The sequence below is a fragment of the Erinaceus europaeus genome, chromosome 2 (assembly GCF_950295315.1).
Source record: "Erinaceus europaeus chromosome 2, mEriEur2.1, whole genome shotgun sequence".
NCBI classification, from domain to species: domain Eukaryota; kingdom Metazoa; phylum Chordata; class Mammalia; order Eulipotyphla; family Erinaceidae; genus Erinaceus; species Erinaceus europaeus.
Window position 1 is genome coordinate 40,114,657 of NC_080163.1, and position 60,948 is coordinate 40,175,604.

Consider the following 60,948-nt stretch of genomic DNA (forward strand, 5'->3'; position numbering starts at 1 on the left):
CATTTTGGGACTATTACTAATCTTTTGTTGATTGTTAAGTGTTAGTTTAATTCCACTGTGGTCTGAGGAGATGCTTGGGATGATTTCAATGCTCTTAAATTTGCTGATGCTGTCTTTGTGGACTAACATATGGTCTATCCTTGAGAATGATCCATGTGGACTTGAGTAAAATGTGTATTCCAGTTTCTTGGGATGAATGACTCTGAAAATGTCCAATAGTTCTAGTTTATCTACCTCCTCATTTAGCTCCTTTATGTCTTTATTGATTTTCTGCATGGATGATCTGTCAAGTTAGGAGAGTGGGGTGCTGAAATCCCCTACTATGACTGTGTTGCTGTTAATATATTTCTGTAGCTTTTTCAGTAAATGTTTGATGTATTTAGATGCCTTCTCATTGGATATATAGATGTAAATAATTGTTAAGTCCTCTTGATTGACTGATCCTCTGAGCATTAAGTAGTGTCCATCACTATCTTTTTTAATCTTATCTATTTTAAAGTCTATCATGTCAGATATGAGAATAGCTGTTCCTGCCCTTTTCAAGTACTTCTTATTCTTGCCTCTTTACTATAATTTTGTTTTCCAATAAATATGGGATATTTTTATTAAAAAGTGTAAGACTTTTTTTTTAATCCATACTTAGTAATGAAGCATTTCAGGAAATGTACTCTAGAAGGATCTAGTGCTGTCTATACTAAACTTTCAAACTTCACATGGCATGGTCTAACTTTTAGTTCTAAGGGGAAAAAAATGCTCGATGTCAGAAAAGGGTCTTTGTTTTGCCTTTTCTTGGCTGAATGGTTCATTATCTGGGGTAGCGGTTCATAAAGCAAGATGGCTCCTTAAAGGTAAGAAGATCTTTACTGAAAACACTTGGGCATGCCTCTCTAAAAGGGCAGATTTTCATTTTCTAGTTTCTGTCTTTTCCATCAAGAGTTCAAGGATTCTTGAAACAAAAAAGAAGTAAATAGATCCCTTGAGAACTGGAGCTGCATCAGGCAGAGACAGCGACAGCACCACTCACCTTTGTATTCCCCTTGGCATGGTGCCCAGCACATGGGATGTGCTGCCTAAATATGTTCACTGAATAAGTGAGTGTCTGAACAAATGCTGACTCTGAGTGTTGAGCTTTAGCTGAGATGTTGGGGGCAGGCAGGGAATGATACATTATTACTTTTAATATTTGGTCAGGAGAGATTTAAAAAATTAGATGGGAGTGAAGTGACTTTGTTAGGAGTAGGAGAAAACCCAAACAGAAGTAGGAAATTAAGATACTGGTGCTCCAGGTCCTGTGCTAAGTGTTGAGGATTCAGCTATGAAGAGGAGCTTCACTATAGTGAAAGGCAAATAGATGAAGTCATGACATATGAGAAGTGTGTCCCAACTGGCTTTGGAAACGTAAGATCGAACACTCAGTCTCCAAGGGGGAGGGGTAGAAAGGGTGGTAGATTGAGCAGAGGTGGCCAGGGGCAGTTTTGGTAAAAAAACACATCTTTCATGTGATTGGGGAGGTGGCTTAGTGGTAGTCTTCCTAGAGCCATGAAACCCCAGGGATGACAAATTATAACAAAAATAGAGTAAAACAAATCTTTTTTTTTTTTTGCAAGCCAGGGCCTTACACATGCAAAACCACTTTCCACTCAGGTAGAGAGAAAGAGACAGACAGAGGGAGAGACACCATCTCCCACATAGTGCCAGAGTATGGCAAGGTACACACTCCACCGTACCTGGGAATCTATCTCTTTGGCCACAATCTATCTTTTTAAAAAAATTAATTAATTAAATGACATTCAAGTTGACACCCAAGGTTGGTGAGAAGGAATGAGACAAGCAGAAAACAACAGATAAAGAATTTCAAGAGGGGGCCAGGAGGTGGCATATAAGGTTGAGCACACATAGTATGAAGAGCAAGAACCCCCACAAAGATCCTATTTTGAGACCCCAGTCCCTTACCTGGAGGAAGGTCACTTCACAAGTGGTGAAGAAGGTCTCAATTTCTCTCTGTTTTGTCAAAAAAAAAATGTCCACAGGAGCAGTAGATTCATAGTGTAGGCACAGAGTCCCAGTGATAACACTAGAGATAAATAAGAGAAAGAAAGAAAGAAAGAAAGAAAGAAAGAAAGAAAGAAAGAAAGAGAATTTCAAAAGAGAAGTAGAGTGCAAAAGCAAGCAAGCAGTGGAAGCCATGTAGAAAAAGCCCTGCTCAAGGGTCAGAGCAGAATAGAACCCCTCCCCATACTCTCTCTCTCTCTCTCTCTCTCTCTCTCTCTCTCACTCTCTCTCTCTTTCTCTTCTCAACAGCCCCCCCCCCAACACACACACACAAAGCAGGTCAGGACAGCACCATGACCTCAGGATAAGATCATTAAGCTATCCATATTAGAGAACTTGGCTTTTATCCCTTAATGGATAAATGTGGCCAGAACTTTAGTTACATTTTCAGCCTGTGCTAGCTGTCAACTCATTGAGGAATTGAAGTGAGACTGAGTGGGAGCAGAAGGTAGTCTAGTTGAGAAATGACAGTGATTTGGAGATGTGGAGAGACGAGGACAGACTTTAGAGAGGGTTAAGAATAGAACTGACAAGACTTGCTCCTGTATGAGAAGTGGTGGGCAACACTGAGTAGTCCTGATGGCTCCATCAAGATAATAGCCATTTTCTCCCTCATCCCTGCACTCTCTCCCCATCTCCCCATTCATGGCTTGGTTTCTCCACCAGCTACTTAGTATCATATGGTCTACTAAAATGTACTTGCTCTCATAATATAAGAAATTGCCTGTGGGGCTGGGTGATGGTTCACCCAGTTGAGTGCACAAGGACCTGAGTTCAAGCCCCCAGTCCTCACCTAAAGGAGGGAAGCTTCATGAGTGATGAAGCAGTGTTGCAAGTGTCTTTTTTCTCTCCCTTTCTATCTTCCCTTCTCCTTTCAATTTCTCTATGTCCTATCAAATTAAAAAATAATAAATAAACAAACATATGAATATTTACAAAGCGAGAGTAAGATCACTTGTTTGCAGCCCAGGAGGTAACACAGTGAATAAAATATTAAAACCTCAGTCATGAGGTTCTAAGCCTGATGCCTGGTATCACATATATATCCGCATGGTACTCTTGTTCTTTCTCTCATAAATAAATAAGTAACTAGGTGAGGGAGATAGCACAAAGGTTATGCAAACAAACTGTCAAGCCTGAGTCTCCTAGGTCCCAGATTCAATCCCCTGCACCAGTGCTCTGGCAAAAATAAATAAATAAATAAATAAATAAATAAATAAATAAATAAATCTTTTTAAAGATAGCTGTGTATGAGGCAGGGGGACTAGTTCAGCAGGTAGTGCTGGCAGCCCTTGTGTTCTTTCCTCAGGAAAGAATTCCAAGGGGACACACGTGCCTATGGCAAGGACAGGATTTATTGAAAGAGTTAAGTCAAAAACAAAACCAAAACAAAACAAAAACCCAAGTTGAAAAGTAGCTAAAGCTGCTTTTCCAGACCAGCAAAGGTTTTTAAAGAAGCTGTGCACCTTATTAGGCAAGAGCGACTGAAGGAAAGCTAAGAAAATTACATTTCCACAGAGTAACAAATAGACAGTCTCAAGGAAGGGGAGACCCGCCTAGTTCTCCTACAGGTTAGAATCTCTTTGGGGGTTTCTGTTCAATACCCCTCTCTCCTAAAGTCTGACTGGATGGTATTGCTGAGTCCATAGTCAGGTCCTACCCTGGGTGAGTTTGCCATAGTTTCTAGGTCATGTCAACATGTTTCTCAGTCATTTCTCATCCTTTGAGGTTGTCAGGGGTTGGCATGGTTAGCAACAAAGAATTACTCACAGCAATTGCTCACAGCAGCAGAGAATTGCTCAGGTAGTGCTGTCCTTTTAGTTACTGATACTGTGTCATTGTTCTGTTCTTTTAGAGTGAGAGGAGGGAGGCTGCTGTCACAGACCAGGAGAAACTACACAACTTCTGGAACTCTTCCCATGTACCTGGGCCTATAGTTTCTCTCAGTAACTTTCCAATCTACCCTTGCAACTTAGGGCAATGCCCTTGTTTCTGACCTAGACTCTAAAATATAGACCACACAGTAAGGTACCTGCCTTGTGATAAGTATAATCCAGGTCTGAGTTTCTGAACTGCATGGGGGTACCATGGTACTTGGGTAGAGGGGTGAGTCTCTGGTGCTCTGGCCTTCCTCTCTCCCTACCTCTCTACCCCTAAATGAAAAAAATCAGTCTAGGAGCAGTAAAATCATGCATGTGTGAGCCTCCATCTCATCAAAGAGAGAAAAAATACTCTTGAAACCGTGATTTAAAAAAAAAATTATTTGAGAGAGAGAAGCCAAACATCACTCTGGCACATAAGATGCCAGGAATCATCAAGCTTGGCACCCTATATTTATAAGCTCAGTGCTCTAGTCACTGTGCCATCTCCAGGTCACTAGAATCAGAATGTTTATCCATTGTGTTTAGTATATTTTTTCTGGTGCCTCAAATATACTTGAAACATAGGAGATGTTCAATCAACATTTGCTTCATTATTGAATGGATGGATAAGTCATCATAAGTGAAGAACATTTTCATTGGTTGTTGATGCATAACAACTCCAGAATCTCTGTGACACACAACAAACAGTAATTACTCTGGTTTATGAGTTTATGAAACAGCCTGGGCAGCTGTGCTTCAGGCCACAGGCCTGTGGAGTTCCATGGGTTGAGATCAGTTCTCTATGTGTATTTTCATTCTTCATGACCAATGGCCACCTAAGTCTATCCTTCTAAGGATAGATAGTAAAAGCACAAAATGTCAAGTCAAACCATCAAAAGCCTCGAGCATTAAGTTCATGCCATGTATACTGGCCAAAGTCAAGATCAAAGGGGCAAAGAGGTAAGCTTCACCTACAGTTGTGAAAGGTATACTATAGTGTCACTTGGCAGAAGGTGTGGATGTGTAATTTCATAGCAGCTAAGAGTGAATGGAGATTTAGGGGATGGTGGGGTAGATAGCATAATGGTTATGCAAACAGACTCTCATGCCTGAGGCCCCAAAATCCCAAGTTCAATTCCTCATACCACCATAAACTAGGGCTGAGCAGTGCTCTGGTAAAGCAAGAGGGAGAGAGAGAGAGAGAGAGAGAGAGAGAGAGAGAGAGAGAGAGAGAGAAACACAGTCTACCATGGATGACTGTTGTGTATGACTTGAGCAGCAGTACATCAGGAGGTACTATTCATTGACATGGGGAGGTTTGGAGCTGGACCAGGTTGAGGAGATAGAATCACAAATCTCATGAGTTCAAAAAGAGACCTAATTAATAAAGGCAGTGAGATGGCCAAGGCAGATGTTACAAGTTTGGGGAGTGTGACTAGTTTAAGCAAAGACAGAATACATGGGCAATCTAAGGAGCATCTTTAGAACAGCAGATATAGCCAGATCAAGGGGTTTTTGTCTTCTGTTCTGTATCTTAGCTCTGCTTCCCTATTTTGGACTAACTTCAAACAAATTCCCTTCTTATAGAGCTGGAAGCCTCCAAGTTACCCTTAGCTTAGCAATGACCCTCTGAAGGACTGTTTTCTCTTAACATCCATAGATCATTCCTGAGAGATGACATATGGTGACTTACTTGAGTCGTTTCATGCCCATCTATGAGCCAACAAATCACTGAGAACTGACTAAAGACCTATGATAACCCTTCCAGGTCAGATGCCCACCCCTAGATTGGAGTGTCTGGTACTGTTGTTAATATAGGATGGAGTGATGTTATTAAAAAAGGGGAAGGGTAACAAAGTATGGCCGGCAGGCAAAAGCCATGGTTCTACAGTCCAGTAGAGACACATGGGTAAGAGGATAGTTTAAGGACCTAGAGATCATTACTCAAGTCCAAGATGGAAACAGAAGTTTGAGAATTGTCTGCAGCAGATCTGAGAGTGAATGAGATCATCTATTATAGTAAACAAAGAAAGGGGTCTACAGTCTGGTGAAAGGAATGCAAATTTTGTGTAACCAATGAATTTGTTAAGAATATTTTAGAAACTGCTGAACTTTTAAGAGAAAATGCGTGGTTTTAAAACAGATATCCTGGAAGCCAGCAGGTAGCTTACAGATGAAGCACACATTATCAAGTACAAAAAGTAAAAAAAAATCCAGACTAGAGACCAGGGCCACCACATGGGAGTGCTTGCAGGAAGAAAAGCTTCACTAATGGTAGAACAGAAATAGTATTTCAGTGTCTCTCCTCTGTGTGTCTCTTTCCCTTTCTAGCTCTTTGTCTCTCACCCTCTAGTTTTAAAATATTTTATTTATTTTAATGAGCGAGAGATAGGGAGAAAGAGAGAAAAGGAGAGCAAGACATAGCACTGCTCAGCTCTGGCTTATAGTGGTGCTGGGGATTGAGCCTGGGATCCCAGAGCCTCATACATGAAAGTCTCTTTGCATAAGTTATGATATCTCTCTAGACCCTCTTGCCTTCTAAAAGAGAAAAAAAGCCACCAGGAGTGGTGGAGTCATGCAGTCACCAAATGCTGGCAATAAACCTGGTGGTAGTAGTAGTAGTAGTAGTAGTAGTAGTAGTAATAATAATAATAATATTAATAATAATACCACAAGGGGTTTGGGTAGTGGCACACTAAGTTAAGATAGCACAGTACTATGTGGAAGGACCTGCACAAGACCTGGGTTTGAGGTCTTGCTCCCTACCTGCAGCAAGGACAAGCAGTGAAGTAGGTCTTCAGGTGTTTATTTTTCTCTCCCTCTCTATCTACCCCTCTCCTTTCAATTTCTCTTTGTCCTATTGAGTAAAATATAAAGGAAAAAATTAAAAATAAAAAAGCAAAAAAAATAACAACAACAACAAAAAACTAAAGTATAAAGGGTGAAATATTAGCTTGGGAGGCCCTCTAAATGGTGACATGCATGAGGCCCTGCATTCATTCATTCACTCATTCTTTCCTTGGCACAAAAAAAAATTCTACATTGAAACATAATATTAATGATTATGATCATCTAGATTAGAGATAAGAGAAGATTAAGATGACACTAAATTCAGCCCTTAGTGTAACACCACCATAAGTCAGAGCTGAACTGTGTTATGCTCTCTCTCTCTCTCTCTCTCTCTCTCTCATAAGTAAATAAATAGGAAAAAAATGCCACCAGGAGCAGTGGATTCTAGTGCCAGCACCGACCTCCAGCAATAACCCTGGAGGCAAAATAAAATAAAATGAAAATAAAACAAATGCTTATATGGCACTTACTATTCTAAGTGTTTCTGTTCATTTAAATCTCATAATAACTCTATGAAGTGTTTGTAACTTACCCTATCCCCCCCCACACACACACAATTTTACACACATGGAGTCTGAGGGACAGACTAGTTGAGAAACTTGTACAAGATCACCTAGGTAGTGAGGGAGACAGACTATTCTCAAATCAGGGCATCTGGCTTCATAGTTCTCATGACTCCAGTGTTCTGCCATGAGAGTCATTCCAGAGAACATGAGGTTCCCTTCTCCTTTGCCTCTCCCCGATTCCCTAGCACACCCAGACTTTCACCTGCTGCTCTGGATTTGCAGCAGGGCATACATGTGGTTTGGCTCATCTGAGGATGAACTCCACGAATGTAGAACAGTGGAGGTCAATCGAGTTAACTTAGAGGGTGTTTGCTGGCAAGAGGAAAAGATGCAGTCAGGAAGAAATGAGTGCTCACTTCAAGCTTTGCTTTAGAAAGCCTCTTTGTTTTATGACTCTGGGTGCAAGCAACCCTTTTAATTTTGTGTTTTGGATCCCAGCCATAAGAAGCCTTCTTTAATGTAGCAGATGGCTGGAGACAGGCAAGCAGGGTTCCTACACTCTGCATCAAACGGCCTTCCCTAGAGAGGAGTCTCCAATTACGTTGCTCAGAGAAAGAGCAGACAAAAAAAGATAACTTAAAATGGACACATTAAGTCTGAATCTAGCATAAAGAACACTGCTTTAAGCACCTGCAAACATTTTGAAGGCAGGAAATCTTTGGAGACTCTGATAAAAAAAAAAAACTATAGACTTCTGCAGGAGATTTGGATGAAGGTATATACATAAAAACATGGAAGACTCATGGAGTGTCTGTTAACTGTTCTGTACCTGTGAGATTCTGTGCTTCTGGTATAGGCAGTGTCTTTGACTTTTTCTTTCTTTTTCTTTCTTTTTTTTTTATATGCTAAGATTCTCAATACTTTGGTTGTGAAAATAAAGGGTCTGTGGACTAGTAAAGAAACATTTTGCATCAGAACACTCAAATTTTACTGGAAAAAAATAATTCTTTCAAATGTGTAAAATCTCTTTAGTGCAGAGGGCAGGCTGGGAGATAGCTCACACTTTATGAGGTGCAAGGACTTGGTTTTGAGCCTCCAGTCACCACATGGAAAAGCCATGAGAAGAAGAAGCTTGGCTAGCAGTGGAAGAGTGATCTCTCTTCCTCTTTGCCTCTCACCTTCTATGAGAAAGAGAGAGAGAGAGAGAGAGAGAGAGAGAGAGAGAGAGAGAGAGAGAGTCAGCCTGCTGAGAGCAATAGAAACATGTAGGTGACAAAACCCTGGAGAAAAAAAAAAAGAAAAAATCTCTCTTTAGTGTCTTTTCTAGTTGGCACTGAACCTTAGTTCCTTCTGTTAAAGACTAACTTGAAGGTTCTTTTGAAAATTATAACATTATGATTTTTCCCCTGAGATGGTGATAAATACATTTGCACATTATTTATTTCAACTTCACTTGTCAATTTTTTTTCTTATTTTAACTCTTATTTCTATGCTATTTCCAAAATTAAAGAATGGGGGGTAGGGCTAGTGTGTCAATTGAAGAGCATACAGCAGGGCTAGTGAAATAGCTCACTTAAATAGCTCACTGCTTTGCCATGCACACAACCCACATTTGAACCAGACCCCCATCACACTGAAGGATGCTTTGATGCTGTGGTCTTTTTCATTCTCTGTCTCTATCAGAAAGAAGAGGAAGGAGAAGGAGGAAGATGAGCATGAGAAGGAGGAGAGGGGGAAGAGGGAGGAGGACTAGGAAGGGGAGGAGGGGAGGAGGAGTTCTGCAAGATATAAACTAGTCTTTATGGAAGACTCTCCTCAGTTATAGGAAAGAGCAGAAGTGAGATCTTTCTTAAAGACACTGAACTTAAAAAAAATCAACTTAACTCAATGTCTCTGTATTTAAAAATTAAAATTAACTATAGAAAGGCAAATTTAAACATTCTAATTCTTTGTGGTTTAGACATACCTATATGGTCCTATGTTTTGTGAAAAATTACCTCTTTTGGGGTCTGAAAACTCAAGGAAACAGTATGGCATGAACTAAATCAACATTTAGGCTGTTTTTTTGTTTTGTTTTGTTTTGTTTCTCTGTATATTATTTATATATATATATATATATGTATATATATATACACACACACACACACACACACACACACACACACACACACATAGTAGGGCTCCATCCTCTGAGAATATTGTTTTGAAGGGTGAATGGTAGGTAGGATAGCATAATGGTAATGCAAATAATGGGGAGACAGGGAGTTCTAGTTCTGCCATTCTGAAGATTGAAGACAGGGCCTCCCACATTCAACATACATATTCTACTGCTGAGTTACCCTGTCAGTCCTAGTTTTGAAGTTTTATTTTTTTATTCTAAACATTTATTTACTTGTTAGTGAAAGAAAGAGAGAGAACACAAGCATCACGCTAACATATAGTGCAGGGTTATCCTGGTGCTTGGTGCCTGCACTATGAATTCACTGCTCCTGAGTCCATTTATTTTTTATTTTTTGGACAGTACAGAGAGAAATTGAGAAGGGATGGAAGATAGAGAAGGAAAGAAAAAGATAGACACCTGCAGACCTGCTTCACCACTTGTGAAGCAACCGTCCTGCAGGTGGGGAGCTGGGGGCTTGAACCAGGATCCTTGCTCGGGTCCTTGCTCTTTGTCCTATGTGCGCTTAACCTGGTGCACCACCACCAGGGCCCCTAAGCTGGTTCTTTACATCAAATGAATAATTAAGATAATTATTGAAAAAAATTTAAGAAAAACTCCACTTCCCCTCCTGCCCACCCAAATATCAATCAATTTAAAAGCCAGGGTGGCAGCCCAGCAGTTGGGCACATGCTTGTTAGATACATCCTTGATATTACATAAAATAGCAGGTCAGAGCTTCTTCTGGTCTCTATCTCCTTTTCTTTCAATAATAATTGTGTAATTTTTTAAAAGAATTTATTTGTTTATTTGTTCATGAGAAAGATATGAGGAGAGAAAGAACCAGCCATCACTCTGGTACATGCCAGGTATTGAACTTGGGACCTCATGGTTGAGAATCCAATGCTTTATCCACTGAGCCACCTCCTGGACCACAATAACTGGGTAATCTTAAAAAGAAAGAAAAGAAGGAAGGAAAAAAGGGAGGGAGGAAGGGAGGGAGGAAAGAGAAGGGAAGGAAAGAAAAGGAAGGGGAGAGGAGCAGAGGAGGAGAGGGAAGGGGAGGAGGGGAGGGAAGGGGAGGGGAGGAGGGAAGGGGAGGAAAGGGGAGGAAAGGGGAGGGGGGGAGAAAGGAAAGGAAAGGAAAAGAAAGGAAAGGAAAGGAAAGGAAAGGAAAGGAAAGGAAAGGAAAGGAAAGGAAAGGAAAGGAAAGAAAGGAAAAGAAAAAGAAAACTAGCTTGGATTTGTATCGGGAATTCTAAACCTCAGCATTATTGCTATTTTTGGCTAGGTGCTTCTTAGAAGGAGACTGTTCTGTGCATTGTTGAATGTTGACTAGTTTCCCTGGTCACTAACCAGTACATGTAACTAGTCCTGTGTCTTTCAAAGATACAACAACCCAAATGTTTCCTAGGGAGCAACAATAATCCTGGTGGCCAAACAATATTAATATTAATAAAACAAATGTACAATATGTTATAAATGTTTTCCTAGGATTAAGAAGCACTAGTACAAACTTTCTAGAAGTTGTTTTCTCTACAAGAAATTAAAATTGAATATTGGAGTTGCTTTTCTCTGATGTGCATTGGGGCAAACAGTGTTAATGCTCACCTCAATGACTTGATTTGTTCAAGTCACCCTACACTACTTCTATTTCTTTTTTCCTCCCTTCTTCCTTCCTTGTCTTTCTTTCCTTCTTTCTTTCTTTCTTTCTTTCTTTCTTTCTCTCTCTCTTTCTTTCTTTCTTTCTTTCTTCCTTCCCCCCCTTCCATATTTTATCTGATTGTTCCAGACTGGAACTTCTTTGTATTAGTCTTATGATTCTGGCATGTCTGTTCATCTGCTGTTTGATGATCTTTTTGGCAAGAGATACTTAGTGATCTAATTTTCTATAGCCTTTGAGGTCTGGATAATTTCTCATTTCTTTGGTAGGCTAACCTCCCCTCTTCCCTTCCATTTCAAATATCTCTTCCAATTTAAGTCATATGTTGAGCCCCCACAGCATAACTTAGGGCTAATGGAGTCTCTAGTTGACCTGATCAGTATGTGAACACATGGTTCTGGAAGCAAAACTGTTGGCTTTGTGATTGTTAAAATGCATCTCGAAATCACAAAATGTTGCTTGCACATGTGCAGTGACTGCAAGACAACAAACAGTTTGATTTGGAAAGGGTTTTACTAGGTGTTTGAAGGGAGGGATGGCTGTAGTAGACAAAATATTTAAGTTGGTTGTTAGGTCTTATACTATTCAATAATGCACTCTGCAAACATCAGTTCTGGAGGGGGAGAAAAAAAGCATCCTCTAAGGCCAGGTTATAGGCATTTCTGGGAGTTGTAAATCCATGCAGGCTCCAAAAATATGTGTTTTCCAAGGGCTGGAAATTTCTGAATTAACAACAAATAATCAGAGAGTGTGACAAAGAGTTAAAGTACACAGACTTTACTTTCACACAGTTTATGATGTAGTAAAGAGGTTTAAGATGTAGACCTGAGATTGTACACTGATGGTCAACAGACAAGCTAGGAACCCTGGACTTGTTTTGTTTGGCTTGTATAGGTTTGGCCTCCTGAATGCATGTCTGAAAATATGAGAAAGGAAAGAGGGGTGAGGAAAAAAGAAAAAAGAGAAAGAAAAAGACAGGGTGGAAGAAAATGAAACTTATTAAATATAATAACAGATTTTTGCACTGAAACGCATATTTCCAGCTGTTTTTGAAAAATCATATCTGCCATCACTGGGCCCTTATTCCCACATTTCCCCATGGTGACAGTTGGTGGGAGTGGAACAACAGCTGTCTCTTTGATCACTTTCTAATAAGACCTCAGCCTGACCTGTTACAATACCACCACTGTCACCACCCTACCCCTGTGGGTATTTGAGATGACCTCCCCTAGTGTAGAGAACCCCACAATAGTTACCTAATCTTTTCACTGTGGAAACAAAGCACTGACTCCCAGAGAAAAAGAGCAGCTGTCCATTTGTGTACCATGTGAGATGAACCTGGCTCAAGCCACAGAGTTCCTAGGTTCAATCTCCAGCACTGTGTTTTACCAGAGTTGAGCGCTGCTCTGTTCTCTCCGACCCTTCTCATTTCCTAAAAGTAAACAGATCTTTTAAAAATAGAAAATTGCAAGGGAGATGATGAGAAATGATCTGATATTGGGGACTGTTTTGAGGGGACTGTAAAACATCACTCTCATTTTGGTTTATGGTGGATTATTGAAGAAAAAAATTAACATTTATTTATTTTTTTACTTATTTATTTTGGTCACCAGGGTTATTGCTGGATCTTCATGCCTGCACAATTCCATCACTCTTGGTGTACTGCCTTTGTTTGTTTGAGAGAGAGGTGGGGTGGGACAGACACCACAGTACTGCTCTACATCTAGTGAAGTCACCCCTTTGCATATGGTGTCTAAGGGCTCTAACTGGGACCTTGTGCATGGTAGTGTGAGATATCTCTCAGCCCCTAGATTTTATTTTCAACTTCTATTTTTTAAAAATTTTTTATTAAGAAAGGATTAATGAACAAAAACATAAGGTAGGAGGGGTACAACTCCACACAATTCCCACCACCCAATCCCCATAACCCACCCCCTCCCATGATAGCTTTCCCATTCTCTATCCCTCTGGGAGCATGGACCCAGGGTCGTTGAGGGTTGCAGAAGGTAGAAGGTCTGGCTTCTGTAATTGCTTCCCCGCTGAACATGGGCGTTGACTGGTCGGTCCATACTCCCAGTCTGCCTCTCTCTTTCCCTAGTAAGGTGTGCCTCTGGGGAAGCTGAGTCAACTTCTATTTTTTAAAAAAATTTAATTCCTTTTAATGGGAGAGAGAAAAAAGAAGAGATAGGGAGTTCTAGTTCTGCCATTCTGAAGATTGAAGACAGGGCCTCCCACATTCAACACACATGTTCTACTGCAGAGTTACCCTGTTAGTCCCAGTTTTGAACTTTTGTTTATTCTAAACATTTATTTACTTGTTAGTGAAAGAAAGAGAAAGAACATAAGCATCACTCTAGCATATAGGAAGCTGCAGATCAAACTCAGTACACTGTCTCTGAGAGTCCAATGTCTCAACCTCTGTGCCACTTCCCAGGCTGCCCAGGGTTAAACTAATAAAGACACAATTGGTGGGTAACTATTCTTCACTAGTGTTTCCAAGCTGGTTGCCCTCAGTAGTACTAGGATCATATTCTGGGAACTGCTGGCAGTTTGGGGAAAGTGGAGAGAAAAGTACTGAGAAGAGCTCTGGTCTTCTTATCCCAAAAGATGGATTGGAAGAGTCTCAGTCAGATGGGCGGTCACTTTGTTCCTCAGCGGCCACTACCAAGCAAGGGTTGTGTCTCCCACTGGCTCTCCCTGGCCTCCTCCAAAGGAACCCAGGTTGACCTGAGGCTGACATCCTGTGGGATAAATAGGACACAGAGGGGATGAATTTGAGGAGGTCTGGATTCAGCCACAGGGAGAAATAGAAAGCCAGGCCCTCCCTCCTGCTGTGAATCCCCTGGGCTTGGGGGCAGACCCCTTCCAGACCCCCCTCCCCCAAGTTGCCCACTGTAAAGACTAGTTAAGACTAGAATCAAACTGTCCACCACAATGGTAGGCAGTTTTTGTCTCTTCATGTGTATTTCTTCACACCTAGCAAGGTTTGTCTCCCAGATACCCTATCTTGAATCTGAAATAAGCATTTTCTTTGTCAGCCCAGAGGCTAGAAATTACCATAGGCTCTCAGAGACAAAGGGTTCTTCTTTGCAAAGGAGTGTTAATAGGAGGCAAATTATTCTTCTATTGAGAGGTGTCTGCTTATTTCAACTGCAGGGTTGCCCTGCTAATCAGAACTCTCTCTCATCTCTGTTCTCTCTCCTGGCTTGCCTTTTCCTCCTGATAGATCTTCAGTACCAAAACGCTGGTGGGGGGTCGAGGGAGAGATCATTCTTTCTTTACCTCCATGCAGCTGTGATATTTTATCTTCTTTAACACCCCAACACGGGGGCAGTGCCACCCAGAGAAGGCCAAGGTCTGCACCACATATCCACAGGCCTGCAAGAGGGGTGGGGCAAAAAAGAAATTTGTTAAATTGTCCGCAGGGAAGGGGTTTGTAGAGCTCCATCCTCTGAGAATATTGTTTTGGAGGGTGAATGGTAGGTAGGATAGCATAATGGTAATGCAAAAAGACCTTGCTTGAGTTTCCCAATTTCCAGGTCCAACCCCTGGCACAGTCTTCAGTCAGAGGTCACATAAAGCTAACAGGCAACCTATAAATAAATCAAAGCAGCCAATCAAGTTAAGGCTGACAGTGTCTTCATCTATACTCTAGGGATGAGATTTCCAGTTGTACCTTTTAGGGGAAGGACAGTTATGATGTGGGGGTGATTTGTGGTTCTGGGGTCTCAAGTTCTATTGTTTCTGGTATGATATATATATATATATATATATATATATATATATATATATATATATATATATATATATTCAGCTTTATGGGGAGGGGCGTGGAAGGGATGAAGGAAAAAACAGGCGCCAGTCACCCCCCCATCCTAGAGCTTCTCTGGTATAACTGTGGTGCTGGATCTCGAACCCAGGGCTTAAGGCTTTACACAGGGTAAGGTGCGCACCCTACCCGGTGAGATGTTTCCCCAGGGCAATTATTGAATTAGATTTATTTATTTATTTATTTATTAGAGACAGAGAAATTGAGAGGGGAGGGGGATATAAAGTGAAAAAAAAGACGGACACCTGCAGCCCTGCTTCACCACTCCTTAAGCTTCCCCCTCTCGCCCCCGCAGGTAGCGGCCAGGGATTTGAACCCGAGTCCTTGAGCACTGTAATAAGTGCGCTTAACCAGGTGCACCACCATCTGGCCCCAATTCTTAGAATGTATGAAGGCGTGCTGACTTAGTGATTGCAGTGGCAATGGGGGTGGGGATCACTGACTACCCCTCTAGGGTTAGGCGGCCAGTAGGAAGCTCAATACCGGCGGGCGCGAAGCCTGGGGCCAAGAGCTCCCAGCTCCGGCAGGGGCTCCCTTCCTTCTGCCCCGCGTGCTGAACTCCGCTCTGCCCTCCCCTCCCCTCCCCTCCTCTCTCTCCAGTGGTCACTCGGCCGCCTGTGCGCATGCGCCGCCCCCAGCGGGCGTCCTCCTCTGCTCTCATCCGGGTTCTGGCCGCACGGGCGCCGTGCGCGTGTCCCGCGGCCAAGCTGCTAATAAAGTTGCACTGAGGGGGAAGCGCACTACGGCGCCGGGAGCGTGCGCCCAGCGGGCCGTGGCGTGAGTGCGGGCTTCCCGTGAGTGTGTGTGTGTTGGGGGGAGCTGCAGGCTCTGCCGGGAAGCGACTCGCTCTGGAGCGCGCGTGGGGGTGGGAGGCCCGGGCCGACGCGGAGGCGTTGGGCGGCGGGCGGAGCGGAAACAGCCGGGCCTGCGGGGCGGGAGGTAGGCCGGGCGCGGGCCTGCGGGGTCGGGGCTGGCGGGCGGGCGGCGGCGGCGGCGGAGCTGCGCCCGGCAGTGGAGGAGGCCCGAGCTGCGGCCCGAGCTGGCTCTGCCCCAGCACCGCCGCGCCCGGGGGGTGGCGGGGCGGGGGCTGCGCGAGGCCTTCGGGCGGCGCTGCTGTCCGGGACCGGGGAGCCGCGGCGGCTTCTTTCCCTGCAGCCGGGGAGTCGGCGCTCGGCCGGGCCGCCGGGTGGCCGGATGAATCCGTGTCGCCGCCGCCGCCTCCTCAGCCGCCGCCGCCGCCGCCGCCTGTGTTTTTAAAAAGATAAGGATCCTTGCTTATCGGTGGGAATTACACCCCGGGCCGCTGTAACCCGCTGGTCCACTCAGCCGGCCGGCCGTCAGTCCGTCTGCCTGTCTGTCTGTCCCTGCTTCTGCTCCCCCCACCACACATTTATCCCAGGCCTTCGGGGGTGAGCAGCAACCCCGTTTCTGAGATTCAGATTCTGCTCCCCCCCTCCGCCGCCGCCCCTCCTCTTCACCCCCTTTCTTCAGCTGCTGTTATTACGTGGAGTTTGGAGCCTGAAGCTTGAAAACTCCCATGTGGCGCCTGACTTGAGTGCGGAGCATGCTCAGTAGCCAAAAACCAGATGTGACTTTTTTTTTTCCTCCTTTTTCTTTTTAATCGTTGCAAGAAAAGTGGGGGCGAGGGGACAGTTAATCGTTAGGTCTTGGCATGGTTCTGCCCTTTTCCTAAACAAACAAACAAAAATCAACAAACACAAATATTCCCGCCTCCCCACTCGGGTCTGGATATGACACGGAGAAAGAAGCAGGGAGTCCGGAGCAAGAGGAGGCGGAGGCGGAGGCGGCGGCTTCGAGGCTGGAAGTGAGGAATGAAAAGCCCCAACACCCAGGGCCAGATCTCTGTCTTGATTACAGAGACATTATTTCCTGAGCAGCTGGAGGTCCTGGCGAGCAAGTGGTGGGGGGGCTTTCCTGGCTGCTGGTGCTGGTCTCTATGGGTGTGGCGCTGTGTCACTTGTTTACCTTATCTTTTCTGGGGAAAGAGTTTGGAAGTCTGGTTTGAGTTTGTCACCATCAAGCCTGTTGCCTAGCGCGACCCCAAGTTGTCCCTCAGCCTCAACGGGTCACAAAGATGGGGCAGAGGGGGACGAGGTGGCTGTAGGCCTCAGAGAAGTAGAGAGGGAAAGAGGCTTGTTTTGTTTTGTTTAGTTTGTACCCAGAGTGCTTGAATTTCTCCAGGATATCTGGACTACCCTGAGTTATTTTTTTTTCCCTTTATGGGGAGATTAATGGTTTACAGTCAACTGTAAAATACAGTAGTTGGTACATGTGCAACATTTTTCAATTTTCCACACAACAGTCTACCCCCCCACACACACACACAGGTCCCACCTTTGTCATCACGTTCCAGGACCCCCACCCCCCAGTCTTTTACTTTGGTGCAATATACCAACTCCAGTCCAAGTTCTGCTGAGTGTTTTCCCTTCTGTTCTCATTTTTCAGCTTCTTTTGAATGTGATCATTGCACGTTCGTGAATTAGTTTTTTTTTTTTTTATTTAAATGTGATGCTTGAAGTGGAATACCTCAGTCCTAATCGACTTAGTGACTTTACAAGTCGTTACATTTTTTTTTTTGCCAGATTCCTGTCTTTCTCTTTCTTTTTCTTTTTCTTTTTTATTTTTTTTTCCTGTCTTTTGTATGGAGAAAACAATACTTAGAAATGATCTCATGGCTGTCACATTGGTGGATCCAAGTACATGAAGTCAAAGTGTTACAAAACCGGTGAAGACTACAGAACAGAATAAATTATATTTTCTTATTTTGTACTGCTTTTCTCCTAAGAAAACAGTGTCTAGATTGCAAAAGTAGAGAACGACATTTTAATGAAGTTTAACCTGATAATGGTTGTACACACAATGTTTACATTTTATTTACTCTTGATTGCATAATTTCTGGAAAGTATCATCCTTTATGTCCTACTTGTTACTCCCTCAGCCAGTATATCTTGCTTTGTTTTGCATAACTGCTGTTACAGGTACATTTTACCCAGGTATTTTTGCTTAAAATCCATTTGTCACTTGTGATTCCATTCCTTTCAGATCATAGTTGAAGCAGGCAGTAAAAGTTAGCTGACTTTGCTCTTAACTTTTAAGTGCATTCATATGATATGATCTAGATAAAATATGGAAGGGAGCAGTAAACTGGGCAAAAAATAGTGAACTGTTTTTGTAGATTCTGTATAGATTTGGTGGTATTATCTGTGTGTCTGGTTTACTATTACAGGCACCCCAGAAATGGATAGATCTGTGTTACATTTCTTCCTCTTCTGGCAAAGTCAGCTATTAGTTTCAGAGAGAGACTGTGGCAGCATGTTATTACTAATGAGGTTTGAATCAGATTGTTGTTTACTGTTGATGATGTAACATGTTGCTGGTAGTAGTATTAAAAGTTGCCTTCTGAAATAAGGTAGAGGGTAGTATATTCTGCCTACCATTTTCACTGGGTTTTTCGTGCTTGGCTGAACCTGAAGGCACATTAGACTATAACCATAATTACATCTGGGCAGCCTGTTTCCTGTTTTCATCATGAACCCAAACAGCATGATTTGCAGTGAAGATCTTTTTTGTCTTTTGTGTTTTCTCTCTATTGCAAACAAATTTGTAACTTGGTCATATCAAAAATACTGACTTCTTAGTGTTTTGAAGATAGTAGAATATTGAACAGTTTCTCATTTCTTTATAGCTTAAATAAGAATACCGTCTAAAAAAATCACACATACTGTTTGATTTTATATGAATTTTGATATTACCAGTAGTCTGTAGAGCCTTTGAATTAAAGATAATTTCCCTTTGTTTATCACTTATCAGTGTTTACTATTACCAGATGTATTTGTTGCATTAGGCAGCGAGCCACACTTTTTTGCTTGAGTTTCAAGGCTAGCTTCAGTACACTCTAGGGTGCACTGCTTTTAATATCTATCTTTAACCTCCCTGCTTATCAATCTTATTTAGTTCTAGAAAATCTGTATTCATTGTTTCTCTGTGTGCTTAAGGAAAGCTTAAGGAAAGCAAAGTGTGGGGAGCCACATGTGCCCTCAAGGTTGCTATTGGCATGGCCATAGAGTCTTTGTTAAAAGATAAGTTCCTGGGAGTCGGGCTGTAGTGCAGCGGGTTAAGTGCAGGCGGTGCAAAGCACAAGCACCGGTGTAAGGATCCTGGTTCGAGCCCCGGCTCCCCACTTGCAGGGGGGTTTCTTCACAATTGGTGAAGCAGGTCTGCAGGTGTCTCTCTTTCTCTCCTCTCTGTCTCTCCCTCCTCTCTCCATTTCTCTCTGTCCTATCCAACAACCACAACATCAATAACAACAACAATAATAATTTGCAACAATAAAACAAGGGCAGCAAAAGGCAATAAATAAATAAATACCAAAAAAAAAAGTAGTTTCTTCAAATATGACAGGCACCTTATATCCTATGTGTTTACCATCTACTCATAAGGTCTAAGCCATTGAGGATTTCTCTATATAAGGGACGGTAGTAGTCTGAGGGAAGACTTTTGCCTCCACCACTTTATATAATCTGGAAGAAAGTTGGGAGAGTAGAACCCAGGATAGCTGCACAGAAATAAGGTGCTTTCATACCAGAAAGGTGATAGATGAAGGACTCCAAGAAGACTCATCTTTTTTGCACCCTTCTTCCATTTCAGTTAATAGTTTTGTGCTAGATTAGTCAGTATCTGGAACTCTTTTTTTTTTTTTTTTTACTATATTTATTTATTGGATAGAGACAGCTAGAAATTGAGAGGGAAAAGGAGTGATAGACAGACACCTGCAGTATGGCTTCACCACTCACATAGCTTTCCCCCTGCAGATGGGGAATGGGGGCTCAAACCCCGGTCCTTGCACATTGTAACATGTACACTCAATCAAGTGTAGCACCACCCAACACCTAGAACTCTGATTCTGGAAGGTTAAATTATTGTTTGAGAATTCTTCAGAGCTGGGTCATTAGGACCAGCTAATCTCCCAGTCTCATTGATTATATCTACAATCTAACAGTGTTTATTATTTTATAACTTTAAAAAGATGAAGGTACTTACAGAGTTATTAGGTTTTTCATAAACAATCCTGTGTTCTGGGCTCTTTAGTATTTTATTTATTTGCTTCTTATCTAGGTAGAAGTTTTTTGACCTCAGTCTAACAGATATGATTACAACAACTTTTCCTTATACTTTTACAGTATTGTAACTTGGCTGTGATCATATTTTAGAATAAAATTATTGTACAGTTCTGTGTGTTCCTATAATTGTAATTCACTTCTTTTAGAAGGTAGTTTTTGTAAGCACTTTATTCTTGACTTTTTGGAACATAAGTGTATCATAGAGACACACACAATACATAGATTGGTATAATCTGGGAATTTGAAAATAATTTGACCTGCTCTGATATTTAAACTGGATTTTTTTCCTTTTGATTTTATAAGTGGTTTTGTTATTAAAATAATAGTAAGAATAGTGTTCCTTTACTGCCTTTCTCAGAATGTAGCAATGAGTCCTGGAAAGAGTCTTAACTTTTCAGATTTAACTATGATCTCAGAATATGACTGGTGTTTTAAAGACAAGTTTTATTTCGTTCCATTTTGTTTTCATGATGTGTCAGGATCTGCCTACCATCCTATCTGGTAGTCTGTATAACTTGAGATCTAGTTATTCTGGTTTGTGTATTCCCAGGTAAAAAGGGGTATTGAATGAATATTTCAAAATTAATCTTGTTTTCTTCACATCTTTTGTTCTAGTTAAATGAGTGGCTACTTAATTCACTGACCATTTCTGCCCTTTGGAGTTGAATGTGTGAATTAAATGAGTGTTGGCTAGAGCTGGAAAAGTAACTAGAGCCATACCTGCTCATTACTTCTAAATAAGTGAGTTATTTTGGAAACTCATTTTACCCTATGTATTTTATTTACTTTTATTTTAAAGACCAGAGCACTGCTCAGGTCTGGCTTATGATAGTGCTGGAGATGAACCTGGGACCTCAGAGCCTCAGGGATGAAAGTCTTTTGCATAACTACTATGCTGTGACCCCAGCCCAGGGGAATTTCTTAATAAAGCATCATAGTATATGTTGAGGTTGCAAGTTAGCACTGTGCACCACAGACACATGTCATAATACAATGATTTGGTGTCAGGTCTTGATGATTTTTTATAAAGGAAAGACTATAAAGATTGACCAGCTCTGTGTCTATTCCTGTGTCTGCAAGCCTATACAAGTATAGCAGATATATACCTCTGGTAGTAAAGTAGGACGTTTTGCAGGGGGTGTGGGGGTGAGATCAGGCTCAGCTTAATTAGAGGACTTAGAGGAACAGGTGGAGTTTAAAGAGTGATTAAAAACTAGGAAACAAAACCCTAGATGTGGGAGATAAAATAAAGGTAGAGACTTGTGTGGGCACAAAGATAGCTTAGTCAAGATTATGCAGGGAGAAGTGTCAAGGATTTTGAGTTCACCTGAAAGACTTTGAAATCCATTATTAGAATTTTTGTTATCTTTGAAAATTGGGAAACACAGTTGGGGAAAGTGACAATTTGTATCCATATTGCAAGGGTGGGAAACCTATTTTCTGCAAAGAGCCATTAAATATTTATTTATTTATTTATTTATTTATTTATTTATTTTTGCCTCTAGAATTATTGCTGGGGCTTGGTACCTACACTACTAACCCACTGATCCTTTGGCCATTTCTTTCTATTTTTTGGATAGGACAAAGAAATTGAGAGGTGGAAAAGATAGGGAGAGAGAAAGACACCTGCAGACCTGCTCCACTGCTTGTGAAGTGACCCTCCTGCAGGTAGGGAGCCAGGGACTCGAACCGGAATCCTTACAGGGGTCCCTGCTCTTCATACTATGTTTGCTTAACCCAGTGTGCTACCGTCAGGCCCCCACAGTTGGATATTTATAACATCATTTGTGAGCCAAACAAAATGATCAACTTAAAATAAATTGGTAGTTAAAGCTAAGGGTGTGGATTGACCTGCCAGCTCCAATGTCCAGTGGAGAAGCAATTACAGAATCCAGAATTCCCACCCTTCAGCATCCCTAAAAGAATTTTGGTCCATACTCTGAGTGAGGAGAAATGATGGGGGAAGATTGGGCTCTGAACTCCCAACTCCATCAGGACCTGGAGAGAGAAGAGGAAAAAGGAAGGTCGTTCAGAAGTATTAATAGTTATAAGTGTGACTTAGAAAGGAAGATGGGACCATGGAAAAAAATGGCCATATATATATATATTTAGAGAGAGAGAGAGTTGTAGAAACAATAGTCAACTCATATATGTGACCTTAGGAGAACTATTGTAGTTTCCAGTGGAGGGAATGGACATATAGAATTCTTGTGGGGATGGTATAGAATTATACATTTGCTATCTTATAGTTTTGTAAATCAATATTAAGTTACTAATAACATTAAAATAAACGAACACTTAATTGAATTTTAAACCCCCTCTACTCCCACACTGTTTACTTGGCAGGATCAGATCAAATGATTTCAAGGGGTTTTAACCTGTCCCACAGGTCAGACTAGGAGAGGTTATAGGCAAACTAGCTTTTGGTTCCTTTCTCTTTTTGCAGCCATGATTATAATTTGACATGTTCTGTAGTAATGGTATACCTGGATCTAGGATTGGTTTTACAATGGTTGATAGTTGGTTCCTACTGTTGATCTTAGAAACAAAGTTTCATCCCTACCAGCCACAAAAAATAGTTACTCTTGTAACTATTTGTATATAGGCAAACTACTTTTCTTACTTCAGGTGATTGAGTCTAAGGACTTCTGTTTTCAAACAACTACATAACCTTACTGGGACTCTAGTTTAAAATGTGGGAGATAGAGCCTAACTCTGAAGCTTTATGGATCTGAATTTTGTGGGATGGTTGTGAGGAATTTGCTTCTTTAAGATTTGCACCTGTAATTCGTTTCTGTAGTGTTGGCAGAGGTAATGGTGGGTTTTTTCTCATTGGGCATTTGTTTGCATGATTAGCAATCCTCAGGAGATTTTGTTTGGGCTAATATGCTGGGTGAAATTTTGGGAATGGATTGTTTACCATTTACTCTGGGTTGAAGTAATTAAATATTAGAGCAGAAAATGAACTGTTTCTGTGAATGTACTTCTGAAGGCTAGGCATGAGCAGTGTCTTATCTGCTAGAGGTAGTGTAAAAGTAATTTGTGTTGGTTTAGGGAATTGGTCAGGGTGTAACTTGAGGTAAGAACAGGATCTTTGGGTTGTTGATATTAATATGAATTTATCTGAATCATTTTAAAAAAACCTAATGAGGCATAACATTTTATTCATGTATTTGATGATTATAAAATGTGCCTTCGATATTCTTTTCACTTCCATATCATTTTCCCCACCAATCAGTTGATAATAAGTCACCTTCATAGCCCAGACTGATTCCTTGGAACCATTGTTGGATACTTTGTTCTCACACTTTCCAAACCTTTTTCTTAAAAAAAAAAAAATACATGAAATTATCTACTTCTCACCATCCTGTTGCTGTCATCCAGGTCTAAACTAACACCTTTAAAAAAGCCTGCAACTCTGAACTGATCTTCTTACTCCCCATCTTTCCCACCACTTATTCTCATCACTTCATTAAAGAGTAATCAATACATCAGACAATGCCATATCTCATTTCCTATCTAGACAATCTAACCTAGTACTTATTTTCACCTCCTGTTGACTTTATTCCTATGCCACACTGGTCTTACAGTTCCTAGAGTATGCCAAGATGAGCTCTTACCTTGGAATCTTTGCATTACTTACTGCTTTTTTCTTTTAATAGTTTCTGCCCAGATATTTACCTGACTCCTTTTTTTTTCAAGTGTGTGTGTGTGTGTGTGTGTGTGTGTGTGTGTGTGTGTGTGTGTGTGTGTCCCCTTTCAACTAGAGCACTGTTCAGTTTTGGCTTATGGTGCACTGGGGCTTGCTTGGGAGCCTCAGGGAGTAATCTTTTGTATGACCAAGGGCCTTGGCTTACTCTTATTTCCTTAAAGTTTTAACTCATTGGTACCCTTCTCGGTGAGACCCAGGCCAACTACTTTGTTTAAAATTATACCTCTCATGTCACAACCCCCTCCCTCTCCTTCTACTGTCTTTTTTTTAGCGCTTTTCATCTAACAAGATATCATTTGTTATTTTTTGCCTACTCCTTCCTGTGAAATGTGAGCTACACAAGGACAAAGATTTTGTACCCTTTGGTATTTTCTCAGCTCCTAGAATGCTACCCAGTATTAAGCTCACATCTAATGAACACTTTTGAAGAATAAAACTTTTATTTATTGAAAACAAAAAGCATTTGCTCCTAGTTTCTGATATATTTTCTTAAATTCCAGTCTCTAATTTTATATAATAATAAAAATGTATGGGGGGGGTCAGGTGGTGGCACATCTGGTTAAATGTACATATTATAGAGGACAAAAACCCAGGTCCAAGCCCCGGGTCCCCACCTGCAGAGGGTACGCTTCAGGAGTAGTGAAACAGTCTTGTAGGTGTCTCTCATCCTCTCTTATTTCCCCTTTCCCTCTCAATTTCTCTCTGCCTCTATCCAGTATAAATAAGTGAATAAAAAAATTTAAAAACCTGTGTCTAATATATATGTATGAATGAGGGGAGTTATTTTTACACGTGAGTGACTTGAATATAAATCCTCTCCTTAGTAAGGATTTTAAGCAGAATTTTCAAGTCTGGTTATTGTCTGGGTTTTCATTCTAGATTTGAGGCCATTTATCTAAGTCATAAAGTATCAGTGAAGGGTCATCTAGTCAGGTCTTCAGAAGCAAGGTAGTAGCAGATAATAAAAACATAAAAACATGGTTTTGTGTTGCCTCTGACCTTAACATCTGCTTGATTTCACTACCTCACTACATTCTACCACTTCTTGTGTGGTGGGTTGTGGAGGGGTTGAGTATAGGTCCTCACACATGGTAGAGTGTGCACTTTACGGGGCGGGGGGTATCTCCCAGCGTCTCATGGGACACATTCCTGTATACTCAGTTACTGAAATTTGTGCTTGCTGTGCATATTATTTACTCTTTATTTTATAATCTTCTTTGAATATCATATGGAAATAACTATAGATTAAAATTAAGTGATGTGTTAAATAGCACACGGAGTTCTCTATAAAGTTCATTCTCTTTTTTCCCCATTTATTTTCAAGATTTTGAGATTTTAGACATTATCTTTTAAGCCTGACTTCCTAGCAGTGTATGCAAATAAATCTTGATTAAATAAACTTACTTTGCTGTCATAAACTCAGTTCCCAGTCCTAGTCACTAGATTTCTCAAACTTTTCTCTCAGGCTTTAATTTCATATCTGCTTGGACAAGCATCAGTTTTGATTTCCTTATAACTCTGCCATCAACTTCTTGGCTATAATTAATTATTAGTAGAACCCCTTTTATAGTTAAGTGGTGTCTTTATTATTTTTTAATTAATTTATTTATTTGCTAGAGCACTGCTCAACTCTGGTTTATAGTGCTGCTTGGGATTGAACCTTGGATTTATGGTGAAAGTCTGTTGCATAAACAGCTGTGCTATTTCTCCCTACAGGTATATTTATTCTTCTGGCTTTTCAACCTTTAATCATCAGGTAGAGCATATGTTTTTGCATGCATAGGGCTTCAGGTTGAATCCCCAGTATTGCATATATGACTGTGTCCCCCCCTTTCTTGCTAATCAATGAGTAAATAAGACTTTTTTTTTTTTTTTAAGAAAATCCTTCAGACCTACAGTTGTTCATTTATTTACTTTTGGTAACTTTTATAATCAGTGATTTAGCAGTAGTTTACAAAATTTTAAGATTTCTCTCTGTACCTGTAGTTTTGAGACCAGAAGGATATTATGGGGAAAAAAACTGATAAGAAAGCATTGTGGGGGGCTGGGTGGTGGCACTTGGTTATGTGCACACAGTACTCAATATGTGTAAAAACCCACAGTGAGACCTGGATTCAAGCCCTTCTCCTCACCTGCAGCAGGAATGCTTCATGAGCAGTGAAGGAGGTCTGTAGCAGTTGATATCTTTCTTTCTTCCGCCCCTTTCAATTTCTCTCTGTCCTATCAAGTAAAATAGGAAAAGGAAAATATATATATGTGGCCACTGGGAGTGGTGGATTCGTAGTGCCAGCTCCAATCCCCAGTGATAACCCTGCTAGCAAAAGGAAAAGAAAAAAGCCATTGTGTATTAGTATAACATGCAGCTTTTTTCTTTGTTCAGGTTCATACCTCTTACATCACTTAGTATATTTGTTGAAATAAAGTAGCCTCGGTGCATATTTATAACCCTAACCTTGGTATAAATATTTTCATAATTATTATAATAGTGATGACTATTATAATAATATAATAATATAATATGATGACTATTATAATAATAATAGTCATCACTTTTTCCTGAGTATGCACTATGCCTGTTGAGTAAATATTCCATCTCATTTAATTCTCAGTTGATTCTCATTATACGCAGTAGGCAAAATGGAGGTGTGTGCTGAATTCATAATTTTACCCTAAATCTGTTAGACTCAAGATATGGTGCTTTTTATGTTTGACCATACACATATGTCAGTTTCCCTGTATATATTTGCCTTATTGTATATTTTAGACACTTTTCCTTTCCTGCTAATGATGTATAAGAAAAACAAACTGTTCCAGAAAACTTCCCTTTTATCTAGGCAGATTAAAAACTTTAATTGACCACATTCATAGAAAAGTATTGTGAACATTCTTATGAGCTTTCTTCATTCTAGTTGTTTAGCAATAAATAATTTTAGTCATTAAAAAAACTTTAATTTCGTGACTTTACACACAAAAGCATTTATGCTTGCTTACCTGTTTTATGTTTCTTATCTTCCTTTATCCCCTTCTTCAGGGCACCATCCCTGTAGTCTTTTTAGCACCCTCGGACATCTTCCATTCTCTACATGTAATGTAAATATGGATGGATAGGATATACACCTTAGCTGTTCAACTAGTGTGTAGTTCTTTAAAATTAAGATCTGGACCAGATTTTATCTTTTAGCTCTTTAACGTCTGGTTTAGTGACGTACCCTTTTTAGTTACACCCAATAAATGTGGTAGGTGTATACTTTAGCTCAACACTGGCTGTGTGAATTTATGTCTCTGCAGACCCTGAGGAAAACATAGATAAGATAGTATAGAGGACCAGTTTTTAACGGCTTAGCAAGCTGTAGCCTCTAATGACGGAAGCTACTGAGTATATAGTCTTTTGGAATTTTTCTTTTATTACTAGGGTATGTCTAGATATATAGAAACAGTAATGGGAAAAAACAAAAGAAAAAGTGATGGCTATTTGCATGGTCAACTGAATTGAGGGGTGTTCTCACTGTTTCTAAACTTGTTATATTTTAGTGCAGAGCACAAGGGGCATGAAAAATGGAACCAGTTAAAGCTTTTCATTACTAGAAAGTCTGTTCATGCCTTTATTTCAGAGCCCTTACAAGTTCACTTATGACTTACAGATAGTATAATATTCATGTAAAGGCAAGTTAGGAAAAGAGTTTATCATAAGTGTTATTTTGTATACATGACAAAGTCTATTTGAAGAGCTAATTGAGGATAGTAAAATTTTTGGCTGAAAACCAAGTGCTCCAATATTTTTGGCATTGTATATGTATTTTTTTTTTCATTTTTAAGTGTGGTACTTTGTTGAAGTGTTGGTTTACTAGACTATTTGTCACAAGTGTACAGTTTTACGTTTCCCCCCATGATATTGATGAAATTCAACACACCATACCCTCCCAGCTTGTCCTCTTCCTCCATCATAGAACATATCAGCACCATCCAACCTCTCACCTATAGAATCCTGTATGTGATATCTAATTAAATCTTAGCCTGTATTTTCCTTTTGTTGCTTAAGCCCCACCTCCGAGTGATATTATTCATATTTGTTTTTTTCTCCTTCTGACTTACTTTACTTAACATGCTTCCTTCCAACTGCGTTAGTGGAAAATAAAATCTCATCATTTCTTATAGCTAAGTAAATTCTACTGTATGTGCATACCCTACAACTTCCTTAACCGCTCATTTGTCCTTGAACATTCAGGCTGTTTTCAAACTGGGACTATTCCAAATAGTCTTGCAGTGAACACAGACATGTCTAGATCTGTATGGGTACTGTATTTTTGTGTGCTTTTGGGATAGATATGTAACTGAGGAATTGATGGATCTTGTGGTAGGGCAAATTCTTGTTCTTTCTTTTTTTTTTTTAAGAGACAGCAAGGGAGAGAGGGAGAGAGAGACCTCAGAGACCGATCACAGAACAAAGCTTCCTTCAGTGTGGTAGGGGCAGGTTAAAACCTGGGTCTGGAGTGAGCTCAAGGACTAGCGTTAAGGATCCCAGTTCGAGCCCGCAAGCAGTGAAGCAGGTCTGCAGGTGTCTTTCTCTACCCTCTCTGTCTCCCTTCCTCTCTCGATATCTCTCTGTCCTGTCCAACAACAATAACAGCAATGACAACAATAACAATAAATACAACGGGAAATCAGGCAGTAGCACAGCAGGTTAAGCACATGTGGCTCAAAGCACAAGGACTGGCGTAAGGATCCGGGTTCAAGCCCCTGGCTCCCCACCTGCAGGGAGTCGCTTCACAGGTGGTGAAGCAGGTCTGCAGGTGTCTGTCTTTCTCTCCCCCTCTCTGTCTTCCCCTCTCCATTTCTCTCTGTCCTATCCAACAACAACAACATCAGTTGTTGGACATTAAGCCAGCACCCTCTGCTCCACATTGCATTGCTGATACTATGGCCTATTTACATAATCATTGTTTTGCCTGAAAGATCCCCACCCATTCCATTCCTTTGATCTATCTTCAAGACCCACCCTGCCTGCAGAGTAACATTAATCCCACCAGTTAAAACCATCGCAGCAGTTGCTAAGGAAGTTTATACCTTCCCAACCCACTTTTGCCTTTCTCCACCCCCTTTCCTAGCCATTTCCGTTTCCAACTTGCCACTTCTGGTTCTATCCTATAAAAGCATTGTCTCTGATCAATAAAGATTGCATTACCTCTCACCACGCATTTGGTTCCTGAGTCATCTATCTCCTGGTCACTGAGTGAGTAGCAGCCCAGGCTGGCTCGGGTCGAGTTCTCTCCAATCCAGAGAGTATGGGCCGGGAAGAAGCATCCCCACGCTAGCCCAGCAATCAGTAACTATAACAATAAAACAACAAGGGCAACAAAAGGGAGTAAATAAATAAATAAATACAACAAGGATAACAAAAAAATGGAAAAAAAATAAACATCTGGGTCCAGCTGATGGCAAAGAAGTATACTATCTGGTGACAATTTTAATATTTTGAGGAATTTTAGGCTGTTTTTGACAGGGTCTGGACTACCAGCAGTGGAACAGAAAAGTGATTGATTGATTCATCCATCTATACATAGATATATGGTAGTTGGAAAAGCCATGATGCATTTTTGCATAGATAAATACATCATGAGTTTTCCAACAACTTAATTATATATTTAATGTTAAGTGATTATAGCAAGCATGTTTTATAATCAGAAATTTTGTATTTAGACTTTTTATTCAAAAGTAGAACTTTTTATCATTTCTGGAGTATTTTTTATAATGTTGAGTGTAGCAAAAATATCCTGTTGATAATTAAAAGGCTTTGGGGTAAGGCTGCCACAGTCTTAAATTTATTGATTATTATTTTATTTTTGCCTCCAGAATTATCACTGGGGCTCAGTGCCTTCAAGTCCACTGCTTCTGGAGACCATTTTTTCCCATTTTGTTCCCCTTGTTGTTGTTGTTACAGCTGTTGTTATTGTTGGATAGGACAGAGAGAATTCGAGAGAGGAGGGGAAGACAGACCTGCTTCTCCACCCGTGAAGCAACCCCCTTGCAGGTGGGTAGCTGGGGGCTTGAACCAGGATCCTCACACGGGTCCTTGAGCTTTGCACCATGTACGCTTAACCCTCTAGCTACCTACCACGCAGTACCCCCACAATCTGAATTTTTATGCAGTTGTCCATTCATATCCGCTGAGTGACTTAACCAAGACATTAACTTTTGTAAATATGCCTTTGTTCTTAGAGTGAACAAAGAATAAATCAAGTGTGAATGTATAGGCTTATTTTTTTCTCACAAAATAACTTAGTTGTATGATAATACAGCCTTCATGTATTGTACTTATGGTACTAACAGTAGAATTGATCTTATTTTATAAAAATATACTTTAAAATATTTTCTATGGAGGCCAGTTGGTGGCACACCTAGTTGAAACGACATGTTACCTTGCACAAGGACCCAAGTTCAAGACCTCAGTTCCCACCTGCAAGGGGGAAAGCTTCACAAGCACTGAAGCAGTGCTACAGGTCTCTCTGTTTCCCTATCTTTCCTTCCCCTCTCAATTTTTCTGTGTCCTATCAAATGAAAGGGGGTGGGGGCAGTGAAAACTGGGAATAGTAGATTCTTCATGCAGGAACCTAGTCCTAGTGATAATCGTGGTGACAATTAAAAAAATAACTTTTTAAAAAACTTAAAAGACCTTTTGGTAATGTTTTGATAATCAAATTATTTGTACCTCTGAAAGGAATAGGCTGGTTTGCTGATCTGTTACCTATTATGTTCCCCAAGCTCTATGTTCCTCATCAGTGTAAACCCCACTGGAGGAGTCTCATCTATCTTGGCTGAATGATAACCCTATCCCAAGTCATGCAGGCAAAGGGAACCATAAATACACTGATGCTTATGCTACAGGTTACTGCTAAGGTAGCAGGATAAAATGAAGCCCTGGGACCAGTTTTATCTGTCATCATTTAAGTGTATTTTGCAAAATCTTGGCGTTTCACTCATAGTTCATAGTTATAGTAGGGGAGATGCAACTGAGTGGGCATCAATTCTAGCAGCAAAGTTCTAAGAATTTTTTATATTGAAGTATATTTTATAAAAAGAGAGATCTTGTGTAACACAGTAGACCTTTACATGTAAGCACACCTATGTCATTTGTTAGAGAAAATTTCTAACTCCTTAGAGCTCCCATCTCAGTAACATTCTTGCTTCTAATATCTTTGGTTGGTTTTGCCCATATCTGAATGTCACTTGAGTGGAATAATATAATGTATAATCTTTTGCAGCTAACCTTTTCAGTATTACATCTGTGAGATCCATCAATGTTGTTCATGTGCTACTTAGTTATTTTTCAGTTAAAGGATTTTACTACTATGATTTTAAAAAAAAATACATATCACTGTTGGCATTATTTGGTTTGTTTCCAATTTGGGGCTACTACAGTTAAAGTTGTTATGAACATGTACTTGTCTTGGTGGACATGCCTCATTTATCTTGGGTATATGCCTAGGCAGGAAATGCTGGATCATAGAAAATCTATGCTGAGAGTTAAATATTGTTAGTTTCCCAAAGTAGATATTAGTTTATATATATTTTTTTAGAGGGTAAGACTACATTCCCTGTAGTTGAAATTCTTTTTTTTTCTTTTTTCTTTTTTTTAAGATTTTACTTACTAATGAAAAAGGAGAGAGAAAGAATCAGGCATCACTCTGGTACATGTATGTGTTGCCAGGGATTGAACTTGGGACCTCATGCTTGAGAGTCCAGTGCTTTATCTGCTGCACCATCTCCTAGACTACGAGGTTTGTTTATATTTTGTATTCCTACTAACAATGTAGAAGTTTTAGTTCTATATCATAAGGAACATTTGCTTTTTTACTATCTTTTTTATTTTTCTAAGTCTAGCCATAGCAGGTATGTAGTGATGCTTCATTGTTACCCTTTTAGATTTTTCTCTCCAATAACTGATGTCATTTTCTAGTCTAATTTGCCTTGTATTTGGATATTTTTATATCTTTGGTGAAGAGCTACTTACTGTCTTTGGCATATTCACTGGCTAAATGACTAATTTTTATGAAGAATTCTTCACTTTTTTTTTGTCGCCACCAGAGTTTTACTGCTCTAGACTTGACTTGTTTTTCTTTCCTATTTACTTAAAGGGTTTTTTTTGTTTGTTTGTTTTCTTTACTTACTGGATAGAAACAGAGAAAATGAGAGGAGAGGGGGAGATAGAGAGAGACCTGCAGCCCTGCTCCCCCCCCCCCGAAGGTGGGGACCAGGGGCTTGAACCCGGATCCTTGTGCACTGTAATGTAAGCACTTAACTAAGTGTATCACCCTCCCCCTTCTTCTTTTTTCTTTTTGATTAAGAATTGTTTATCTAAAGAAAAATTTTATGACTTTACTTTTTAAAGGCTATTTTTTCTAATTTTTTTCTTTATATTTATTTAATGGGACAGAGAAAAATAGAGGAAGAAGTAAAGAAAGAGAGAGGAAGACAGCTGCTGCACTAATTCACTATTCGTGAAGCTTTTTCCATTCAGATAGGGACCAGTCCCAGATCCCTGTGCATTGTAATGTGTGTGCTCAACCAGGTGCACCACTGCCTGATACCTAGACTGACATTTCTAATGAAGAGATGGGCGTGTTGGCAGAGCAGGGGGTCACCACAGTACCAAAGCTCCCTTCAGTGTGTGGGGGTTGGACTTAAACCTGTTTCTTGTATATGGCAAAGCAGGCTCACTATCCAGATAAACTGTCTAGAGGTCCCTGCCCCCCTCCTTTTTTGAAATTTTTTTATCAATGTGTTATATTACTAATTAGTTTTGATGATAATTATTCTGTGATCATATTCTCTAGACTGGTGTAGTGGAGAAGTTATTCACAAAAGGGGATGGATTGGGCCAGCAAGATAGCTTCTCAGAGAGTGTGTCTGCTTATAATGACCTGGCTTCCACTATGTTGAGCAAAGCTTTGGTTCTTTGGTGTTTTCTTCTCTTGCCCTCTGTTTCTTTGTCTATATCTGAAATTGCTCAAACTGGTGAAGCTCAAGCCCCATGGTTTACCAAAAGAAGTGAGGTTTGAGTTCATTATTAAGGGTGACTGAGTTTTCTCTTGGGAAGCATATATATGGGCAGAGGTTTTACTGGATCAGAAAGTATGTATGGTGGGTTCAGTGTCAGGGACTAAATTCATCAAATCTTTCATTAATTTTTTTGTAATCACAGGGCCCTCAGTGCTCTGAGTCAACAGAGAGAGAGAGAGAGAGAGAAATTCCAGTGGGGTGGGGGCTGGACTCAAACCTGGGTCACATACATGGCAACACAGGTAGGTACCTGCCCAGGTGAGCTTGCCTTTCCTATTCTTAATGCATTTCCCTTCTTCCTCTGAGTACTAATGATGATAATACAAGTTAGCATGGAAGATAGCAGTTATAGCATAATATACAAATAGGTCTAGGTATGTGAAATTTTTGTTTTATTGCATTATCCTTTCAGTGATTTTATAGCTGTCATCCTTATCTTATGGAGAGATTAATAATAGACATAAAGTATGGTCATGGTCATACATATTTTTTTCTTTCAGATCTAGTTTTAAAGGAAATATGGCTAAATCTTTTCTGTTCTTCAACATTTCCTTTTTCCATGGTAAGCAGCATTTCCCTATCTTATGGTTGGTGTGTATCATTTCCAACCATGTAAAAGTATTTTCTTACTATGTATTAGTATCTTCATAAATTATTTATTTATTAGAGACAGAAATCAAGAGGGAAGGGGAAAGTAGGGAGAGAGGAAGATAGACACCTGTAGCATTGCTTCACTGCCCCCACCCTACAGGAGACCTGGGTTCTTGCACATTGTAACATGTACACTCAGTACCACCCAGCCCATATCTAGCTGTTCTTACAATGGTATGTATATTTTTTGCGAACTGCTTTTAAAATGCTCACTTGTTCTAATTTATTTAATAGGGGAATATGGTGATAGATTAGATGAGGCTTCCTACAAACATTTCAGAGGGGGCATCAATAGTATGTAAATAAAACTAGTATTACGTCAGGATAAATTCTATGAAAGAAGATTGGTCACGAGCAGGGGTTAATGGATGATAGTGGGACTGGGATGTAAGCTGTTTTGAATGAAGTGGTTGGGAACTCCTTTTTTCAAGAGGTGACGTTTGAACAGTTGAACTAATGGAGAGATACATTATGTTAAGGTCTGAGAAAAGGAGATTTTCTGGAGATGGGGCATCAGTTGTAAGGGCCTTGAGGTAGAAATCATGTTGGAGCACTTCAGAGAGGGAATCAAAGACTAGAGTGGCTAAAGGCAAGCTAGCTGTGAGAATGGTGAGAAATGGGTTTGGAGGAGAAGCCAAAATCCAGATCATGGGAGTCCTACCAAGTAAGGTTAAGGGGCTTGATTGTCTACAGTTATGGGTAGGCACTGAGAGATTTTTGAGTAGGGGAATGACATGATTTGAGGTACTTTTTTTTTGTCGAGGACAAGAAGCAAGATACAGTGCTTTTGGCATATGTGGTACTAGGAGCCTTGGACTTGAAATCTCATACCTGCAAGTCCACAACTCTCTGTCCTCCCATTCTTTGTCTTTTTCCAGAGGTAACTGTAATGAATAATCAATCATTTACTGTGTAGCCTTCTATATGTAAGACCCTGGATTCAATCCCCAGTATATGACAGCATTGCTCTGTTTGGCCAGTCTGTCTCATAAATTTAAAAAGAATAAACCAAATTAGGTACTATGCAGCCTTCTCTGTGCATTATAAATGTTCTTACCTTCCACATTAGTGCATAACATGGCTGAGCTATTAGTTAAAACTTACAAAGCTTTTTCGAATGGTTAATGATTTGGTTGCCAACCTTTCTCTCTACCTTCAAAATGTCTCTCCATTGTTCATACAGCTTTTTCTTTATAAACATATATGCTAGCTTTTACTGTATTCCATTACTGAGTAAGATCCCAGTTACCCAGGCCCATCTTCTCTCTCTATCCTAAGAGATGTTCTAGTCATATTTGACCATGAGTTCCTTGTTTTTAAATGTTCTCTTCTACCTCAGAAAAATAGACTGCCTTTTACTTTCTGTGACAAGATGACTATTATACAACATCTATGAAGTGGCCACTACCGAGGTTGCCTCTGTTTATTGTTTGTTTAAGCACATAGTACTGCACACTGTGACTTGTTGCTGGAAACTTGTTTTTGTTCCCTTGTTAAATTTCTTTAATATGGCGAAATTTACTTCTGTATAGGTTTGGGGAAGATAACAGAAAAATGCTTATCAATCCTTATGTAAGGAGTGAATTATCTTCACATCCTTGGATGGTTCCAGTATAACAGTTTGGATAACTATTAGTATACTCTCATTAGTATGTGCTGGTTAAATGAATTAGTTGACTCTGAAGATTAAATCAATTTTGCAATGAACAATTTTTGTTAATTTGCTTCTTTCCCCTTTTGTTGCCCTTGTTTTTATTGTTGCAGTTATTATTATTATTGTTGTTGTTGATGTTGGATAAGACAGAGGGAAATGGAAAAAAGAGGGGAAGACAGAGAGGGGGAGAGAAAGATAGACACCTGCAGACCTGCTTCATTGCTTATGAAGAGACTTCCCTGCAGGTGGGGAGCCGGGGACTCAAACAGGGATCCTTACACTGGTCCTTGCACTTAGCACCATATGTGCTTAACCCACTGCATTACCACCCTGCTCACTTTACATGCAGATAACAAGCTATCACTACTCTTTTGCTCTCTGTCTCCCCTCCCCCCATTTCTCTCTGCCCTATCAAATGAAAGAAAGAAAAAGGTGAGATGAGCCAGTAAGAGAAGGATGAATTTCACTCTTAGGCAGAACTTAGGAAATAAGAACAGAAAGTGGAAACACATAGTAAAACTGGGACTGAGTTTGATGTGTTACAGCAAAGCAAAGGACTCTGGGAATGGTAGGGAGGGGGGACAACCACTTTGAGTTCCTGGTGCATGATGGTGGAAGAGACCCAGGTTGGGCTTGAGAGTATTTAGCAGATGCCTGTCATGGTGAGATGAGTAATTTTACTTAACTATGTGTCAACAGCTGTACTATAAACCATTAACCACCACTCCCCATTAAAAAAGAAAGAAAAACAAAACAATCACTAAATGTTTAATTTGACTTGGTTTTATTTTACTGTGTTTACCTGGGTTTTAACTGAGAGAATGTTTTCTGGGAGTATGTACCCATCTGGAATAGTCTTGACACTAGAATTTGATAAATTTTTAAAAGTTAAAGAGCCACAGCATTATTTGATAATTTTAGACACAAGAAAGGAAGCATCTTTTCTTACTGATATCCTTTTTCCAAACAGTACTCCTGCTATTTCACTAACTTATTGTTTGTAGTTGGCTGTGTAGTGACCACAGGGGACTTTACCCACTCTTATCAGTAAAGTGCCATGCACATCACTTCCTCTTGTCATCATTGCCAAGAACTTTTTTTTATTGTTGTTTGGTTGGTTCGTTACCAGGGCTTCACCAGTCTGGGACAACTTTTTCAGATAGAAACAGACAGAGGGAAAGAGGGAAATAGACAATAGCAGCACTGAAGTTCCCCCCAGTGTGAGAGAGGCTGGACTTGAACCTGAATCAAGAGCTTGACAAAGCAGACACACTATCCAGGTGATCTACTTTGTCAGTCCAAGAACCTAAAGGTACAGCATGATGGTCTGTCTAGAGCAATTTCAGTAACAAGCTTAAAATACCACAGAAGGGCCAGAGAGCTCACTTGAGAGGGCTGTTACTTTTCCTTGTGCATAACCCAGGTTTGAACCCTGCTCTCTACTGCACTGGGGAAAGCTTCAGTGCTCTGTAATGTCTGTTTCTCTCTGTCTCTAAAAATGTCAGCTTGGAGCGCTTAAGCCATGGTGACAAAAAAAAAAAAAAATCACAGAAAGCAATAGAGTTTTAAAACTATAAACTATCTTTTTGGGGGGAGGAGAGCTAGACTTTGAATTTTAGAATTTTTAATTTTTTAAGTTTTTTTTTTCCCTTTTGTTGCCCTTGTTTTTTGTTGTTCTTGTAGTTACTGGTGTCATTGTTGTTAGATAGGACAGAGAGAAATGGAAAGAGATGGGGAAGACAGAGAGGGGGAGAGAAAGACAGACACTTGCAGACCTGCTTCACCACCTGTGAAGCGACTCCCCTGCAGGTGGGGAGCTGGGGGCTCGAACCAGGATCCTTGTGCTTTGCGCCATGTGTGCTTAACCCACTGTGCTACTGCTCAACCCCCAGGATATCTTTAAATGAATTAATTAAATTAGACAAGACAATCAATCTGGCACATGAAGTACTAATGAGCAAACTCAGGTCCAGTGCTTTACCCACTGTACCACTTCCCAGCCTGCATTTCAGAACTTTAATAAAAGTTCTTTTATTGTGTGCGAGAACCAGAGCACTTCAGCGCATGTGGTGTCAGGGATTGAACTCAAGACCTTATATCTGTGAGTCCTGAACTCCTTCACCAAGCCACCTCCTAAGCCAAAAATTTATTTTCTTAAAATTTATTCAACCGTGTGTGTGTGTGTTTGTATTTTTTGTCAGGACAGAGAAAAAGTGAGAGGGGGAGGTAGACACCTACAGTCCTTCTTCATGGCTTATGAAGCATCCTCCCTGAAGGGGTGCACCACCACCCCGCCCCTAACAGCCAGTTTTAAAGAGACATTTCTCATATTGAGAGCAGTTATTAGTGTTATGGTTTGTTTGCACCTTTTATCCTGTTAATTTCAAGTAAAAATTACATCTGATAATGCAACTTGAATAATATGACTTTTGCCAAAGCTTTAAGTCTTTGGTTTTAAAGAGGACATGATAATGCTTAAGATTGATTTTAGCATGTAATTGTTGTGTGAGTTTCAGTGAAGAAAAGTACTTTGGAATCTAAGACAGTTTATTATGGCTTTAGGTGATCAAATCTAGAGACTAATATTTGAATAACAGAAAATAGTATTTGTTCTTACATTTGTTTTTGGCTCTTGGCTTTTGGTTGTAACTTGGTATTGCCAGTGAATTATCAGTATTTGTTAAGATTGTAAAGAAGAAAGTGAGTAGGATGTTTTTCTGCTCTAATTTAAAAGCAACATACATTTCGCTTAGTGAACTTATCCTTTCCTTTTTCTTTCAGGACTTGAGCCAATGAAAGCTTATGGCACTTATGAAAACAAATGTCACTCCTTTCTTTTTAATCGGAACTTCTGTTTAGGATCAGTATATGATTCTTCACCTGTGATCTGTTCTTTCCAAAGCCACTGACTTTGAGTTGTAGGAAGGTCTCTGAAGATTTTTATCAAATGACGTCAATGGCCAGCTTGTTTTCTTTTACTAGTCCAGCAGTAAAGCGCTTGTTGGGCTGGAAGCAAGGTGATGAGGAGGAGAAATGGGCAGAAAAAGCAGTCGATGCTTTAGTGAAAAAGCTGAAAAAGAAAAAGGGTGCTATGGAAGAACTGGAAAAGGCACTGAGCAGTCCAGGACAGCCAAGCAAGTGTGTGACTATTCCCAGATCTTTAGATGGACGACTACAGGTTTCTCACAGAAAAGGCTTACCCCATGTTATATACTGTCGTGTTTGGCGCTGGCCTGATTTGCAGAGTCACCATGAACTAAAACCATTGGATATTTGTGAATTTCCTTTTGGATCTAAGCAAAAAGAAGTTTGTATCAACCCATACCACTATAAGAGAGTGGAGAGTCCAGGTAGGTTTTACTCCTCTGAGAAGATATCTATAAAACAAGAACTTTTGGGCTTCCTGATTTGATTTTAACTGGATTTAGTTGTTTAAAGTTTATGTAAGCTTTCTGTTTTCTTGAATATTTTGATCATAGAAGATTTTGAATTTAGCTGTTTGTGATGATATAGATACCAAATTGCTTACTCTTAGTTCATTGTTCAGTGTAAGTGGTCAACCATGCACACACTGCCTCTTCTGTGGATGGCTTGTCTCTATCTGAGTTTTAAGCTCCATATGTGAACTACATCTTATTCCTTCTTTTCTATTTAAAAAAAAAAAAAACTTTATCCCTATTATTATCAGTTCTTTCTAACATCATTTATTTTTTATAAATGTTTTACGATTTTTAATTCAATATATATATATATATACACACACATATTTATTATTGGATAAGAGACAGAGAGAACTTAAGAGGAGGGAGAGATTGAGAGGGAGAGAAACAGAGAGACACCTTCACCCCTGCTTCACCACATGTGAAGCTGTCACCCTTCAGGTGGAGACCAGGACCTTAAACCTGGTTCCTTGTACACTGTAACATGTGCACTTAACCAGATGTGCCACTGCCTGGCCCAAGCTCTTTCTAACATTATATTTTCTCTCTGTTAGACCATTTCTGACAGCATCCAAACATGTAGTTATAGTGCCCATTCATCCTAAAATAAAAATTAGAAGGAACTTCTCTCTTCACTTTACTCATACTCCCCACCTCCAAGCTAACTCATTATTTCCTCAAATCCTTTTTTAGGAGTCTCCTTTTTTTTTTTTTTAAATCTCTGCATTACTTCACATTCCTTCTTGAGTCTCATCTAGTTATTTTTCTTTGCCAACATTTGACTTGTCATGATCATTAATGACTAACTTCAAGTAGAGCAGACTTTTGCAGTCTTCAAGTTATTTGCCCTTTCAACAAACACTGACACATTTGCTGTCTTCTTCCACTCAGTTTCCTTTATGGACATCTGAAATAGTACTCTCTCCTACCTCGCTGGATATTTTTTCTTTGTCTTTTTGTTTCCTTATTCTTTCTGTTTTCTTGGGACTCAGTTCATGGGCTTTTCCCCCTTTATTTTTTCTTTGTATACTTCTTTACAGTTGTCTACATGACATTCTCCATGTCTAAAAAAAATACTAGTTTTCATATGTTTTAAGAAGCCTTTAGGGGTTGGGTTGTGGTGAACCCAGTTAAGTGCACATCACCATGTACAGGGACCCAAGTTTGAACCTCCACTCCATACTTGGAAGGGGGAGGCTTCATGAGTAGTGAAGCCGGTATGCAGGTGTCTATCCCTCTCCCTCTTAATCTCTCTGTTCTGACAGAGTAGAAAAAAAATGAGGGAATTTTTTTTAAAGAAGCCTTTAGTATCCCTCCATCAAGCTATTTCCCCATCCTGTATTTTCTCTGTGAAATTACCAGCATTCCTGTAAATGTTATATAGAAATCATCTTTTATTTCAACCGGAAGTTCTGTATTTAGCTATCATAAGCAAATGTTGCTTGCTGGACTTTCAAATTATCTTAATATCACCTCTTTTTAAATATATATATTTATTTATTCCCTTTTATTTCCTTTGTTTTATTGTTGTAGTTATTATTGTTGTTATTGATGTAGTCGTTGTTGGGTAGGACAGAGAGAAATGGAGAGAGGAAGGGAAGACAGAGGGGGAGAGAAAGATAGACACCTGCAGACTTGCTTCACCACCTGCGAAGCAACTCCCTTGCAGCTGGGGGGTGGGAGCTTGAACCGGGATTTTTACACTGGTCCTCGTGCTTTGTGCCAAGTGCGCTTAACCCACTGTGCTACCACCCGACTCCCTTAATATCACCTCTTATCATCTCTAATAATTCTGGTTTAGTCAGCCATCATCTTTGACCTTAAGTACTCTTCCAAATTGATCTCAGCCTATTTTGTTTCTCACAACCCATCTGTTGTGTATTCAACAGCCTGATTGAATTTGGAATATATATAAAATCTTGCTCAAAACATTTTAAAGACTTTGTGTTACTCTTAGAATAGATTGAGTTAGACCCTGCGTTACCTGTTCTCAAACTGCTCCTCTTCCTTGGTCTCTCACATACTCTTGTATCTAGGCTTCATTCATGCTATTTCTTTTACTTTGAGGAGTTGTTTCATAACAGTCTTATTTCATTCAGTCCTTGCTTGACTCTCGTAGTTGTTTATAAAATTAAGGGCTAATGGGAGCAGTGGAGTTGTGGTGGTATGGAGTCGCCTTGATAACCCTATGTAAAATTTAATAGAGGATGAAGCTCAGAAAATAGAATCCAGGGGGCTGGGTGGTGGCATACCTGGTTGAGTCCATATTGTTACAATGCACAAGGTCCCAGGTTAAATCTCCAGGATCCCTCCTGCATGGGGAAAGCTTGAGTGGTGAGGCAGGGTTGCAGATGTGTTTCTTTCTCTCCCTATCACCCCTTTCCCTCTCGATTTCTGGCTGTCTCTATCCAATAATAAATAAAGATAGTAATAAAAAAATAGAAACCAGTCTTCATTGTAGCAAAAGAACATGCAATCAGTCTATTATTACCTTGTTCATAGTACCTGAAAAAGAGTAGTAATGGGGATTTGAGAGATCCCTTGGATATTTTTTGGAAATATATACTGACATATACTAAACTAAATAAAGGGACAAGGCAATAGTAAAAACACTGTTCAAAAAATATGTAATCATGGGGGGGGTCAGGCAGCAGTGAAGCAAAGACCTGGGTTTGAGCCCCGGCTTGCCACCTGCAGGGGGTCCACTTTAGGACTGATGAAGCAGTTCTGCAGGTCTCTTTCTCTTCCTCTGTCTCCCCATCCTCTCTTAAATTCTCTGTCCTATGTAATAAAAATTAGTTGCGGGGGGGGGGGTGGAATAATAAAAAAATGACCACCAGGAGCGGTAGATTCGTAGTGCCCACACCAACCCCCAATGATATCCCTGGTGGCAATGAGGGAAAAAAAAGAATTTTAAGCCAGTCCTTGCTCTTTGCGCCATGTGCACTTAACCCACTACACTACCCACCCAACCCCCTGATCTTATTTTCAATTCTAGAATCTCCCACCTTCAGTTTTTTATTTGCTTGCTTGCTTTTTTTAAACCAGAGTGCTACTAAGCTCTGCTTTATGGCTCAGGAAACTGAACCTGGGACCTGAGCTTTGGGCATTAGAATCTTTGCATGACCTTTATGCTGCCTTTCCACTCTTCCCTATAGCACTCCCATTTGAAACCCTCCTAGTTCTTTTAAAGTCCAATGAAATGTTTTCTTTACTATAATTTTGTTCTGCTTTTTGCAAGTGTTCCTAGTTTTTTGAGCATTGCCTTAAATTCTCTGTATTATGGTTCTTTTTACTAATGTTCAATCATAATATAAAGCAAATATGGAATAGTTATGTGTTTTTTTTTTTGTATTTTCTATCTCTTTATGTAGATCAAATGACTAGAGAATATATTATGCATATGTAGATTAAAGAGTCTACCCTCCTTGAAAGTAAATGGTACTAAATTGATTTGTAGTATTGTCTGAATACTTTCTTTCTGGCCATTAGTGTGCCTGAAATACTGTATTTCCTCCAGTCATTGATAATGATTTTTTTTCTTTCAGTCTTACCTCCAGTATTAGTGCCTCGTCATAATGAATTCAACCCACAACACAGCCTTCTGGTTCAGTTTAGAAACTTGAGCCACAATGAACCACACATGCCACAAAATGCAACGTTTCCAGAATCTTTCCACCAGCCCAACAACACTCCTTTCCCCTTATCTCCAAATAGTCCCTACCCACCTTCCCCTGCAAGCAGCACATATCCCAACTCCCCAGCAAGTTCTGGACCAGGAAGTCCATTTCAGCTCCCAGGTAAGAAATTATTTTATTGATTAAAACCAATTACTGCAAATCAGCAATTCAAACAGCTATGCTATTTGAGGAGGGTGAATTAAAATGTGAACTATTTAACTTGCTCTTGGATGTTTATTGTAATAGTTTGTCCTAGATTTAGTGTTGATTTGGAGCCAGGTGGTGATGCACCTGGTTGAGCACACACATTATGATGCAGTAGGACCCAGGTTCAAGTCCACAGTCCCCACCTACAGGGGGGAGAAACTTTCAAAAGCAGTGAAATAGGTCTGCAGCCCTCCCCCTTCTCTATTATCCCCTTCCCTCTCAATTTCTTTCTATCCAAAATAAATAATAAATATTTAGTGTTGATTTTACCTCTGTTTCAAATTGTATCTTGTATGAACTCTGGAAAAATTTGTGAAGGACATTTATTCTGTATCTCTTATTACCTAAAACAAGTCTAACTATATTTTTCTGTGATCTTCAGTCACATTGTTTACAATTTAGATAATTTTTAGGGTTAACATTCAGTTTCCTAAGAGAATTGCCTAGCCATTTAATAAGGTCTAACAGTGAATTCAGGATGTTGTGAAACAATGGCAACTACTGTTGGTGTCAATGACAGGTTAAAGAGGCATAATTTTATTTTAGTTTTAAATAACTATATACAGTGTGCGAGGATCTTGGTAATTTAGAAGTATCTTTGTGCAGTTCTTGGACTTGATTTGCAGTAGTTGTAGTTTCTCTGAGTATATAGTTCTAAGAAAATTAGGATAAACATTCTTGACCTTGAATTTAGTGAGTTTTAACACAGATCTTACTCTCCTGGGTTGCCAATGGTCCGAACCGCATACAGGTGGATTTGTAGTAAGTTTTCAGTATCGTGTCCTCTTCTTTCTTTCTTTCTTTCTTTCTTTCTTTCTTTCTTTCTTTCTTTCTTTCTTTCTTCCCTTTTGTTGCCCTTGTTGTTTTTATTGTTGTGGTTATTATTGTTTTTATTGTTGTGGTTATTATTGTTGTTGATGATGTCAGATAAGACAGAGAGAAATAGAGAGAGGAGGGGAAAACAGAGAGGAGGAGAGAAAGATAGACACCTGCAGACCTTCTTCGCTGCCTGTGAAGCAACTCCCCTGCAGGTGGGGAACCAGGGGCTGGAACCAGGATCCTTATGCCTGTCCTTGTGCTTTGCGCCACATGCACTCAACCTGCTGCGCTACCACCCAACTCCCTGCTATGTCCTCTTCTTGTGTGTATGTGTAGAATGGCATTCTGTATTTGGATATGATGTTCAGTGTTTAGTAGTGAACCCTGCTGGTAATCTTAAGAGTTTTTTTTTTTTATGCTTTTAGAATAATACATTAAAGAGAATAACAATTGTAACTTCTTTTGGGACTTTGTCTTAACTTTCTTTCTCTAAGCTGATACGCCTCCTCCTGCCTATATGCCACCAGATGATCAGCTGGGTCAAGATAATTCCCAGCCCATGGATACAAGCAATAACCTGATTTCTCAAATTATGCCCAGTATATCTAGCAGAGGTAAGCAGAGTTTTCACCAGTGTTATTCTGTTGTTTTTGTTTAAACTTCTTGTTCATTAAATAAAAGAACTTTATTGAGGAGTATATATTTATGCCCTGGTCTGTGTGTAACGCAAACACACACTTTCTATCTTTTTGTTTCTCTGTCCCTCTCTCTCACCCATCACCATTGTGCCTATTTGCTCTGGTATGATGAAGTGGTTCAGTTTCAATCTTATGTTTCAACCCAATTTTTCCTAACACTATTTAGTTTTAATATGTGAACGATCTATTTGCCATTGTAGTTTTTTACAAGATAATTTCATTACTTTAAAATATCATGTTCTAGTTTTTCTTTCCTTCCTATTCCCAACCCCTAGCAGCCAAAGTATGATGTAACTGAAATCATATAGTGGGTAGTTATATCAGATTGGTTTCTTTCATTTAATAGTTTTAATTTAAGTTTTCTCTCTCTCTCTCAAATGCTTGATTGTTCACTTCTACCCAGTGCACAATACTATATTTTAGTCACAAGGTCAAGAATGAGTAATGTTGAATAATAAGCTAATAGTCAGATTTAGTTTTCCATTTACCTGTGGAAGTTTATCTTGGTTTCTTCCAACATTTGACAGTTAAGAATAAAGTTGTTATAAACTTAATTATAGTGCTCAGGGTTTTATTTGAATGAGTATTTGGATGCTTTTATTTGGATGGTATTTACTTTGGGTTAATGATGCATATTTTCTATATTGTATGATTAGTTATTTAATAAACCACCAGTTGTCTGCCATTTTACTTTCCAACCAATATCATGCAGGCACGATTTAAGCACTCCTATTTTTTTTGGTTTTTTTTTGTTTTGTTTTCCCCTAGATAGATGTTGAAAGGCAGAGAAAGATAGAGAAGGAAGAGATATAACAATACTGCTTCACTACTCATATGAGTTCTAGGTATTTTCTACATGTGTTCAGTAATAGCCCTTTATCAGGTATGTCCTATGCAAATATTTTCTCCCATCCAATGACTTTCCTTTTCATTTTATTGACAGTATCATTTCAGAACAGAAGCCTTTAATTTTAATGAAGTTCACCTTGCGTATTATTTCTTTCGTGGCTATTCTAGAAATTTTACATTTTGCATTTGCATTAGGTCTCTAGTATATCCTGACATAGTCTTTGTCAAGAGTGTAAGATCTATATGTGACATGCCTTTTTGCATCTGTATGTCAGTTGTTCTTATACCATTTGTTGAAAAAGGTATCTTGTCACCATCATTGCTTTTACTTCTTCATCAGCTAACTATATTTATGTGAGTCTATTTCTGGGTTCTCTATTTTCTTTTCTTACCTTACTGTACTATATAGGACTCTTCCAGGTGTTGAAAAGAGTGATGAGAACATACTTGCCTCATTAGTAGGCTTAAACAGGGAAACTTCTTTTTTTTCCCTCACCATTGTGATGTTAGTTGTAGTCCTTTGTAAATTGTTCCTTTCCAATTTAAAGTTCTTCCTCTTTCCCTAAAGCTCTGAGAATCACAGCATATAGAATATTTCTAGATCAAATCTTTCATGTTCTAAAACAAAGGTTTTCATCTCACATTTATTTTACTTATTATTTTTATTAGCAACCCAAAATATTGATTTATAAAATTACATGTCAACAGGGGTATAATTCCACACCATTCCCACCACCATAGTCCCTCCATTACAAAACACTGCAGTTCTCCCAAGGTTGCAGACATCTCTGTCATCTCTAAAACTATCTGTCTACATTTATACCTAATTGTCCCCTTTTTCTTCTAAGTCCAGTCCTCTCCCTCCAAGCCATATCTAACCTTATTACTACATATATCCAAATATCTCTTCTCTCTCTCTCTCTTTTTTTTTCTCTCTCTCTCTGGGAGCTTATGGAGCTGGAGTACAGAGCCTTTTTATCCTCTTGCTCCTATCACTTCTCACTCACTAGAAGTATGGATCAAAATTGTTTTCGGGGGTACAGAAGGTAGGAGTTCTGGTTTCCGTAATTGCTTGTTCGCTGGATTTGGGCATTGGCAGGTCAGTCCATACCCCCAACCTGTTTGTATCTTTCCCTAGTGAGGTAGGGCTCTGGAGAGGCAAGGTTCCAGGACACATTGGTGAGGTTGTCTGCCCAGAGAAGTCAGGATGACATCATGGTAGTGTCTGCAACTTGGTGTCTGGAAGGTAGCAGGACATACAGTGAGACAAAATGGTTAATGAACAGGAACCAAAAAATAGGAACAGAGCAGATGAGATTAGGGATTCTTAGGGTGGAAGAAAGCTAGGAAGTCCATTTTAGGCATGTTTTCTAGGGGCCCATGACTATGTACTTTTTTTTAATGTGGATTATTAGACATTTAACATTGTGGAATGTTAAAGTAAAATGTTGCCTATTTTATTTTCATAGATTTAAAATATGTCATATTTAAGACATTTTTTGGTGCTTCATTTTTTGGATACAGATTCTCAACCAGGAAGGACAGCAAAATGTCTGAAAGTTTTCTTTTTCATACAATGAGTACTTGGGTTGGGTTAAAAGGAAACACAATTTAGAGTTTCTTAGCTTTAAGAAAAGATGAAAACTATCTTTGCTGTAGCATGGATGGAACTGGAAGGTATATTAAGTGAAACAAGAAGGAAAAGACAAATACCAGATGATCTCACTGACAGATAAGGTTTAGGAAACAGCAATGGAATTCACTGAGTGAAACATGAAGTATAAATCTGTATCTGCAGGGTTTGGCTTACAGAAGGAGGTGGAAGTGGGTAGATGAGAGCCCAAATCCCTGCACTGATAGAAAAGGGGCTTTGGTGATAGGTGAGGTAGACTAACATCTGTTTGGAGATGGTATGAAGTTATACCCCTGAGACAATACCAGTCTTGTAAAACTTTAAAATCAATTTTAAAGGAAAAGTAAAAAAGGTTTTTGTATAAAAAGGTCCCATAAAGATGAATTCCGTTACTCATAATCACCTATTAAATGTATTTTCTGTGGGTATATTTACAGATGTTCAGCCTGTCGCCTATGAAGAACCCAAACATTGGTGTTCAATTGTCTACTATGAATTGAACAATCGTGTTGGGGAGGCTTTTCATGCATCTTCTACTAGTGTGTTAGTAGATGGATTTACAGATCCTTCAAATAACAAAAGTAGATTCTGCTTGGGGTTGCTGTCAAATGTAAATCGAAATTCAACAATTGAAAACACTAGGCGACATATTGGAAAAGGTAATCTTGTAATTTCCATACAGTAATTGAAGTCAGTATTTGTTGTACTTACTATATATCATGCATTGAATTAACTGCTGAGTATACAAAGAAGCATAAGGCATACTCTCTGCCCTCAACTTCTTCTTATTCTCCTTTTCTTCATGTATCATAGAATTTCTGGTCATATTATTTAAGAGACTTCTTGCTAGAATGTAAGCTTTTTAGGTATTTACTTTAATAATAGTTTCTTAGCTGGAGCAGTGCCAGACTCAGAGCAAATAAATACATAACAAGTTATCTGTGGTCTACATGAATGATGATAAAGCTCTGTATTTTCATTGTTAATGATATTTGTAGAGTGTTTTGTGCTGAGATGACTTTATGTTGAAAAATCAGAGTTATAGGTAGGAAATCCAGTTTGAATGATTTAGCTCTTCACTGCTTTTACTACCACACCTCTCACCTTTTAAATTCAATTAAAAACAAGATTTTATTTGGGATTTGTTCTTCAAGACAGTTACCAAAATAGACCAGTAACTCTTTATACTGTAATGAAATGTCAGAATCTAATATCAAGTAGTCAGAAAAAAACCTTACCAAGTAAAGTATGTTGACACTCCTTAAGTTTTGTTGTTTACCACTTGTCTGATTTGAAAAGACTTGTTGCAGATTAGGAACAAAAGATAAATAACAAACAATTCAGAAAACAACTATGACCAAAAATAAATTTTTTAAAAAAGATTTTCATTCACTTGACTTTACTGCCAAGTTGGTTTTTTAATGCTTCATTTTAGTATATTGATTTTCCCTCATCAGTAGAATAATTTCAAGGACTCTGCTTGGTACATTCTTAAGCTCTAGGATCATTTCTTCCATGGATCATTTTTATCTATTGCAAAAAAGACATAGTTCTTAATTTATTACATGATATCTGTGACTCATGTGTATAAAATGTGTGGCTAAGTATAGTCCTTTCAATTTAGTTTGAAATAGTGAAAAAAGATGGGTAAAGCTTCATTTTTTATAAAATTTGAACTTATAATATTGTCTATATTCACATATCATTTACTTGTATTTTTTAAATATCAAGATGTTTTCTAAGGCAAAATAAATATGTCATACAAAGGCACTTCCTGTGACTTCAAATTGCATATGTGAATTCAAAAAAAATTTTTTTAATACTGTATTTATTTTGGGGTAGAAACAGAAATAAACTGAGAAGGAAGGGAAGGAAAGTTTTTTTTAAGTGCTGCTATTCTTTCCATTGGCAAAAAATGTTAAATCTCTTTGTCAAATAAATAGCTGTGATTGTTGGTAGATAGCACCAAACATTCCTTTGAAAGTACTCATAAGACATTTTTTTCCATCTCTTTTTCTCATGAAGATGATACAGTATTGGAAAAGGGAGAATAAGGTCTCAGAACTGATAGCCAAATATGCTGTCAACTTGAGGCTTAAATCCAAGTTATTTGTGTACTGTCTTTAGATTTAGACTTTAATCTCTTGATTATAATTGGCAGTGAAAGGCCATCTAGTGGTAGATTTAATTGAAGGACTGTTGAAAAATTGCTATAGATTAGTGGGCATTCTTGGTTACACTATATACAGCACCTTGGGTTTCACTATACAGCTTCTTTAAATTAGCTTTTGTAATGCCTGTCTTTTTAAGGTGTTCATCTGTACTATGTTGGAGGAGAGGTATATGCAGAGTGCCTCAGTGACAGCAGCATATTTGTGCAGAGTAGGAACTGCAACTTTCATCACGGCTTTCATCCTACCACTGTTTGTAAGATTCCCAGCAGCTGCAGCCTCAAAATTTTTAACAACCAAGAGTTTGCTCAGCTTTTGGCTCAGTCTGTCAACCATGGGTTTGAGGCAGTATATGAGCTCACCAAAATGTGTACCATCAGAATGAGTTTTGTCAAGGTAAGTGGGTTGTGACATGAAGCTTAATTTAAGTCACTGTAAATGTTTGTATTATATGTATGTGGGTTGTGATTTTTAAACATTCTGATTAAAAAGCAAGGCGATAGTTAGGTTTAACTTGCTTTAACGCATTTTAAAATGAAATTCTTGAATTTGATTTTAGTATGATAAAATGACAATAGATCTAATATTTTATCTTGTTACAAAATACATGCTAACAGTCTGGGCACTGGTGTGTTCGTTAGGATCCCTGACTTGCTAGCATGAGATCCAAATTTGATTCCCTGTTTCTTTCTCATAAATAAATCTTCTAAAGAATTAAAGAAAAAAAAAACACGGCCAATATTAAAAGGGTTTGTGAAAAATTCAGTTGAAGACTACTTTGATAGGAAACATTTAATGTTAAAGTGTTTATGTTCCTGAGCTTTAGTAGCTTTTCATTATTATATTTTATTAGAGTGATATAAAGAGTTCTTTAGAATTGTGAACTTACAATTATATCTAAATTATTTTATTATCTGACTTCTGCTATTAAGGATTTTCAACATTTAAAGTTTTCAAATTTATCATTTCCTCTTGGTCTCCTTTTATTGTCATCTCAGAGGTGATGGCTTATGAGAGAAATTTGGAAAAAAATTTTAGTGATACGTTTAAGCGACCTGTACTATAGCCACAGTGTCCTTAAAGGTTAGCTAAAAGGAATCATCATGCTACATGAGAGGATTTTGTTCTTTTCTGGCATTTAGTTTCAGTTTACTGTTTCCTCACTATTTTGTTATGGGCTTTTGATAAGAATCAGTTTATCAGTAACCCTGCATACATTTCCCCCTTCTGTAGAGACCCAGTTTTCACAGTTGCTCTGTATGTGCACACTCAGACGTCCCCTAATGTTCCCAGTGTAGAACGATGATGAGCACTAAAGCAGAGAGATTGATAAGTATAGGCAAATAAAATGAATGTATTCTATTTTAATTGTTTTCTGGAGTTTGTAATAAAATGTTTTGTTGTATTCTTCCCAGAAATTTTCCATCTACATAGAAAATTACACTTGCATTCATTGATCATACCTACAGTGTCTTGTTGATATTAAAAAAAAAAAAAACTACAAAGCATGAATACCAAATTGTTTTGGTAACAAAATCTGATGCTAACTTACATAAGACTACTAAAATAAGTAAATCACAAAATTTATACATGCCCAATTTCACTGCTCCAGACCACTACTCAGAGACAGAAAGAGGGAGAAACGACACCAGAACTTGTGTTGCAGTAGATTCTGCTGTGTGGTGCTGGGACTTTAACATGGATCTCTAGCATAGCAATGCAGGTGATCTACCCAGTGATCTATCTGTCCAACCTCAGTTTCTGTAATTTTTTAGGAGAATATATCTCACTGCAAATATTCAATCTATTAATTATAAGATGTTGTAGTGTATGAACTTTCTAAAATTAAGAATCCTGAAAGCTGTCCTCTGAGGATTTCTAAAAGGATTATGTTACTTAAAAAATTGTCTTCCAATCATGCAGTTATTGTGTTGCTTTTAATTTCATAGAGAATACTATGACTATTTTTCTAAGAGATGTTTCTAAAAATGCTTTCTGCATTTCTTTATTATAAGAATGTCATCATTATGTTAAAATGTTTAGATTGTTGAATAGTTTAAAGAGTGATTTGCTCTGATATCTGTTCATTTTCATAGGGCTGGGGAGCAGAATATCACCGTCAGGATGTTACTAGCACCCCATGTTGGATTGAGATTCATCTTCATGGGCCTCTCCAGTGGCTGGATAAAGTCCTCACTCAGATGGGCTCCCCTCTGAATCCCATTTCTTCTGTTTCATAGTGCAGAAGTGTTCCTTTCAATTTTATTCTTAGTGGACTTGTTTTAATTTTAGGGAAATTTTCAGTACAGATACTGTGAGCTTACATGGAAAACAGATATTACAGCTTATTTTTTTCTACATAATTGTGACCAATACATTTGTACTTTGTGATGAATCTACATGTGTTTGTATTCACGTTCATGTGATTAGCTTTCAAAAGTGTCGTGCAAGATACAGAGTAAGTATTGTGCCCCTGTTCCGAAGTTTGGCATTGATCTTAAACTGGAAATACTTCTGCCTTATGATCCCAGCAGGATTTTTTGTTGTCATTATTAATTTTTTAAAAAGTAATACATCACATGAGGAAAAATTATAATAGTATATTAGGGTATACAGTGAAAAGTATTTCCCATACTCTTGGTCCTCTAGAAGCTGTACTTTTACCAGTTTCTTTGTCCCACCAACTTTAAAAAAGTATGATTAGTTTTTTTTGTAAAAGTATATGATAGGGGCTTAAAAGAAACTATAAACAATCATTTTGAAGGAACACTATGCACTGCATAATAAGTAGTGTTCAGTAAAGCAAAGTGATAGTTTTCTAGATGTCATAAAATTTACATTTAATACAGCTAAATGTTTGTCAGTGTATTGTGACTTTACTCAATATATCTTTTGTAAAACATTTCCTTTAAAAAAATATTACAACAGATCTCCAGTATATGTCTTTACTCAGTGCATTTACTTAGTACATACTATCATATGTACTGTTTCATAGCTAGTGACAGTGCATACACAGCCTCGTGGGGCTGTCCATTGTTACAGTAACTCTAATTTTGACATGCATTAATCTTTTTTTTTTTTTTTGCACTTTGATGGGTGACAGTTTTTAGTGTAACCTTGTGAAATTCATTCAAGTGACTTGGACTTAGATACTCTTTTCTGCTTAGAACTTTCTTGGTACTCCTTTTATATATATATATTTAAAAAAACACTGCAATTTTATAGATTACTGTTGTAGAAAGTTATGTTCTTTCTGGTATTTGTTTTATTTTCAACCTAGATTTTAAGAGTGTTATTCTCTTGCTCCAATTTTATGTGCCTTTTTAATTCCCTACAGTTTTATGGGTGTTATTAATGTTGGGAATTGATGTTCTTAATCTGATTGTTCTTACTTGCATCAGTCTTCCCATGTAAGGACCTGTGTACTGCAAGCTACAGGAATCCCTCTGAGCTGGCCTCAAGGATGAGGCTATTGATCTAATACTTAAATGATCAGTGGTTGTTAGGATAGCTGATCTTAAAATTTTTATGTATTTATGAATGCAGTTGGTTACAGAATGCTTCTATCCTTCCCCCCCCCCCTTTTTTTTTCCTCTTCCCTAAGCACCTGTATGATGTTAATTTCCCAAAACACAATCCTCGGAAAGGAAAGACACAAAAATTTTAAGCTGTCCATTTAGTGATACCATGGTTAAAGACTCTTCAACCCCCTTTCTAGAGAACAACCAAAAGGACATTTAGTTATGGCATAAGGACAAACAAACTTATTTTAGGTGGAAAAAAAATGACCCATTTTACTTATCTAAAGACTTTTTTTTTTTTCCATATGAAAGTATTTGGAGCCATATGTTCATTTTAAATGTTTGGTTTAACTTTCTACTCTAATCTTTCTGCTTTCTTAAGGACAAAAGACATTTTAAAGAAAGAAGTCTACAGTTCCTTTTGTTTTCTGTGACATTATTTATTGCTTTTACAAAATGCAGCCAATGGGTGGTTTTAATTCTTTCAGATGAAGTGCCATATGTGTTTTGACTCACAGCTCTTTGCTGGATAAAAGTCTATTTTCTGACAATCACCTGAGCCTTAAACATAAGTTTTATATAATATGGATTCTCATCCTTTCAGAGTTGTGTTAGCCACACAACATAGAATTATTTACTCGGTGATGGTATTTACCATTCTTATACTTAACAATCTCCTGGCACAAACTTCAGAGCAAACTGGTAGAAAGCGCCCAGATGAAATGAGACACGGGTAATCAACTTTAGTGGGTCTGAACTGATGGGAATTTGTTTTCTAGAATTTATCAGATGAGTTAATTAAAAATTACTTTTTGTCATCACCTTGAGAGTTAGAATTTTGTTTGGTTTTGCCTTCTCTAAGAAGTTGTGTTATTAACTAAGTTTTGTGGTGAAATATAAGCCCATTGTCATTCTGAGAGGCTAACTTACCATAACGTTGAGTTTTAAATCAAATTTTAATTAAGCAGATTCTCTTAATTTTTGATGGGATACAGTATTCATGGATAGGAAATAAAAACTGCCAGTAAGATTCATGTTTTTAAAGCACAAAGTTCTCTGACCAATAAAAAGAAAATACCTCTGAAAGAAACTTTCAGAGTGCAGTTTTATATTTTTATCTAATTGACAGAATACTTTAAAATTTGTGAAATGCCACTAGAATAATCACAGTTTATTTCATGTATAACACTTTAATACATGCCAGATGAGAAAACAGGGTTTGGAAATAATAAAATTTCAGCCAAGTTTGATAAGTATACAAAGCAAAATGCAATCATATTAATTTTAGTAATGAATTCAAACCACAAGAAGGTGTTGATTATAGAGAAAAGAAATTTAAAAGATTCATATGACTAATATTTCCACATAATTGAGTATTATAGTCTGATTGGTATTGCCTGGTTGAAGTTAATGAAATGTTAACTAGTAGGCATATTATTGGTGTACTGAAATTAACTCTTCAGAGAAAATATAAGGGCAAAAATCAATTTAAAATGTCAATATATATACAAGAATGGAAATAGTTTCCACATTTATTACTATGAAAGGAAATTGTCATAATAGAATGACTAGATTTCTGAGGTAAAATTCATAAGATCACTAGTTACCTTGAGTCACATGTAATACTACAGAGAAAGTAGAACTGTTTTATACTTTGAGAGTATAACACATGAGAATAAGACATCTTTTATGCTGTAAAATAATGGTTAGGTATAATATCAAATCTGGAATCTTGTCAGCATAAGAACTGAGGCTCATGATAAAACCTCCATGTTACCTGAGGCTACCTATGAGAAACAGTTCCCCAGTAACAGTGTTCTGTTGAAGAAAAACACTTGTACAAAGAGATGAAATCCTACTAGTAACAGAAACTCTATAAACTGTTTGGTAGTACCTGCTAAATTGCTGTACTTTTATTATAGATAGGATGTAAGATGCCACTTGAGATCTGTTGCTTTATTCTTTTCCTGGTTGTTTGCTTAATATTACTTTGAATCATTGCCTTTACCCTGAAAATGAATTAATATCTTTTATACTTCCTGAGGAAGGAGGAATAATTACCGAATTAAACTTACATTTTGAATCTATTACCTTTGAAAAGAGGGTCAGAGCTCTGTGTATTGTTAAATCCTCACTTAATCTTTTGGAGAGGAATAAAATGTGTCTTCATAACTATCATGTTGGTATAAACAAGAATCTTCCAAGGTACTAGATAGTTTGGTGGTATTAGAAGTGTTTGACTTTTATGGGAGAGAGTTTTCCTAGGTCATTTGCTTATAGGTGCTCTCCTCAGATAATAGCTGTAGCTGCTTTGGGGGAGTGATTGGTCTAAAGTTTAATGCTGCCCTCCTATCCCTGGCCCAAAGAGAACAGCATTTCCCTCATTCATGCAGGATGGAGAACTGGGGAGGTTTTCTTTTCACAAAAGATGCATCTAAGGAAAGTGAGAATTGAAAAGATTTATTTTGCGTTGAAAAGTGCCTGCTGGACAGAAAGTTGGATAGTTTGGGGGGAATTCACTGGATCATTATTTAGTGTGTCCTAACTACATGGGATACAGCATTTATCAATCCATTGTTATTTTTATCAAAATAGAAACAACTTCTAAAATAGAACTGTGTGTGATTGAAGTGTTGCCTTAAAATTGATCAGTTTACAAAAAAATCATTGAGAAGGGTTGCACATTTCAGTGTTTGTTTTTTTTTTTTTTTTTTAAGATCTTGTGCTATAATTGCTGGCAACAAATACTGAATTCTTTTGTCAAACACCTACTCATAGATAAGAAACCTGTCATTTGTGGGAATGGTTTTTGTCAAAATCAATTCTTAAAATTCTTGAAATAATCATAAACCATTGTCTTTTAAGGATTTATCTGAAGATGATTTTGAAAGGTTCAGAATTCTGTGTACAGGTAGATTTTCTCTCTCATTAATAGGTAGTGCCTTCTTAATATAGATGGTATTAGCTATACTAAAACTCCAGTGAAACCAAACAAATTCTCTGTAGAGTCAGATTTCCCTTCTAGTACCACTGGAGATGATACTGCTTTGATTTACTCAAAGTATTCTAGCTATAAGAACTCTTGAAAGGTAACAGTTGGACAAGTGATTTTCTTTTTTTTTTTTTTTTTTTACCCTAATTGGTTCAAGGTTCATTCTGAAAATCATTCAAGTTGAATACGATTATAATCATGAAAATGGAATGTTTGTATGTACCCATGTTCTCCTAGGTTTCATAACGCAGGTAGTAAAAAGACCAAACCAATGGCTGCACTATAGGTCTGCTTCTTATTTGTACTTGTTCTGTTCATGTTGTAGAAAATGAAATTCAGGCAACATGTCTCAATTCTGTTATCTTTTTGATACTTATAAAAGTGTAATAGGTTTTACTGTATTGTGCTCTTCAAAGCCATAACTATTAAGAACTTTGTTTTTGCATATGTTTGCTAATACTTTAATAAACCTCAAAACCTATTTCCTGGCTCTTTTTTTTACAGCTTTGATTTTACGTGTCTCATTGAGTGTTGTTAAAGTGATAAGATTACCCGTTGCTGTCACCTGCTGTGTTACCTGTTTTTGTACACCGGTGATAGAAAATGGATAGACCAGGCTTTTCCACTCAGCATGTCACTTTCTCAGAAATTATTACTGAGTGATTATTGACAATAATCAATATTGTTCCATTCTGATGGAAGAGAGTTGATATATTTTTCTTTGTCTAGGTTAGGTAGACAAATATTTGAATCTAGAATCTGGGTTCTTTTTATTTCCCCTTCTCTAGATCTAGCTATAAATGGATGACTAGGAAATAAAATGTCTACTAGTGAAACTGGCCCTGGAATTGACCTGCCAGCATTTGAGCCCTGGGTCTGTTAGCTTCCTTAGCTCTGTGCTCTTTTAGACAAGATAGCTTAAGTTTCATGACCTATAAGTTAATGGATTTAGGGAAGATTAAATGAAATGCTTAGATTAGTGTTTGGGCAGCACACAAAAACTTGTAGGGTTTTTCTTAAAATTAATTTCTTCTATATTGATTCAGATGAATTTTTTCTGATGCTGCTTGATCTTAATAGATCAGCCCCTGATTGTTCATTTTTCAATTAGCCTTTATTAAAATTTTAAAAGTCAGTTTTATCACCACCCACCTCTATATATGTATATATGTTTATCATCTTCTGTGTGGTATATCTAAGCGATAGTAAAAATTCAAAATGTGCTCTCCAACTAGAAAAATCCAAACTAAATATTCCAGTCCCAAAGAATTATCTCTCATGAGAAAATACTTTTTTCTTTTTTTTTCTTTGTTAATCCTTGTTTATTTATTGGATAAAAACAGCCAGAAATTGAGAGGGGGGAGAGAAACCTGCAGCCCTGCTTCACCACTTGTGAAGATTTCCCCCTGCAGGTGGGGACCAGGGGCTTGAACCCAGATCCTTGCATATTGTAACAGGTGTACCACCACCTGGCCTCCTCTCATGAGAAAAGACTTCATTAAATGACTTCACTTCTGCCTATTGGCACCTTCTTATACCATTTAACTTCAAATATAATGTATTTAATAGTCTATAGTAACTACTTCACTGTTGGTATGCATGAGACCCCTTCTGTTTCATTTGGTTTAAATCCCCCCTGCTTAACACTATTCTATTTACATAACCACTGCATTCTATTTACATAACCACTGTTAACAAGCACCGCCCTCCCTCCCGGGCATTGGTGGTTCAGTGATAGGATTCTCACCTGCTCTGCCCCCTCCTTGTCACACTCTGATTTTCACCAGTCACTTTTCTCTCCACCCTCTCTATGTCACATCCTGTTTCCACCCTACTTGGCAAGTATATATAAAGACAGCATTGTGAGTTTTAGGGTACTTGAGTTTAGCTTAGCTCAGCTTAGATTGTGCTGCGTCCTGCATGAATAAAGAGATACTGCCTACAGCTCAACCATGAGTCCCTGGTCCTCTTGTTACCTGCCCGTAAAGCCAGCCCGGCGAAAACAACACTTCACATTTAGAAAAACACATTTGTTCTGGCAAAAGATACATAAAACAGTGAGAAGTGCTGGCTTCAAATTACTGCCACTAAAATAGTGCAGGTGATGAGATCAATCCTGATAACTGCATCAGCTCCTTCTTCCCTCCCTCCCTTTCAGACAGGGTTATCACTAGGGCTACATGCCACAAAATTTCACTGTTCCTTTTGGCTTTTTGTTTCTCCCTCTTCTAGTTAGAGGGTTAGAAATATGTAGAGATGGGGGCCAGGCAGTAGCACAGTGGATTAAGTGCGCATGGCACAAAGAGCAAGGACCAGCTTAAGGATCCCCTTTCAAGCCCCTGGCTCCTCACCTGTGGGGGTTGGCGGGGGTGGGGTGGGGTGGGGGAGGTTCTGCACTGGCGGTGAAGCAGGTCTGCAGGTGTCTATCCCCCTCTTCCTGTCCTCTCTCGATACCTCTGTCCTATCCAACAATGACTACAGCAATAACAACAATAATACAACAGTATCAAGGGCAACAAAAGGGGAAAAAATGGCCTTTAGGAGCAGTGGATTCGTAGTGTAAGCACCAAGCCCCAGCAATAACCCTGGAGGCAAAAACAAGAAATAGGTAGAGGGAGGCAAAACATAGCACTGCTCTTGAAGTAGTCCTCTCCTGCCCCCGGTCACACATACACACCTTTTGCAGGCATTCCCATGTGCTGAACAGGCTCAAACTCATGTCTTCACACATAGTAAGTACCATGAATTTTGCCATGAAGCCACTTGACACCTAATTTTCCTTTAGATGTAAAACTGGCAAATGCGTTACATAATGCAATTATTTTGATGCTGATCATATATGAATAGTTATAGAAAGGCTGTTTCAAAAAAAGGAAAGACTTCCCCATTTTAAAAATTACATTGAAATTGAAAGGGAAAAGACAGGTAACCTGCAGCACTGCTTCACCACTCATGAAGCTTCCCCTCTTGCAGTTGGGGGCTAAGGACTTGAACTCAGGTCCTTGTACATTGTAACGTGTATTCTACCAGGTGTGTCACCACCTGCCCCTTCTCCCTTTAGTCCCTTTGATAAAAATTTAGCTGATTGGGCTGGGGAGGTAATGCAGTGGTTTTGCAAAAAGCTTTTCATGCCTAAGGCAATAAAGATTCAGCCACTAGTTAGAGCTGAGCAGTGCTTTGGTAAAAACAAAAGCAAAAAGCTGATAATTGAAGGAATTATAACTACTTTTTTTGAAAGGGTTATCAGAGTGCTCTTTGAATTCCACATGTTTAAGAAAGTATCTTCTCTTAGCTAACTTTGATTTTTTTTTTTTCTTCAGTTAACAGACTTTGCAAAATGTAGAACATGAGGCCTACCTATCCAGTTACTTTAATGAGATTGCTGAAGTGACCAAGGATATAACAGTTTAGGATTGATCTGGGAATGGTCCCAGAAAGAAGGAAAGTAGACCTTGAAAATGAAGAAAAGAATTTAATTTCCTTTTGTTTTTACTTTTTAGAGCATCTAATCTATTACCACCCAACATGCTATACATTTTCTTTCTTTGCCTTCTTCATGGACTGTTTGACCTCTCCAGAATCCAGCTTCATAAGGACAGACCTGTGTTCCCACTGCTAGAACAGTTTTTGATATATTAGCAGCACTCCCGTGTTTTGTTAGATGAGTATACTGAAGTCAGATGTGATTCTTTTTTTAATTATACTACAAACTACCTTTTCAATTATAAGTTTTTAGCTTAGGGCTTTATTAGATATCTTTATACTTTGCCTGATAAAAGGGGAAACTCAGCTAAGAAACTATAACACCCATATTTATTCTTTGTATTTGAATGTATCTGCCCCCCACACACACACAACACACCCCAGTTATCAGCTTTCTGGAATTGTTGCCTTAGAGAATTTATAAAGTTAACAGGTTGTAGCTTTAACCTGTTGACATTTAATATTTTCCCAGAGAAAGGAAATGGGCACAGTTTCCTTGATGCATTGATATGAGAAAATAACCAGAAGAATGTATTTTATTATTTTATTTCATAGTTACAATGATGGCAGTGTTAGGAACTCTGTAGCTTGATTTAGTGCCATATATATATGTATGCCATCGCCAACATCTCTGTATGATATAAACCTCTAGTTGAATTTAGGTGGGATACTGTAGGCAGGCAGTCTCTTCAAGAGACAAACATAACCTGTGTTTGTGATTCAAATAAATGATGACTTGCTGAAGAATGTGTCAACTATAGGGAAGAGAACATGCAAGGAGGGGTCTAATGTAAGGGCTATTCAAACATTCCTAAAAGGTCAACACTGGACAGTCCATGTGTTTTGTTTTTTTTTTAAAGCAGCATTGTTTAGGCTAAGCTACTGGTAACATTAAAGGTGCAGATAGTAAATGCAAGCACAAACTAGTTAGGTATTAATAGTAAGACTAAAGGGATGCTCTTCATATGAAAACAAAGATACTTGCCTTTTTTTTTTTTTGCCTGTTTTATAAACTGCTGGATATTTATTAATCATTACCCTCCCACTTGATTTAATTACAGGGCACCTATGCCTGGCTGCACATCACATTCCTCAGCCTCCCTTATAGCTAGGTATAGTCACGTGACCAAATTCTGACCAATGTCAACAGATACATTTGTCTCAGGGAAATGTTCTTGCTCCTTTTCTCTTTTCCCTGTGACTGGGCTGCACATTTCCATGGCAGGAACTAGAATAGTCAACTACAAATGGACATGAAAGCCAAGGAGAGTTTGTGTTACTTCAGGAAGTTTATATGGAAAAGAAATTTGGAGCCACTGAGTGATATTTCTAGTAATAGGTTAGAATAATAACTTTTTTTCTAATACATATAAATTTTAAAGATTGATTTGTTAATGAGAGGGAGAGAACCAGAGCATCACTCTGGCACATGTAATGCCAAGGGCTGAACTTGGGACCTCATGCTCAAAGAGTCCAAAGCTTCATCTACTGTGCTATCTCCTGGACCCCTAAAGGTTCATTTATATCCCCCCAGCATCTGTGATGCCAAAGAGAAAACCTGGTTCTTCACCCATGTAAGTTCTGCTGCTGAGCTACCTCCCTGGCCACACCATCATTATCTTGTATGATACTTGACCACACGATTAGTCTTCGCAAATGTTTGAGTGCTTCCTACCAGGCTAGCTTTCTGTTAGCTAATAGAGTAGAGTTCCCACAGGACAACCATCTGTTCTCATGGAAGGTGAAGCTATAACAGTTAAGAGTTTTTGGATCACAATGTACTTAAGTGTATCCATTGATAAGGGCGGAAAAGCAGAAATGGAGAATAAGGGACTCTGCTCCTATTTTTATGAGAAAAAAGTTTGTTTTTCAGATTATGGACAGTATAAGGTTGGTGGTTCATTAAGTTAATAATTGTGAGGGCCTACTAGATGCCAGGCTTAGGGTAAACTGGGGGAAAAATTACCATGGAAAATCTTCAGTTGGAGAAACAAAGCAAATAAGACATCCAGGGTGGTTGGTTGTATGTTTGTGGAGAAAAATTAAAGCAGAGAAGGGAGCTTTGAAAAATCCACAGACTTTGAGGAAGAAGGCACTTGAAGTTTTAGGTCAAGATGCCAGGGAGGATCTCATTAAGAAGGAAACCTTTGGTCAAAGTCCTAGAAGAGCTGAGGAAATGGCTAAAGGTGATTTAACTGACTGCTAGTCCACGCAATTCAAAACCTTAAGAAATGATACTGCAGCTATCTCCACAGGAAAATGAGTGATTCAAGCAAGAATAGCTATCTGTACAAACTTAAACTGCATGTTCATTAGTCTC

General features: G+C 38.7%; 1 protein-coding gene across 5 annotated transcripts; it reads left to right on the plus strand.

Moving 5' to 3' along the window:
- The first annotated feature begins 15,563 nt into the window (after positions 1-15,563).
- On the plus strand, positions 15,564-55,626 carry SMAD5 (SMAD family member 5). 5 transcript variants are annotated; one of them, XM_060178428.1, is made up of 8 exons: positions 15,579-15,714; positions 31,409-31,548; positions 37,917-38,485; positions 42,124-42,375; positions 43,776-43,895; positions 46,899-47,120; positions 48,772-49,028; positions 50,729-55,626. In XM_060178428.1, exons 3-8 carry the CDS (start codon positions 38,083-38,085, stop codon positions 50,870-50,872), a joined length of 1,398 nt encoding a protein of 465 aa, XP_060034411.1. In that variant the 5' UTR covers positions 15,579-15,714; positions 31,409-31,548; positions 37,917-38,082; the 3' UTR covers positions 50,873-55,626. The 5 variants fall into 5 exon arrangements, with proteins under 5 accessions (XP_060034403.1, XP_060034411.1, XP_060034427.1 ...); XM_060178420.1 differs by lacking the exon at positions 31,409-31,548 and having other exon boundaries at positions 15,564-15,714; XM_060178444.1 differs by lacking the exon at positions 31,409-31,548 and having other exon boundaries at positions 15,607-15,722.
- Positions 55,627-60,948: the final 5,322 nt, after the last annotated feature.

What these genes read in the sequence shown, in the direction of transcription:
- SMAD5 (XM_060178420.1), top strand. Translation starts at nt 38,083, where the DNA reads ATGACGTCAATGGCCAGCTTGTTTTCTTTTACTAGTCCAGCAGTAAAG. An exon ending in TAAGAGAGTGGAGAGTCCAG is followed by an intron (nt 38,486 to 42,123) that starts GTAGGTTTTACT and finishes TTTTTCTTTCAG; the next exon opens with TCTTACCTCCAGTATTAGTG. An exon ending in TCAGAATGAGTTTTGTCAAG is followed by an intron (nt 49,029 to 50,728) that starts GTAAGTGGGTTG and finishes TCATTTTCATAG; the next exon opens with GGCTGGGGAGCAGAATATCA.